At 49.2% G+C, this 69,512-nt stretch overlaps 5 protein-coding genes and 1 long non-coding RNA gene across 13 annotated transcripts in view; 4 read left to right on the top strand and 2 right to left on the bottom strand.

The window, feature by feature from the left end:
• Kcne1 (potassium voltage-gated channel subfamily E regulatory subunit 1) overlaps nucleotides 1-1,421 on the top strand; it is a 12,927-nt gene extending 11,506 nt beyond the window's left edge. The window contains exon 2 of the mRNA XM_021628443.2: nucleotides 1-1,421. This exon is cut by the window's left edge and continues 1,244 nt beyond it. The gene's annotated coding sequence lies outside the window, so the exon portion shown is untranslated.
• Nucleotides 1,422-13,076: 11,655 nt separating this feature from the next.
• Smim34 (small integral membrane protein 34) lies at nucleotides 13,077-23,534 on the top strand. Of its 2 annotated transcripts, none has more exons than XR_009587046.1 (2): nucleotides 13,077-13,578; nucleotides 15,979-16,116. XR_009587046.1 is itself a non-coding variant. In XM_060370752.1 (2 exons), the coding sequence occupies exons 1-2, from the start codon at nucleotides 13,565-13,567 to the stop codon at nucleotides 16,356-16,358; spliced, it is 387 nt and encodes a 128-aa protein (XP_060226735.1). In that variant the 5' UTR covers nucleotides 13,077-13,564; the 3' UTR covers nucleotides 16,359-23,534. The 2 variants fall into 2 exon arrangements, 1 of the variants encoding a protein (XP_060226735.1); XM_060370752.1 differs by having other exon boundaries at nucleotides 13,077-13,571; nucleotides 15,979-23,534.
• A 987-nt stretch (nucleotides 23,535-24,521) lies between these two features.
• C17H21orf140 (chromosome 17 C21orf140 homolog) lies at nucleotides 24,522-25,607 on the top strand. The gene has a single exon (XM_021628379.2). It carries the CDS (start codon nucleotides 24,774-24,776, stop codon nucleotides 25,527-25,529), a length of 756 nt encoding a protein of 251 aa, XP_021484054.1. The 5' UTR covers nucleotides 24,522-24,773; the 3' UTR covers nucleotides 25,530-25,607.
• An 8,283-nt stretch (nucleotides 25,608-33,890) lies between these two features.
• Smim11 (small integral membrane protein 11) lies at nucleotides 33,891-43,767 on the bottom strand. 5 transcript variants are annotated; one of them, XM_021628820.2, is made up of 4 exons: nucleotides 43,643-43,767; nucleotides 39,609-39,719; nucleotides 36,226-36,391; nucleotides 33,891-34,062 (listed from the first exon to the last, which is right to left on the bottom strand). In XM_021628820.2, the coding sequence occupies exons 2-3, from the start codon at nucleotides 39,618-39,620 to the stop codon at nucleotides 36,239-36,241; spliced, it is 165 nt and encodes a 54-aa protein (XP_021484495.1). In that variant the 5' UTR covers nucleotides 39,621-39,719; nucleotides 43,643-43,767; the 3' UTR covers nucleotides 33,891-34,062; nucleotides 36,226-36,238. The 5 variants fall into 5 exon arrangements, with proteins under 5 accessions (XP_021484495.1, XP_060226731.1, XP_060226732.1 ...); XM_060370748.1 differs by lacking the exon at nucleotides 43,643-43,767 and adding an exon at nucleotides 43,528-43,642; XM_060370749.1 differs by lacking the exon at nucleotides 43,643-43,767 and adding an exon at nucleotides 42,304-42,409.
• LOC132648606 (uncharacterized) lies at nucleotides 43,749-61,638 on the top strand. 2 transcript variants are annotated; one of them, XR_009587045.1, is made up of 5 exons: nucleotides 43,749-43,878; nucleotides 44,573-44,693; nucleotides 48,094-48,299; nucleotides 53,091-53,427; nucleotides 57,651-61,638. It is a non-coding gene; the product is annotated as an uncharacterized LOC132648606 (long non-coding RNA). The 2 variants fall into 2 exon arrangements; XR_009587044.1 differs by lacking the exon at nucleotides 57,651-61,638 and having other exon boundaries at nucleotides 53,091-56,069.
• Kcne2 (potassium voltage-gated channel subfamily E regulatory subunit 2) lies at nucleotides 47,648-52,047 on the bottom strand. 2 transcript variants are annotated; one of them, XM_060370747.1, is made up of 3 exons: nucleotides 51,875-52,047; nucleotides 50,662-50,782; nucleotides 47,648-48,383 (listed from the first exon to the last, which is right to left on the bottom strand). In XM_060370747.1, the coding sequence occupies exon 3, from the start codon at nucleotides 48,363-48,365 to the stop codon at nucleotides 47,994-47,996; it is 372 nt and encodes a 123-aa protein (XP_060226730.1). In that variant the 5' UTR covers nucleotides 48,366-48,383; nucleotides 50,662-50,782; nucleotides 51,875-52,047; the 3' UTR covers nucleotides 47,648-47,993. The 2 variants fall into 2 exon arrangements, with proteins under 2 accessions (XP_060226730.1, XP_021484488.1); XM_021628813.2 differs by lacking the exon at nucleotides 50,662-50,782.
• Nucleotides 61,639-69,512: the final 7,874 nt, after the last annotated feature.

The raw sequence follows: 69,512 nt of genomic DNA, 5'->3' as shown, positions 1-69,512 counted from the left end.
CCTATGCTAGTAGGATTATGAGGGACACCTGAAGACCACCACGGGATGTCAGGACAGACTGGGGCAATGAGGATAAAAGCCAAGGAGTGCCGGGAACAGATGGCCCCTGGGCTCTGGACAGAAAAAAGGAGCAATTGTCCCTGTGAGTTTCCAAGGACATTGGGGCCCTCCCGAGCCTCCATTCCAGCCTTGAGAACACAGGACAATGGCCACCTGCTTGGGAAACTTTGATAAAGCACTCTAGCCGGATAACGTGATATCTGCTGCCCCTCCCATCTCTCCAAGCAGAAGGAACTGTGGGAGTGCATATAGAGGGGCACCAGAGCTGCAGTTCACAGCAGCAAAGGCCTGCTGCCCTGACATGCTGGGTGCCAGCCTCTCCCCCTAGCACCTGAGACATGAGGACCCTTTGTACCGTGACCCCTTGAAAGCTCACTTCCTGGCGCTCCTGGGGAGTATGGAACACTTCAATGAGATGAGAGTTTGGGAAAGTGAACATAGAGCTGGCAAGATGGCTTAGCACACAGGCAACCGGAATTTGATCCCCAGAACCCGTGGAGGAAGGAGGGGACAGATTGCAGAGTTGTCTCTGACCTCCACATCACACACACATATAAAACAATAATAAATAAAATAAAGACTTAAAGACATAACATAAGCTAGTGAAAAGCAGCCCCCCCCCCCAGCACTGACTGTCCTCCTGTCACTGGCTCCATCTGATTGGAGCTCTCACCATAAAGCAGGGGTTCCTCTGTGTGTGAGAGAGAGAGAAAGAGAGGGAGAGAGAGATCTGCATCTGAACCCTGACATGGATGAACCTCTGAATAATTATTTGGGTCCTTAAATAAGAGTCCTTTGAATGCTGGACTCCTCCCCATCCCCAGATGTCCACGCACACTTTTCCTGCTGTCTTGAGAGTTCATGAGCCCCTGGAACCCAGCCTGTGGCTGCTGCATCCTTGGCCCCTGTGTGAGCCAAGCTCTGTTCCAGACAGATTCCTGTTGCCCAGACTGCGGGAAGGTTTGGAGAGGGACCCAGAGTACTCGTGACTAGCTTGTGACACGGTGACCTTGATATTCCTGGCTGCAGCGCTTCTATCACCAGCTCAGTTTCTCCACAAGAATTCCTATGCCTTTTAAGGCAGGGAGGGCCCAGAGCTCGGAGCTCTCTGCCCTTGGACCGGGCCTCAAACTCAGTACCCACTGCAGACTCCTTATCACTTCCTCCTGTGCTGGCCTCTTTGTTTAAAGGGCAGAGGGAGTGAGGAGTGAACTGAGCCACAAAACGTTATGTGCCTGTAACGCTGTAACATCTGATTTTGCACGCGTGGAGGGCTAGTGCTGTGCCAGGGACCCTCCTCAGCTCTTCAGAGATTCTGCTGATGTTTTGCATACAGTATTTTTGTTAGGACTGTGCTTTTTGCTGAATTAACTTTTTTTTTAATTAAAGCTTTTAAAAGTGATCTTGTGTTGTCATTAAAAAAAAAACAACAAGATTGAGTTGTTGCTGCTTTCTGTGTATGATGTTTGCCTGATGTTTGTAAGTGCACTTCACATGTCCGGTGAGGTCAGGAGAGGGTGTGAGATCCCCTCTCTGGCTGCTTCCTCACAGCAAGGACCCCTGGCAGTGGGAGGGAGAACAAGATGGCACTTGCAAGAGAACGTGACACTGGTCACACAAGCAGACAGTGAGCAGTGTGGAGGGGGAGAGGGACCCACTTCTGGTGCTTTTATTTGTATATATGTAGTTTTCAATGAGATATTGCTTAGTATTGGCAAGTTATTCTAAAAACTGGTCACTAAAGTCACCCACACTGTAAGGCTAGATGTTTCCTTAGATAGGTAAGAAATGCTCCAGACCTGACCAGGTCATTAAAAGACAAGACCCCAGCACTGAGAACTGAAGTGGACACAAAGCTCACGCTAACCAAGAAGCTATTTGCAACTGGCGCCTCCTGGGAAGGGGGAATCCGTTTTCTCCAACGGAGTGTTGCTGGGGACCACCACTCCAGGGCAGGGCCCATGTTCAGGACTGTGGTCAACAGAGGACTCTTGTTTGTGTGTGTATGTGTGCTTTTTTATTTGCTTATTTTTTCTTATTGGATCTTTTGTTTGTTTGTATTTCCAGCTTGGGATATTTTTCTTGATTTTTTTTTTCTATTGAGAGAGAGAGAAAGAACATAAAGTTAGTGGGAGGAGGAGTGAATCTGGGAGGAATTGGGAAAGGGAAACTATGATAAAATTATACTGTTTACAAATAATAAAATTAAAGGAAAACAAAAAAGCAGACTAAGCCACAAAGAGCCAAATTGCAAATGGCAAGGCTAGTCTCGTCACTTTGCCCCTTTAAAGAGTATTTTGGCTGGCGAATGCTCATGGTCCACAGTACTGCTTCACAGTACCCTGTTGACACAGGTGAATCACGTACTTTGTGTGCACCCCCCCCCCCCAAGCTCTGCTTCTCCCTCCTGCCCCTTTGGTCTCTTTGGGTCCAGCTTTGCAGTCTGCTTCAAGGACACGCTGGGTCTTCTGTATCTGTAAACCTGTAAATCTGTAAATCTGTAAATCTGTAAACGCTAGGAACCACCAGCGAGAGAAACCGGCAACATCTGTGTTTCGGGCTGATTGGATTCACTCGCTGCTGCTCCTCCAGCTGCGTCCGTTGTCCCTAACTTAACCTTCCCCCTGAATCTTCATGTGGGTTCCCTCAGGACGCTGTCGCTGTGGCCCAACAGTCTCAGTGAGTGTCAGAAAGCAGTTGACAGGCCGAGGAAATGGTTAGGGGTTCCAAGGTCGGGATCTGCAGGCCGGGCAGGCTATCTTGAGTCCGCGTCAGTAGGACTCAATGAGTTCTAAATCGGGCTAAATGAGGTAAGTTGAAGCCTGGGAGGACAGGAGGACCCCGGAAATGGAGTGACAGGGTTGGCTCCTCATAAGAGCAGCCATCGGACGCATAGCGTGAATCTAAATGTGCAAAGGAGACGGAGCAGTGGTCCCTATGTCTACCCGAGGTCGGTAAGGCCACGCATCGCGCAGATTTCTAAAAATACTGGCTGTCTCCCCGTGCATCGGGCTTCTGGGTGCGGCTGCCCCCTCGTGGCAGCTTTGGGGATATTGCTGTTGCAGACGGCCGGGTGACGCGTTCTCAGAGCCTTGCTCAACTCACAGGGTTCGGGAGAGCTACTGTGCAGAAAGAGACACGCCTCCGGGTGTGAGGCGAGGCAGTTTCTCCGTGCTGGGACCTTGGGCTCGTAGCTCAGGTTTCAGGGAAAGCTGCGGAGAGCCCCTTGCGCAGAAAGCTCAGCCCTTTCTCTTTCCGGGGATGACGTCATCATCCTTCCAAGCCCTAGGAAGACAGCCTCCTGCCGGGGCCTGGGGACCGCTGGTGCTCTGCCTGGAGAAAGGGCTCCACAGCGGCCCGGCTCTGGCGGCTCTGAGCTTTGTCTCCTCTCAGTCACACCGGCCTCGCCAGCTATCACAGTTTAAGCTCATATTATTACGCCGTGCATTTTCACATGGGTCTTGGGATCGAAATTGTGTCCTTACATTTGCAAGGCAAGCTCTTTGCTGACTAGCGACCTCCCCAGCTTCTGGGCTCACGCTTTTCAGTCGTCAAGCACGACCGAGAAGGAAGGGGAATGCGGTAGAGGCTCTTGGCATCACCAGAGGCCAGGAAACAGCGTGCCAGGGGAAGCACGGCCTGGAAACCCTCCAAGGGCCACCTCTGGTCGTCTACTCCCACCAGCTAGGCCCCACCCCTTCACTCCACGGCCACCAGCTGTGGAGCAAGAAATCCAATGATGAGCCTTTGGGGGACATTTCAGATTCAGACCACAGCAGGCAAACTTTTGGTGTCTCGTATTTCATAGGCTTGGGCTTGTACCTGCTGTTACATTGGTGGCATTTCTCTGCCCTCCAGTGCTGTGACCCTTCTAAAAAACCCTCCCTCCAACCCTCCAACTCTCTGCCTTTCCCACGGTGTCAAAAGTAGTTAGAATCACACACCGAGCTGTCTTTTCTGAATTGACTTCTTTCAGTCACCAAGTTTCCTCCTTCCTTCCTTTTGAGAAGCTGAATAATACTCTAACCTCCGAATGCACCATGGTTTACTTACTTTTCTGCTTGCAAGGACATCTCGGCTGCTCCCGGTTTGTGCAAAGGTGAGTAAAGCCACATAAACATCCGTGTGCATGCTTCATGTGAACAGAAGGCTTGTGGTAAGTGCTGAGAACTGCCTGACCAGGTCACAGGTAAGAGGGTGTTCAGCTGTGTAAGAATCCACCTCCATCTTGCTGAGCGACTCTACCATCCGTATTCCCATGCGCAGTGAGAGAGCCTGTTGTCTGTGCTGCAACAGGATTTACTGATGCCGGCCTTCTGCACCTGGTCTTTCTGGTAGGTATGTGCCCTGCCATGGGTTTTTGTAAATAAGGTTTTATCGGGACCCAGGCACATGCATTCACAGGTAATCTAAGTTGAATCCTTGGCAGGAGTGAGGATCTGAGTTTGCACCCTATAAAAGCCAAGTGCCTCCACACCCCTATAACCGTGTTGGGGGGCAGAGGCAGGTAGATCCCAGGGTCTTGCCAGCCAGACTGCCTATCTGAAACAGTGAGCACCAGACCAACCAATGAGAAGCCTGAGAGAGAAAGGTGGATCCTTTCTCTGGCATGGATCCAGAAAGACATCTGCCCTGATCTCTGGCTTTCACATACACGCACATGGGTGTACACACACACACACACACACACACACACACACACACTACACCCAACACAGAAACAAAAACAAAAAAAGATTTTGGGCCACAAATCCAAAAAATATTTATGATCTTGCTCTTTATAGAAAATACACATGCTAACCTGTACCCTAGAGCTGTCCTGGTGTTTTTTACTATGTGGCCATGTAGGACTGGCCTCATGGTGACCGTCTGGGACATGTAACAAGGAAGCCAAAATGAGAACTCTGTCTGACTGAGGATGGATCAGGCTGGACATACCCCACAGTCCTTTGCAGAAATCTCACCACTTAAGCATGGAATTTGGTGGTGTTTATGTGTGGGCATTTATGCATGCTCACCTGCTTGGGATTTTTTTATTTTTTGCAGTCTTTAAACTATTTTTTTTTTTACAAAAAATTATTTGCAAAAACTATTATTGCATGTTCACACATAAAATCCACATATATAATCGTTATTTTGAGAGCCGGGCAGTGGTGTCTCGGGCATTTATCCCTGCACTTTATCCTGCACTCGGGAGGCAGAGGCTGGTGGATCTCTGAGTTGAGGCCAGCCTGGTCTACAGAGTGAGTTCGAGGACAGCCAGGGCTGTTGAGGGGCTCTGCTGGATTAGGTTGAAGTCGGTCATCTCCAGATAGCCAATTTATTTGCACTCTGTCTATGATGATAGACTCCTTTTTTTTTCTCAGCAGGGTTCTGAAAAGTCTCTCCTGATCTGGGTGATTCCAAGTCTTGTAAGGAGCTAAAGAGAGTCAGATAGCCATCAGGGCAGACTACAGGCCAGACCCTTCCCTGGTAAGGAAACTGCTCTAGCAGGCATCTAGGAATTCCTAGAAATGCCCCGCCCTGCTAAGGATCTTAGCCCAGCAGTGGCCTTCAGTTGTGTAGAGATGCCCCCCTTCATAGGATAATTAAGTGCTGCGTTTTCTTTCTTTCGAGAGGACATTAAGTATCCCTGACCCCTTGACCCCATCGAATCAAACACATTCACCCTCTCTCCAGGGTTTATATTTCCCTTGATTTCACAGGAATAAAGGTCAAACTTTCTCACTTCAAACCTTCTGAAATTCATCATTTATCCTCTGCTGGGTTGTGTCTCACCGGGTCTGCCCTCCAGCCCACTGGGCCTGGGCCTCACCATGCATGGTTTACTTTGCTGTCTCTTCCTACAAGAACATGCAAAGCAGATGATCCAGCAGAAGGCTAGGGGGTGGGATTTAAAACTCCTGGAAGCAAGGACATCCGCAGAGAAGGCAGAATTGCTGGGAGTGCTAACATGCTTCATATGAATGCTTTATCTTATGAAATAGACTCTCCTTCTCACTGGGCACACACGTGGCAGAAATAAATGGGTCATTGGAAAGGATGCAGTCTGAGGCAGCAAAAAGATTTCTCTCTCTTTGCGCATACAAGAGTATCCAATGTCTGTGTGTAAGCAGTGGTCTAGCCCACAGCAGTCTACATCATGCTTATTTGTATTATGATTATTTCCATCATGCATGTATGGAAGATTGCTCCTCAGTGCCCAGCATCTTCCTTCTTCTAATACCTGCCAAGGAGCTGGCTATATGGAGTACACTCTCCCCCAAGCCTGGTCCTCTCCCGATGGACACGTAAGTGGTTTCCTGTCTTTGGCTGTTATAAACAATGTGGCAACAGTCACATCTGCACCAACATCCTGTAAACACACCACACCCAACACCCTACATCCCCAGGAGATGAGCTAGAAGGCGTGTGTGCTGTAAATTTTAATTATACCATTGTCCTTACTAATGTTACTAACAGTAGGTGGCTGCCCGAGCTGGTGTGACCGTGGTTTTGAAGGATGTAAATGTTAGAGGGTGACCTGGAGAGATGGCACCACGGGGTCCACCTGACAGACCATCTTTTCTCAGCTGTCAGCAGCGACATGAAATATCTGTACATTTTCATCGGCATCCATGTTGCTGCTGTCTGTAAGAACACCGTGGGGGGTGGAAGCTTAGTTCAGTGTTAGCGCATGTGCCTAGCATGCGCAAGGTCTGCTCAACACACAGGAAGGAAGGGAGGAAGAAAGAGAGGGGGAGAGAGGGGAAGGGAGGGAGGGAGGGAGGGAGGGAAAAGAGAAAGGAGAAGACTTTTATTTTTACTTTTCTGTGACTACCTCAAATCTTCTCTCTGCTGAGTTGTCCTCAGTGTTGAAAGCCTTTTGACTACTGACAAATTGGGCAGTTTATCACTGGGCCATTTTCTCTCTCCTTTTTATCATTCTCAATTCTTGATAATATTTTCCATGAAGAAACATTTAGTTCTTATGGAATTGATCCCTTTCTCTGAGTCTCTCTCTATCTCTGTATGCTCTGTGTGTGTGTGTGTGTGTGTGTTTGTGTGTGTGTGTGTATGTGTACTGTGTTGTATGTGTTTCTGTCTCTGTGCACTCTGTGTGTGTGTGCCCACATGCACATCTGTGTTGTGTGACCCTCCCTCTCTCTGGATCACCTCTCCTAACCTTTGTACCATGTTTGAAAATGCCAGTAGATCTGCAATTATTAAAATGAATCTTTGTGGGGCTGGTATAATGACTCAGTGCAAAGCACTTGCTGTACCTGCAGGGGGGACCCCAGCACCCACAAACAAGCCTGCACAGCACTGTGTCTATGACCTCAGTGCTGGGGGGGGGAGACAGGCAAATCGTCCCTCCTACTCCAACTCTCGGGCCAGCTAGTCGAGTCAAAACAGCAAGCTCTAGGTTCTATGGGAGACCTGGTCTTGAAGTATGAAGTGAAGGGGCTGGAGAGATAGCTGAACAGTTAAGGCAATTGCTCTGTGGTTATGAGGACCAGGTTCTGCTTGCTGCTCCCAAGGCACAAGTCAGGTTCCCCCTACAAAGCCCTGGAAGCCCATTGCTGCGGAAGGCAGAGACAGGGAGGTTGCTGGGGTGTGCTGTTCTCCAGCCTTGCTGAGCAGCAGGCCCAGAAATAGACCGTGCCTCCTCACAATAGGTGGGAGTAGAGGAGTGTATCAGATGCCATCTTGCAGCCTCTGTGCTTAAGCAGGCATGTGTCATAACCCGCATAGACATGTACACAGACAGTTGGTGGTTTGAATAAAAACAGCGCCCCTAGGTCCATAGAGAGGAGCACTCTTAGGAAGTGTGCCTTGTTGGAGGTGTGGCCTTGTTGGAGGAAGTACGTTTCAGTCACTTCCGCTGCCTGCTGGTCCAGTTGTAGAACTCTCAGCTCCTCCTCCAGCATCACAGCTGCATGCATGCTGCTCACGCTGCTGTGTTTCCCGTCATGATGGTAACAGACTAAACCTCTGAACTGTGAGCCAGTCCAATTACGTTTTCCTTTGTAAGAGTTGCCTTGGTCATGGTGTCTCTTCACAGCAACAGAACCCTAAGACAGACTGACAGACAGACAAACAGACAGACAGATATCTTTCTTAAAACTCTAAGGTGGACAGCAAGTGAGGGAGTTCCCCATGTTGACTTCTGGCCTCCATACATGCCTACAAGGTGGTGAGGACCTGCTCACACAGAAGATGCTTGTGTTTATTCTCATTCTCTGGTGGCTTTTACTGGATCCCCTGAGTCTATTTCCATGGGCAACTGGCTTTGCTGTGAGATTTTCTTCTTCCACAGACATTGACCCGGGTGTCCTAGCCACATCCGGGAACTGTCTTCTCCGCTGGTGTGAAATCCCCTCTTCCTTTTGTAATATTTCTTGAACACTTGCCGTCTGCTTCCAGATGTTACCAGATTTTATCTGGACCCATTGATCTGTCGCCTGTTTCCATGCCAGAACGAAACGCTTTCAAGTGTGAGGTTTTACAGTCTGGAAATCGCTCACAGTGGTTTTGTTTGGTTACTTTTCTGTTGGAATCTTCTTAGCTTTTCATGTGTGTTCAACTTCTCCATATAAATCTTTGCATATATTTGCATATAAATCAGTTTTCACATATTGATTGGAATGAGGCTCTGAAACTCTCCATCTTAATGAGTCTACCAGTCTGTTGGCCCCTCCTCCTCCCCAACCTATCACCCCCTCAACCCCAGTGAAGAGGAAAGCTTGGAGAAAACAGGAATCATTTAAAATATTCCTGCTAGAACTTCTGGACTGGCCTACAGCCTGTGGGGAAATCAGGGTACCCTGCCCAGGGTGTGGCAGCAACCTGAGATCCAGAAGGACCACGCTGGTGGCTTTCCACAGGGGCAGAGGGACCAGTTCGTCCTTTCTTTTTACTGTGATAGTCCCAAGCCTCATAGAAGAACCTGTATTCAGTGGCACTGAGTTGAAGTTGGCCTGAGAAGGTCAACACACACCTTTGGAAAGGCATCGGTGACCTTCTGGTTCCTCTCTTAAATTTTCTTTGTATAAATCTTAATTTGTTGTGTTTTGGGTGCCTCATCCTTTTTTATCCTATTGTAAATGGAATATTTTCTCCAATTATATTCATAGTCACTGCTCTTGGCATAGATTATTGGCTATTGAGTTTCTAAAGATTTTCTTTGTTCACTCAGTTTACAGATTATCCTGCTGTGGTAATTATCCATGTGGTAATAGGTGCCCTTTGTTTTTCTGGTCTTCTAGTTCCTAGTATCTTTGTTCCTTTTTTTTTTTTTTTTTTTCCTGTTTGACCCAGGTAATTCTCTAGCACAGTCCTGTACTGCAGGGGTAGCAATGGGTCATTGTGTCATTCTGGACTTTAGGCAATGTCTATGATGTTTCCTGAGCAAAGCTAAGTCTGTTTTCTGAGGTACACTTAACTAGTACACCAGAGAAGCATTTACCTTCCCATCTATCAGGTTTGTAAAATCAGATGCAATCGTAATTTAACCAATAACCAATCCCTCATCGATGGAGAAGAAGTTTGTTGAGAATTCTGTGGCAAATTACCACAGCGGGTTTCTGAACATCAAACAGTCTTTCTATAATTCTTTTATTATCATTGTTTAGGACAGGATTATACTATGTAGCTTAGGCTGGCATTGAACTCAGAATCCTCCTTGCCTCTGGTTCCGGAGAGCTGAATTACAGGCACAAGTGCTCACGCCTGGCTCCCTCCAGAATTCTTTGTTTCCTGTGGGTGCTAGGGAGGGGACAAAGGTTGATAGGCCCACCAGGAAGCTTCCTTCTGCAGAGGATGTCCCGCCTCCATCCATGGTCATCATTCACTATTGCACATACTGGCTCCTACCGAATTTACAATATATTCTCCTAAGCCCATACATGAAGCTGGTCTGCTGTTCCTCTGTGTCACGGTGAGCATATCAGGTTGTAGTTGATAGCCAGGCTTCACTGAAATAAGTTAGGAGATGTATTTCCTTTATGTTTTCTAGTGTTTAAGAAAAAAAAAAACAAAACTAAAACCCCACTAAAGGAAAAAGTCAGCAGGAGTGACTTCTGAAACTGTGGGCACCAGGTGATTCTCTCTCTGGTGGTGATTTTTAGCATCCCTCCCCCCATCTTCTCTGATAACTAACATTTTCTGATTTTTTAAAGTTAGTTTTGATGGTTTATCTTCCTTTGAAAACCATTCATTTGGTCCAGATTTGGAAATCCCCACAGAACGGAACAGGGGAAGTTTGGGGTCTTGCGACACCTGTGGTCTATCCTTCAGTTATTACTTTTGTGTTTGTTTCTTCTTCTTATCAGGGAAGTTAATGCTCATTGGATAGTTTTTCACACACACACACACACACACACACACACACACACACACACACACGCACACACCCCTTCCCGGAAATCAGCTCTTAGATGGATTGTTAGTTTTTCTGGGTTCTAAAATCTTATATTTTCTAATTTTTTATCGACTTTCCTCGGTTTTAGCTTTGTTATTCCTTGCCTAGCCACCTGGAATTAGTGCACAGTTTTATATTCAAAGGCGGCTGACTGTTGCCGTCTGCGAGGATGACGTAAGGAGAGCCCGTGGCCCTGAACTGTGGGTCAGCCCACCGTGCTCCCTCCGGCCCTGTTCCATGATCTTTCTCTCCCTCAGACCCCTGGCAACCACGGCTCTGCTTTCTGCTCAGTGACTTTCTGCCTTTTCTGGAAGTTTTATCTACATCTGTCAGGCAGTGTGCGGTCCTTGGTGGCTGTTTCCGTGCGCACGCACTTGGCGATGCTGCTAAGGTCCCTGCATGTTTATTTCTGAGCTGTGTTCTCTGTTTCCTGCACATTGGCGTCCATTTGTCAGTGGACAGACACTGTTTATGATTTGGGGCTTTTAATACTGTAATTAGTATTGGTGTGGGCATTTTGTATGATCATTGTGGACATGCCTTGTGGTAGAATCCGCAAGGCATGTATTCACTTAACTTCACAAGAAATTGCTATATTCTTTTTCACCAGCAATCTAGTGAAGTTCCTGGTTTAATTTAAATGAGTTGGGGGGGGGGTTACCAGCAAGTATGTCTGTGCACCACGTGAGTGCCTGGTGCTTTCGAAAGCCAAAAGGCATCAGACCCTCTGAAAGCAGTTAGAGATGGTTGTGAATATCTGTGCAGAGATTCATTTTTGGCATAGAGACAAGAAAAGGGAGCAGGGCAGGACACCAGTCAACCATGTTAACTACGCCCCATGAGCTCCCCCCTTCCAGAACCTGGAGTCCACTGTCTTCCTTCAGAACACCACACTGTCCTCTTCCAGACACCGTGGTCTCAGAGAATGGATTCCCTGCTGATGGCCGACCGCTTGCCCACCCCATTCCGACCTCTTCACTTGGGCTCTTACACAACCAGAGGGTCTGGGGAGCTCCTGTTATCCTCGGAGCATTTGCTTCAAGTACTCTCCATCACCAACCACATCCCAGTACCACAGTGAGCAGGAAGCACGTGACCACCCTTCGCCAGCCACATGGTGGGACAGCCGAGGGGCAGTGGAGGTGCTTCGCTTGTGGAGGGTCTTGAGAGTTCCCAGCCTCACCCACTTCCAGCTCTCTCTCCTCCTGCACCTCCTCCACCACACCTCCACACCACCACCAGCACCCGCTGCCGTGCCTTGCTTCTTGCTTGTGGCTGAGGATGTGACCTCTCAGCTCCCTGCTCCAGCCACCTGCTGCTGTACCTCTCCGGCCTTCATGGAATCACAAGGCCAGAGAAACTCTCTCGCATGAGTTGCTTCTGGCCGTGGTGCTGAATCTCAGCAACAGAGAGCCGACTGCTGCAGAAGCTGGCAGAGTGAGCAGAGGTTTGTGCTTTCTTTCCTCTGCGTCTTGGTCGTGCACGGAACCACGGAATCACGGAATCACAGAATCATGGACTGAGATGGCATCAGAGGCTAAGTGTTGAGATCTATGCAAGTTATAAGGGACTGAGCATTCCTGCAGGGACCTCGCCACCCACCTGACGTACATAATGTGTTTGCAGTCATATGTGGGACAGTTATATCGAGTTAGAGGTGGGATTGTGGCCTGGTTCTTGCTTCACTTGGGAATTAAGCATGACATAAGGAGACGTGATTGTGTGCCAGGTTCACAAGGGTTGGACTTGAGATGACTAACCTCGGTTGTGACTAAAACCCAACCTGCCTGACCCTCCGGTGAGGGTTTTTCTTGATCATATTATTTGAGATGGGAAGACCCACTCCAAATCTGGGCCACACCTTCTGATGGTACCCCTGTAAAAAGACACAGAAGAAGAAAACTTTGCTTTTTGCCTGCTTGCTTTCACTCTTGTTGGCAAGCCCAGCTACCCTATTGTTTTGACATTTCACCACCTGTCGCGACTGCCTCGAACAGCAAGGAAGACGCAACCACCAGCTCTTCCTCAAGCAGTTTATTCAGGCCTTTGCAAGCTTCTTCTCCCCCATACCCCGGGTACTTCCCAATTGTATAGGCAACCACATCAGCCAATCACAGCCAACCACGCTCACTCATCAGACCTGCAGCAGGCAGCCAATGGGCCAGTGCCATACTCGCCTTGACCAAACATGGACTTGTTTATCAGCAGTCAGTACATCCACCAGGTGCCATCTTTTAGGTGCGGCAACTTAATAGCCACAGCTTGCTACAACCACCAATATTAGATCCCAACTTCTTTAGTATTCCAGTGTAGACTGAAGACTAGAGGCTGTCCAGTAATTCTCCAATCCCTGGGTGCCAGATCAGCGCTGCTGAGACATCCAGCCTTGTGGACTGAACAAGTACCATAATGTCAGCTTCTCCAGCATGAGACAGCCACCCCTGGACTACCGGAACCACATCCTGTAAGCCTAATGAAACCCTTTTACTAAACATATTCATTCTGTCAGTTTTGTTCCTATAGAGAACCCACCAACTCCTCCCAGCAGAGCCCGCATGCTGTCCTGGGCCTGTCTCTTCATCCAGGAGACTGTTGGTGAGGACGCTGGTGACTCTTGACCATGGACCTCCCTGTCCCCGTGACAATGAGGCCTCCAATACAGCCTGCCCTGGCCACGCCTGCAACAGGTGCAGAACAGGACGAAGCAGGAGTCATCCAGGCTGGAAGCTGGCAGCTGGCTTCGGAGAGCTGGCACCACACACTCCCAAGTGCCATGCAGAGGGCTAGAGGCTTCCTAGGGCCTGCATTTTTTTTTTTAAACAAACGCCTTTGATTTGGAACTTTTAAGAAGCCACAGGCAGGCAGTGCTGCCTCTGCTGGGCCTCAGGTCCTCTGATCAGCTGAGGAAGAGAGAAGTGTCCCAGGTGCAGGCTAAGTTTTTATTGCTCTGCAGGGCTTGGGGAGTCCAGTTACTCCCTGCTCAGGAAGCTGCTGTGGCCTCGCACACTGGGACTGCAGGAAGGAGACTTGTCACTGCCCCCATCTCCCGTCTCTGGAAGCCTCTCGAATTTGCCTCCTGTGAGTCAAGGTCAAGACCAGCTCATGGAATGTGAGTGGTAAGCAGGGGCTGCTCAGGCTGTCCTAGTTTATTTCGAATCATTACATGACAGGTATCGGTGGGCATACCTCTGCTGCAGGATGCACTTGTTCTTTAAAATACAGCCTGCTTTACTGTCACCTTAGAATGGACAAAGCACACTGATTTGTCACCATAATACAGTTACTTTCTCCTGAGATTGGGCTGGTTTTAAAGCAACTGGATGTCTGTAGCCCTTAGTATATTTTATTCTGTACTTGAATATGTAACAGCATTCTAGCAAGTTCTAGAAAGATCTATTAGTTTAGACATTCATTCTAAGTTTAAATAAATTCTCTTGCACCAATTAAGCTTTACTATACCCTTATGGGTTGATTTGCTATTTAAAAAATAATAGTAATAGATTTTCCTCCTTATGTTCCCTCAATGTCTCCCCATTCCACCAGCAGAGGCGTAGGATGCAGAAATGATAAGGTTATGTGATATGATCTTACTGGTCCTGGGCTGTGACACGTGTGGCTTGGAGGTTCACATTTACATAGTCCTTTAGCCAAATGAGTAAGGTTGCACATTCATTCAGCTGAGGAACTGTGATTTAAAACAGAACAAAATGCTGATGTCTTGCTTCAGAAAACAGTGAGAGTGCCAAGCAGATGCCACTAAGTAGTTGGGGAGCCTGTGTGGTGGACCCCGCAGGCTGAGGGGAATCCGGCAAAGTCACCTGGGGACTGTGGCTTCCCTGGCTCCCTCAGCACATAACAGTTTTGAGTTAAACAGCAGCCGAGATCCTAATCTCCTGATCAGACAAGGACACACAATGTCTTTACCCATGGCCGTCTCTCTCCAAGGAGACCAGAAAAGCCAACCTGTACTCTTTCCTTTTTTAAATTAATTTAAAAAATAAGTATGCACTGCATAACACAAAGGGCGCGAGAGGGTGCAGTGTGGAAAGTCCTGCTCCTTCCCCCAGTTCCCTTCTCTAAAGGTGACCAATGGCACCCGTGTCTTGTGTGGTCTCCCAGTTCTAGCTGCCGCTGTGGCTTGGAGAAGTGGCTGTCGGCGCTGTGGGAGCTGGTGGACCGCACTGGGAGGCCTTGAAGGGAACTCTGGGAATCCAGAAGCCCTTCTATTTCTTGGGCACCATATGGAGCACAGCTTCCTCCACCACACTCTCCTTCCATGGCTTTGCCGCTCTGCCACACACAGAAGCAACGGGGCCAAGCAACATGGGCATGAAACCTCTGCCTTTCCTCTCTATGAATTCATCCACCTCAGGTACGTGTGCAGAGAAGGGAAGCCAGTTAAACACATACACTCCCAAACTATGGGCAAATCAAAGGCCCCTGCGGCTTTTCACACTCTATGGCTGTCAGCTTTTTTCACTGATTAATGTTTAGATCTAAAAACCTCTTTTGCGTGGAGACTCCACATGTGTTTCACCCTCACCTGTGTCTGTAATGACTCACTTTTGCTACACAGGAGTCCCTCACTGCCCTTGGAGTGAGGCTCCAGGGCCCCCACACGTAAGAGAAGCTATGACTGCTTAAGCCATTTATGTAAAATACACAATTTGAAGATATCCTGTGCACTTTCTCCTGTGTGTTTCAACTCCCTTTACATTCCTTCCGATGCAACCTAATGTAAGTGTCATGTAAACATTGGTCGCAGTGTACTCTTTAGGGACTAACAAAAGAAGGAAGATCCCTAGGTATTCAGGACAGGCTCATGGCTTTTTTTTTTTTTTTTTTTTTGCAAACCCTTCCTCTGGCTAGTTGATGCTAGGGGTGTGGGTCAGATTTTGCAGTTCAGACCTGTGCCAGAGACTCTTTAGGACAAACTTCTCTGGACAGGCTGGATTTCCACCTGACTGGCAAGTGATGACAGAGTCTCAGAGCCCGCACACTTATCCATGTGGTGAATTCTGAAAGAGCACAAGCTGGCAACCGTAAATGAGAAAGTGTGACCTTCCCGCTTTAACTCACACCTCATGCTGACATTTTCCTCTATAGCGAAGGCCCCTTTTCTTTTTCCTGTGATCTCATTGCATATTTTTCAACTGAGATTTTTTGATTCTTTTTTTTTCTTGTAGAACTGAAGGCTGATTAAAAACAAAACAAAACAAAACAAAACAAAACAAAACAAAAAAACCCAGTGGTTTAAACAGCAGCACTTTTGCAGTTTGACATTTATATTTTCTTTTCTTTGAAAGCTTTAATTTTTTTAATTAAGTATTTACCCATGGGTCTCTCTGCACATGTAGGAAGATACCCATGAAAGCCAGGAGAGGGCATCGATCCTGGAGCTAGCTACAGGCAGCAAGCCACCTGGTGTGGGTGCTGGGAACTGAATTCATATGCATGGTTTTGGATATGCCTTAGAGCAGGATGCTTTGTCTCATCTGGGCCTTTCTGTTTCCCAGCAATCACGTGGACACCCCAGGAAGCCTTCAACCACACCCAGTCCAGCTCCCCACTGCCTGACTCCCTGGTAGGGAGGAATGGCACCACTTCCACCAGGACCATGAGGACGCTGGATGCAACCAGTGCTGCCTGGTACATCCTCACCATCATTGGCATCTATGGGCTGATCTTCATCTTCCAGCTGGCCAGCAACATTCTCAGGAGGAATGAGAGGTCCTTGGAGGACATTTACTACTCAAACTTAACTTCTGAACTCAAAAGGAAAGGGCCTCAGAGCAGGGTGGTCAAGTGTTTCCCGCTGATCCTCAGCAACGCAGCTGCCCTGGAACCAAAGCATGAAGATGGCGGGCTGCTCATGGGGATCCAGGTGGCCCCTTGAAAGTCCAGGCCAGAGGACCAGTGTTGAGAGGTCTCAGCTGCTGTCGGGGGGGCAGTCCGGGACCTGCCTGTGATCTTGAGAGAAGAACTGAGTTCTGGACCAGGGCGGGGTGAGCATTTCTGGCCACAGACGCTTCTAATGGTGTGTGAACATTAACCCGGAGTTTGTCTTCAGGTGTTTCTGGTGCGATAAGAAGCCACAGGATGGAGGGACCAGGGTTCTCAGAGGGATTCGGATACTCCTGAGGGCAAAGGGGCAGCTTTTCACCATGGAATGACCCTCGGGATTAACACTGAACTCCCAGAAATCCCACAGATTTTTGAGTGTCAGTTGTTCTCCTGGAACACGTGGATGTTGAGATTGATTGAACCCAAACGTGGCTTTGTTTTAAAGACTTTCTCCACTGAATTGAGGACCAAAGTTGTTCCTGGCAGAAGCTAAGAATTCTTCATTTTCTCTGAAGAGTCTGGTGTACTGAAAGAAGCTTTCATTTTGGACTCAGGAGTCCTAGACTCTGGTCTGGACATGTCTGGCCTTGTTTTGATGTCTGAGAAGTTAACACTGAGCTTCTCTGAAACTTGGTTTGCAGGTCATGAGAAGAATGCTGCCAGCCCTGACTGTACCACATTACTAACTCTAGGGAGAACATGCACATGACTGTGTTTTGAAATGCAAAATACACACATAAATAGAGGTGAGGTGCAATGGTGTGGGGGTGATGGGGGGGCCGGATGGGTACCGCTAATGCTGCTGGGTGGTGGTGGCAGTGATGGCAGTCATGGTGTTGATGGGTTGAGTACTTGGTGTTTTCAGAATTCACTAAGTCATGCTTTTACCTTTTAAATGAAGTGTTGGCTAGCACTCACACTTAATGCTTGTATTTCCACATGTTCCCATGGCTGCTTCCTCAGCCCGAGCTCTTATGCTGGCCTCTTCCTTCTTGTGAACAGTGTCCCTCCTGCTTTCATGTCACACATCTGTCACCTTCCCTTGTGCCTCTCCCTTTCCACCTCTGCATTTCCTCTCTGTCTTCTCTCAAACATCACACCCACACACCTGCACACATACATAATTCAATCTGTATCTATACAGATATATCTCAATATCTAGGTATATGTACAGACATATCCGTGGTGTATTTGTCTCTACACACACACACACACACACACACACACACACGTGTGTAGGCTCTGGTTTTTAGACTATTTGGTTCCACAAGCCTCTGCCTCCCTTCCATACCTCCAACCTAGGTAGAGAGAAAGAAGCCTAGAAAGCAAAGGGGATGTAGAGCTGTTTAGACTTAGTTCCAGCTGGTTAGGGTCATCCAGTTCTTTGGGAAAAACCCCAATCTCAATGGTCAGGATGTCTAGCAGTACAGCAAACAGCAAAGGCATCGGGGTAGACAAGCAGGCTTTTTCCTCCTCCATCTGTCTCCCTGAAGCCCTCTCTCTTGTCTCCCATATTTATGCCCTCTCAGAGTCCTCAGAATTCCACTATCTGCAGCTGGCAAAGACCACACCCCTCTCCAAGTCCCATAAGGCTGTTGTCAGTTGGCAAGGACTATGCCCCGACGAGACAATTATCAGCTGTGGATAAACTAAGGTAGTCCCATATCCCACACTTGGGATTAAAAGAAAACCCTGTTTACATAACATAACTGAGTTTTTAAAGAAACCAAAACTTCCACTACACACATGATCTCAGAGGAGCAGTGGGGAGGCAGGTAATCCTGGCCAGAGGTTAGGGGTGTGATATAAAGGGGGGTTCCAGAGGACTTCCCCTCCACAGCCTCGCAGGGACCCAGAACTTAATAAATGCCTACCTAACGGGGCCAGAGCAGGTCACGTGTGTAGAGACCACAGCCGCTCTGGGTTCTGTCCACAGCAGATGGGTACCCGTCAGTCAGAATCTCCAAGTCTGGCAGGGTGACACCAATGTGAGACGCTGTGGGAGACACAGAAGCTCTCCACCCTCTACGAGCTCCATCGGGAAAGTACGCACGAGGTGTTCCATAGCAAACTACAACAGAATTGATCGATACACCGCAGGGCAGGGCAGGAAAAGAGACACATGCCATCCAGCGTCTGCATTCATCCTGTAAGTAGCACTTCTGAGAACTTAGCACAGCGGGAGCGGCCAGTAGGTCGGTTGTTGAGCCTGCTGTCGCGTGTGCACACAAAGCCTGGGGCTCTTTGGACAATGCTGACCCTGAGATTGCCATTTGTCCAGAGGATGCTGGACTGTCTATCACGCAGCTTTGCCCCTCCTGCACTGCAGAACCCATCGTCACCTGCCTTCCACATAGGTGGCCACCAATATCTGTCCGAGTCTCCCCATCAATATGCAGGCAGCAGCCAAACGGGTACTTTGTCCCCACAGCCCCTATGTAGAATACATGTCACATGAAGTACACTAGAGAGCCTAGCTAGCAAGGCCACACAGACAGCAGAGGCCCCAGCTGGACCTCTCCCACTGGGGCCAGATGACATGTCCATGAAGGCTGATCATCCCCCCGAGGGGCAGACAAAGTCTGGCCCTCAGGACCTCAGTCCCCCGAGGTTCAAGAAGTAACCCCAAGGTCTAGAGGGACTTGTAGGACACAGGCCTTCCTTGTTAGTCATGATTGCTTTGAGTAAAATGCCTGGGAAGAATGACTTAAAGGAGAAAAGGTTAACTTGGAATCCCAGTCACAGAGGCTTCAGCCTCAGTTGCCTGGGTTTTCACATGTGCACAGAACACCATGATGGCAGGAGCCTGTGAGGGGACTTCTTCCCCTGTGGCAGTCACGGGAGGAGGGGGAGGAGGGACTGGGGACCAGCCAAACCTTCGGGGGCACACTTCCAGGGACCCACTTGCTCCAATTAGGCTCCACCTTCCAAATTTTATATCATGTCCAAAATGTACAATTATCTTATGTTCAAAACATAAGTCTGTAGGGGACATGTCACACAAAACAACAACACAGACACACGGGCCCAGCAGCGAGTCTCAAGGCAATGTGCTGTTTAGTCTAGGCCCAGAGCAGGAGGTGGCAGGAATGCTGCTAGGGGCAGACTGAACACAGGAGCCATACTGTTGGAAAAGGTGATCGTAAAATCTGTGCTGGCAACCATTTAATTGTTAAGGTGCTATACGGGGAGGATTGGTTTAAAGGATCTTACACAGTGCTAGTACACACAGTCTTGGCCACCCTCCCACATCCTCCACAGAGGAGGTTCAAGGAAACTGAGGCCCAGAGAAGCTAAGAGACTGTATACTGTCACACAGCCGACAATGGTGTTAGGGCCAAGCCTGTCAGATTCTGCAGCTCTGTGATGTTTCTGCTGCGCCTGTCCTAGTTTGCGTTCGGTTGTTGTGATAAGCACCACGACCGACACAGCTTCAGGGAGAAGAGGGTCTGCCTCACTCACACTTCCAGGCCACAGTCCAGAAAAAGCCAGGGTAGAAACTCAAGAGGGAATCTAAGCGGAGATCACAGGGAATGCTGCTTCCTGCCTCATGCTCATATAGCTTTCTGACACAGCCCAAGCCCCGCCTGTTTAGGGATGGCGCTGCTCACAGTGGGCCCTTCCACAATCCCTTCCAGTCACTGACACAATCAATCTCTTTCAAAGGACTCTATTCTAGGCCTGTGCTTGAAAGCTAGGTCCAGCTCCCGAACTGTGTAACATCTGGGAGATGTCCTTCCTGTTCCCCACTCTCTGTGTAACATCTGGGGAGAGGTCCTAAGGGGAAAGATGCTCCTTGGTCCTTGCCAACAGTCCTCAGTTCTAGAAAGCCCACTTTTTAAACTAATTGGCTTTCTGTTTGTTTTTTTTGTTTTGTTTTGTTTTTTAGGATTTCTTTTTAAAAAGAATATCATCTGTAGAAAAAGCAGCAACTGAGGAGTTGTCTCGGTTCAAAGAGAAAGGGGAGGGCCTTTGGTCTCTCCCTGTTTGCTTTGTAAATGGGGTGGTGTTTGTTTCAATAACATGGGACATAGGAATTGATTAATAGATGACAGATAAAGGGGCCAGAGCCACCCCCAGTACTAACATGCTCAAAAACATTGTTTCCAGGCACCACAGCTAGGCCTTCAGGGTGATCTTACATGCCAGGTCCTCTTCTCATTGGAAATATCACCCAGGAGCACATTTGGGGAGAATGGAAAGGTCCAGTAGACAGACAGGCGCGCGTGTGTGTGTGAGCACACACACGCTCTCTCTCACACACACACACACACACACACACAGGCTGGGGAAGGGGCAGGCCTGTCTACTGAGTTATAAGTTGTATTTGTCCTCAGGACTTGTTTCCTGCCCTGGTTTACACAGGAGAAAGCCAGACTCTCTAGGGACAGGATAATGCCACGAGGGAGCCAGAGGTGTCCACGGGCAGAGGTTTCCTCCTGCCTGGGGTCAGGAGAGGCTCCGGGTCATGGGTGTCCCCTGAGGGTGCTGTGTGGGGGCTGTGGGGCCTGGATGAGCTGGAGCTCGCTTGGAGAGTCTCATCCCAGCAAACTCCAGTGCTTGGGCAGCAGGCCACAGAGGCTTGGACCTGAGCAGCCCACGGGTGACCTCACTGCCCCAGCCCCAACAATACGCAGCCCAGTGTGATTCTATTTAAATCATGCTAGCAACAGTGCGCATCTGTTTACGATGACAGAGGCCTGGGCACCCCGAGGTGGTTTGGACTCCCTTGTGATTTGTATGACTAGTTTCTAACTACCCTGAGCTCTTAGTGAGTTTCAGCCAGAGCTCTGGGTTCCCAGCGGTTCCCCCCTTGGCTGGCTTCCCTCAAACCCACTGCCCCATTCTTGCTCTAAGGTATCATCAAAGGCATTTTATATCAAATTCCTGGTCTCGATTCTATGTCAGATGCACTCACAGTGAAATGTTAACATGCCCGCTGAGTTGGCAAAGATTAAAATCTGTTAATATCAAGTGGTAGCAAAGACCACGGGCCTTTCTGAGGGTGGCATCTCCGCTGTATGTGGTTTGGCCCTTTCTGTCCTCTGCCATCCATATAGATGTGGAAGACTGACAGCACAGGTAGGAAAGTGTGGTGGAGGGGGCTGCTCAAACAAGCAGGGAAGGAGGGAAGAAGGGAAAAAAGGAGGGAAGATGCATAGAGACAGAGGGACAGCACCAGAGAGCACGCACACTGTCCCCAGTCACCTAGCTGATAGCCCACCTCCTGAAAGCTCCTCCCTTCCCAGTGGCCCTACAGGGTGGCACCAAGCTTTGACAGGGCCTTTGTGAAACACTTTGCATCTGCTTCTAGCTCTGGGAGACTGAGCCACCAGGGAGTTCTCTCATGCTGTGTCCATGGACAGACCACGTGGATGTGTGCAGACAGCACATGTGCAGGGAGGCTTAGTGACTTCACTGTGAGCACGTGCTGGCCCTTGAGCTGTGACTTCACTATAAACACGCATTCACACAGGCAGCCACCAGTCAGTCTGCCCCCAACCACTCTTGCTGCCTTGCACTCACCACCGTTCTGAGCCTCGCTTTAGCCCACCCATCCCCAGACAGTCTGCAGTGCCATAGAACTATCAGCCAGACAGTCCCCAGAGTCCAAGAAAGAAGCAGAGCACAGTTCTTTAGCGATGCCTTTAAAAACAATTTAATGTTAGATTCTATTCAGGGAAGAGACTGTTGCTGTGTGGGGCTACTAGGATACAGAGTTCTGCAACAGAGAGGAGTCTCAACCCCAGCACACTTTGAAGTGGGCCTTTAAACATGGGAGCAGTATGGGGTCAGAGGCTGGAGACAGTCCAAGCGAGCCAGATGTCACCCTGGAAAGGTGGAAGACGGTATCTAAGGAAGAGGGTGGTTCCCCTTAACGTCAGGCCTCATAGGGAGTGTACTGATGGACCTCACAAAAGTGCAGGGAATGAAATGTGCTCAAGCCACAGGTCTTTGGACATGCCAGCCTCTTCTTCAACTCCTGGAGCTTTGTCTCTGCTGAAATATAAACCCCTCCTCATGGGTATGCCTTCCTGGGTTCTCATGCTGGGACCTGCTCTGTTCCTCCTCAGGAAGCGATGGTCCCAGCAGCCACCCTCCAGCTGCCTACTTCTGGAGCTTCCCCACCTCTGAGGCCTGTCCCTTCTGACAGGACTCTGTGGCCTCTCCCTACAAGATGCTGCCACCCTTGAAGGTGGACCCTGTGGTCCTTCCATGATTTACTAACTGGTTGGAACCTGGACACATTCAAGATTTGCTGATGAAATAGGAAGGGAACAAAGGAAGGAATGAAGGAAAGAAATGAGGAACGATTTCTCCCATTTTTGTCATGGGAATGGCTATTTCATTTCAGCACTGATTCATTTCTCTCATGTGTTTACTTTCTATTAATGTACACAAATTATAAAAGATAGCAGGCACTTTCATACCTGCCTATAAAGTACTCTGTTGTGGTGGTTTGAATAGGTTTGGCCCCACAGGCTCATGTGTTTGAATGCTTGGCCATAGGGAGGGAGTGGCATAATTAGGAGGTGTGGCCTTGTTAGAGAAAGTGTGTCACTGTGGGGTCCGGCTTTGAAGTCTTATATGCTCAAGCTATGCCCAGTGTGCCACAGTTTCCTTCTGCTGCCTGTGGATAAAGATGTGGAGCTTTCAGCCCCTTGGGTCTTAGTTAAGGTCTTAAGTCTTAGGGATTGACTTTTATTCAGGGCGAGAATGAAGGCCACCTTATTCTCTGCACGTGGGTATCCATGGCACTATTTGCTGGAGGGGCTGCCTTTTTGCCGATGTGTTTTGGGCAGCACTATTGAAAGTCAGATGGTTGTGGAAGTGTGGGTTTACTTCCGGTTCCTCTTCTGCCCCCTCTGTCTTCCTGTCTACTAGTGCCAGCCAGGCTGTTTTGGTCTGTGAGATTTTGTTACCAATCCAAAAAAAATAACAAACAAACAAACTTGGTTTATCAATTTATGTTGTTCATAATATTGATATATCATTTTGTACTAGTTATTTTTTTGTTGTTTAAATTGCAACTTAAATATAAATGTCCACATTTAACAAAACTAAATGAATCTCCAGAGCAGAATGCGTTCACTGAGCTTTCCCTCCACTCTCATGGTCCCTAAGTAACCGTGTTTCAGTGTTTGCTTTATTTTATGTCAAATAAAGTCTATGTGATATCTAAATATAAAATGTACACATCTGTACAGACATAAAACACACGCACACTCTCCCACACTTTTAACAAGTTCTCATATCTATGATTCTCATAAGACAAATCGAAGATGGCCTCAACAATGACATCACTGCACTAACTAGCTTTTGCACTGTCATTGCCGCCTGTCTGGTCCCTCCAGCCAGAGAGGAACAAGCTGGGAAGTATGGGGCCACCACTCCGGGGCGCTCTAGTCACACACTTGGCATCTACGTCAAATTTCATCTGAACAGTGTCTTACACTGCCAAAGAAATGTCTCCAGAGAAAACGGCCAAGGACAATTCTAAGCCGGAGCTGCTGCATGTGGCCTTAGGAAGGACGTCTGGTAAGCGCACGTGTGGTATGAATGGGCCATGGTGCTGGTCTGGGTTTTCCTGAGTCCCGGTGAGAAGGAAGAGGAGAGTCCCATTCATCCCACAGAGAAGCAAAGGACCAGACAAGTCATTCTGGCCACACTGTCATTTGGAGGACCCACTTCGGTGCATTTATGAACCACCTTTAGCTTTGATTAAAAGGAAATTAACCTAGGAAGGTGGAGAGAAAGTGAAGCAAATTATCACTTTATCCAAGCGTAAAACTGAACACAATGGTGTATGTCTGCAATCCCAGAACTTAAAGGGCTGAGGCAGGAGGGCTGCCAAGGGGAAGAAGCCAGCATGGGTCACGCAGGGTTACACAGCAAAACCTTGTCTCAAAAACTTAAAACAAATCAAATGCTGTTCTGACAGTGTACTGAGCCAGCTCAAGTGCTGGCAGTCCCTGCGAGGGACAGGCATGTAACCTGCTTCCTTTACTCAGCCTCCCTTCAGTCTCAGGAAAAGCAAGCCTGACTGGAAGAGTAGGCAGGCAGGAGGCACAATGTACAGGGTGCACAATGGCATGCACCACTCATACTCCAGGCCTCCCTGAACACGTCCTGACCGCCCCTGGCACACGGCACAATGTCTGGTCCACAGAATGTGCAGGGTAAATACCTTTGAAATGGATGGATGAATATAATAATATCCATCCCAACAGCCAAACGGAAGGGAACCAGAATCCTGACCACCTTGAGGAGATGCGCTCCCGGACTGAGGCTAGGTGGCATTTTAAGTGGTTAGACTTCTGAGCACATGCCTCCCTGGAGTCTGGGGTGTAGCTATGGCTACACTGTGATAAAGCTGGCACAGCTAGGAGAAAGCCACTTATGAGGTCACCATCCTAGTCCTTCCAGAACTCCCCAGACAGGGGAATGTGACCCACTTGGGAGCCCCATGGCTCACTTTACACAGCGTCTTCTGAAAAACTTCATCATCAGAACTCAGTTTGACAGCGTCAAGAGGAAACAGTGCCTTCAGTATCTGAACGCTCTGAGAACACTGCAATACGATGGATATAAGACTGTGTATTTTGGGGAAACAGAGATCCCAGAAACTCTTGTCACTGGGGAAGACTTTAATGATGGCTATTACATGCACACTCCAACCTGGTGTATCCTGCACGCTGGTGGCAGTCAAGGATGGGTGCCCTGGAAATACCGGATGTTCCTAAGAGATGACCTATGTATCAAACAGGAAGACAGCCTCTTCTTTGAGTTCTGTGATGTTATAAAGAAGACCTATGGGAAGTGTGCCATTGTGGTTAAAGGCAGAAAGCAGCAAGATGAGATGAAGCTGAAGACTGACAAGGAGGGAGAGCCCCATGCCTATGCTCCAACAAGCATTCCTCTAACAAGCATCGTTTGTTCCTCTGGAGTGGCCAAGTCCTATGGCCATGAGCTAGTCTCTCTGCCGTCCCCTTATAATTACCTGAACCCTTTGGACTCAGCCTGGTCCTCCGTGAAATGGTTTATCATCAACAACAGGAAAGAGTTTTGCCTGCAGTCCACCGACAACGTCTACCGCTACCAGTACATCCTCATCAGTGACTTGATCAGCAAAGGGATTGAGAAGGTCAGCACGAGCAAGTGGAAGGCCTTCGTGAACAAAGTGCGGCGGTGGGAGAACTACTATCTCGGGAAGTTTTCCTAAGGGCGGTTCCTCCACGAAGCGCCAAGCCGAACGGCCTTTGCTGCTAGCTGCGGAGTTTAACTCTGACTCACTGCCGCCAGAGACGCTTGAGGGGTGACCTCACAGGAAGGCTGCCTGGATGGAGGGGTTCCTAAGGCTGCTGGCAAAGTCCTGGGGTTGCTAGAGGCTCCATTAAAATTGTTGATTACAGGGCTCGCAGCTCTCATCTTGTGATGGCTACCTTAAGGACCACGGTCATGGGAGGATAGGAAAGACGCTAGCCTAGAGGTGGGTAGTGGCAATCATGATAATAGATGTACGACCAAAACTCAGGTCTAAGAAAAGAGAGAACCAAGTGTATAGTTATTTAAAAGGAGCCATGGTGACATCACACGGTCCAAGGTAACAGGAAAATACATGGCATGAGTGGAGGTCCTAAGGAGCCTACATATCCAACCTGCCAGAATCCCATCAGGAGGGTTCAAGGGTGCTGTGGTGCTTGTCTCTGAGCCACGTGCAGTTCCTACCATACCCTAGTCAGGCCCAGGCTTCCTGCTGTGGGCCGGAAGGCTCTGTGGTTGCATGTCTGTCACAGAAAATGCCTGTCCCCTGTGAAACCTGTCACAAGACTCATTCTTCTTCATGCATGTTCAAGCAATAACTTCACAGCAGAGGTGATTGCTCAGAGGTGGGTGAAATAATGGCCTATGGGGGAAAATACGGAAAACCACAGGGCAGGAGCAGAAAGGGTGTGAGAACACTTTTCTTTGTGTTCAGTTTTGCTGAACCTAAAAAAAAAAAGTTCTAAAGACAGCGTATTGAAAAATAGTTTATGAAAATGTCCACCCAACTCTCAACAGACTTAACTGTGGATGAAGTTATGAAGCCAGGCCCCTGCCAAGGGCAGAACACTTCACGTTCTTGGCTTGTCTTTCTTCTTTCTTAAACCTTCCTGTGTTATTCAGTAAGAGGTTGTGAGATGAAAAGAGTGTCCAGAGCGTTATGCTCTTTAGTCATAAGTGGTGGTTTCAGCAGTCTTTTCAGGTTGGAGAAAAGGGGACCTTAACATACTTCTTATCTAAACGGTGTCACGCCCCAAACCTCCAACCACTGGATCTACAATGCTCCACCAGTTGCAGATCCAACCTTTACACTGTGCTGTATGAGCTTCTGGTGGCTGCTGTAACAAATGGCTGCAACTTTGGTGGCTGGAAGTAGCAATTTATTCTTTGCTGCTCTGGGCACCAGGAGGCAGGCCTCAGGTCCACTGATGTGAATCAACCTTAGGTAGCATGGCCATAGCTGTGGGCTCTAGGGAAGACTATACAAGCTTCTCATGGCTTCTGACGGCTTTTACAGTCTATTTGATGCCATCTCTGCATCCTACCACTCTTCCTCATAAGAGAAGGCGCAGGCTCTGGGGATCAGGATGTGACGGCCTCTTCTGCCTCTTCCGGCAACTGCTGCTGCGAAGCCGTGAACACTATCTTATTCTGCCCATTGAAATGCAGCATTTCCCTTTGAAAATTAAACCAGCCCGGTGCAGCACGTTGGTGTATCTTTTCTCTACTTCAAGTGTGCTTTGAGATTTAAATCCCTTAGTATGACTAGTATTTAGACTTCCTTGGTCTCCTCGGCTATCACTGGGCTTGAGTTTGGGGGTATAAGTGGGATTTGTCTTAATAATCGAAGGCACTGTGTTATATTAGTTAAGATGTCCGTTGCTCGGAAGGACACCGTGACCATGGCAACTCTTAATACAGAAAATATCTAATCGGAGGCTGGCATACAGTTCAGAGGGTTAGCCCACTGTCATGGCAAGAAGCATGGTGGCATGCAGGCAAGCATGGTACTGGAGAGCAGCTGAACAATTGTACCAGCTGTTACAGAGAATGACACTAGGCCTGGCCTGGGCCCACCCCAGGGACACACTTCCTCCAACAGGACACACCTTCTCCAAAAGGCCACAACTACCTATGAGCCTATGGGGCCATTGTCATTCAAACCACCACAATAGCACACCTACCCAGAGCTCTAGGGAGAGACATGTGCAGGAAACAGAAGGAGATGTGTGAGGGCTGCAGGGGAAAAACGGTGGACTCTGGTGTCAACTGTCTGTCGTGTGTGTGTGTGTGTGTGTGTGTGTGTGTGTGTGTGTGTGTGTGTAAAGGAACCAGTTACTCACTTAACTGCACAAGTTAATTTAGTTCACCCTCATCACAACAGCTGCCATGCTGTTGTATATACATTTTACAGATGTGGAAGCCTGGGGCACAGAGCACCTGTGTGAGCTGCCGTGCAGAGCTAAGACTTGAATGTGGGTCACAGTTCAGGCACGGCTGGCATTGCCTCACACATCACGTTTCATGTTCGAGGCAACCCGCCAGGCAGCTGCTACCGTCGCTGTTCCCTATTTGACATAAGAGGAAGCCGAGAGGCGGGTCGAGTGCCCAGGACTGTCAGTCCATGAAGACAAGCTTGGGCTCCCGACCGCCATGCTTAGCTCGGTTCCTTCCCTCAGCTGCATTTTGTAAGAAAATCAACACAGGCACCACCCAGGCTATACACCACAACAAAAACGCATTTCAGCACAGAACGGAGGGGAGGCGGGCAACTTAGAAAGCCTCAGAGAGTGCAGTGCAAAGTGAGTTAAGCTAACAAGCAAAGCAATTGCATGTCATCTGGGGAGCAGACGACCAAGATGAGCTCCTGGGAGAGAGTCTCAATTTGATGCAATGGGTTCAGGCTCCATCGCTGTAAAGCTTCGCTTAATGATTTAGAAAGGCAAGCAGAAGAGAATTCAGTATAACCAATGGCCTCAACGTGGCTGCCTTAACATGCAGTTTGGTTATGCAGTAGTGTGAAACGTGGCTTCATGCCACACACAGAAATGTCAGGAGAAAGCCACAGAAGGTACATGGAGCTTGGGAACCAGCGGCCCCTGCTGGAATCTTATTAACAAGGAGACCTTGGGTAAGCTGCTTTGCTTCCTTGAAACCTGATTAACTCGTCAGGAAAATAGGTTGAGGGCCTAAAAACGGAGTCACATGTGCAAAAACCATCACACATGACTGGCCCCTAGCTCAGAACGAAGCTGTGTCAAGGCGAATGTCCACAGTTAAATGGACATCACTGCCTTCATTTCCTTGCTGTTATTTGAGGGAGAAACTTTGCTCCCTGCCATTTATGAATGCGTGTAGTGGGTTGGGGGATTCGCACGTTTGTCCCTGTGGGGGTGGGGCAGGAAGGCTGGAGAACAGCAGCCCAGGGTCTCACTGGGAAGAAGCAGGTGAAAGGAAAAGTGGACAATGCCTAACCAGCGTAGGGCTGAACACGTCCTCTGCAGCAGCATTTGAGGCGTTGCAAGTGTTAGTTTCCTTCCATGGGATGGCTGATGGAAATCCCGCCTTCTCTGGCCTTTCCGCTTCCCACAGTGTACCCCACTGTCTTCCCATGAACCAGGGAGGGCGTCCAGGAAGGCAGAGGTCTAGACATGACGCTGTCTTAGAACCAGCATGAATAGATGTGATGGTTGCGATATGGGCCAACCTATGTGCTTGATCCCTGGCCCCCAGCTGGCGGCATTGTTTTGGGAAGCTATGGTTCTGACAAACACAGAAGGTCATGGGAGGGTATTGTTTGAGGGCTACAGTCCTCCCCTGCCCTGCCTCAAGTCCTTCCTTCCTTCCTTTCTTCCTTCCTTCCTTCCTTCCTTCCTTCCTTCCTTCCTTCCTTCTTCTTCTTCTTCTTCTTCTTCTTCTTCTTCTTCTTCCTTCCTTCCTTCCTTCCTTCCTTCCTTCTTCCTTCTTCCTTCTTCCTGTTAGCATAGCCATTTCTGCAAGCTCCTGCAGCTAACAGACAGCTGTCCTACCATAATGGACTATACCTGAGACCAAGTGAATCTTTCCTCGTGCAGAGTCACACCTGAAAGGCATTTTGTCCCGGCATGAGCAAGGTGAGGAACACAATATGGGGATAGAATCTTCGAATATTGCCTCCGCCCAGCCAAGTTGGACAATCATACAAGTGGTACACTTTTTTTCTGTGAGTGAATTTTTTTTTTGGTATGGCAACTTTTCTTGCCATATTCAGTTTTGCTGGGTTCGGATAACCACTATGTCCCAGGCAATGACCTTTGAGCTCAGTTTATAAGCAAAGACAAGGCTGGGTTGATGACCCACACCTAGGCACATACACCACCAGTGACAGGACGGGGAGACCAGACTCCAAGGCTTCCTACCAGGAAGCCCTTGTGCCCATCTCTCCAGGGCTCCACACACCAGGTGGCATCAGGTTGGGCCAGGAATCCAGAGATGTCACCAGACTTTCAGGTACTTCATCGCCCTACCAAAGTAAGGAGTGCCAACGGGGCTGTCCTGGCACCCATGATGGCCCTCAGGTACCAGGGTCCAGGGTCCTAGCTCTGCTGGGGCCACAGAGGTCTTTTCATCACAGATCACTATGGGAAACCAGGAATGTCGAATACACAGGGGCATGTCCTCAATGGAGAAGATAAAATACCTGCGCTCCACCCGGAGAAAGTCGAGAGTACATGTTGCTAACAACCTGGAAACTGTCTGCCGTCTGGAGGCAGACCTCCCCCGAGCCCCAAGGATGGGACCCACTTGTAATCACCAGCATCCACACGGAATGGATGCTCCCTCCCTGAACCTTTCTCTTCAGCTCCCAGGCAATAGGACCATCCTTAAGGGAGATGTCACATGTAGGTTCTAGCCTGCTGACCTCTGCTGTCTCCGTCAGAGACCACACCCAATCCTAGGCCCTTTACCTACAGACTCCGTCTTCACAGTCACATGCACTTTGTAAGGAGTTTCTATGTGGTCACACCTTAAGCTCTGTTGGCACATGGAATTGGAACGATTCTTTCCTGGAAACTTGGAATGGGAAAGCTTGTTGCCTGGAAACCTTTCCCCAGGTTCTAGTGTGCTTAACTATTCCAGCACTAAGCCACCTGGCATCAGACTCCCAAAGTCTGATCGAGCCTAAGTCAGGCTGGGCTGAGTGTTCATTCTCACCTCTTTGCAGATAGTGTCTCTGCCTGCATGGCACCTGCACGGACCCCTCATTGCTCCATGATCTTTGGCTTGGTTTGAGCCTCTGTTACCTCATAGTTTGAAACAGCTTCTGAACAAGCCTTTGCATTAGCAGTCCCACAGGCAAAGGAGAAAGGAAGGACACAGAGCTCACTCCGTTCCCTTCATTTCCTATTTGTAGTGCTAGGGGTGGAGCCCAGAGCCTCAAGTGCACCAGGACAGGGCTTTACAGTGAAACTGTATCTGTAGCCCATCTCATCCCCTCTGCCATGAGCATGTGTGTGCATGTGGTGTGTGTGCACATGTGTATGTGTAGATATACACACCTGAGCATGCGCACAGGAAGGAGGACCCTGGACGCCCTGCTCTATCACTCTCTGCCCCACCTCTTTGAGGGAGGGTCTCTCACTGAGCTGTCGTCCTGCTTCTGCCCCAGCTGTGGCACAGGAGCCCATGGCTGTGTTGTTTTCTCTGTGGTGAGGATGATTTGAATGAGGGTCCTCATGCGTGTGCAGCTACCATTCTTACAAATCCGCTCTTCAGCTCCCTATGTCATCCCTTAAATAAATTCTCTTAGGTGTATGGATGTTTCATCTACATTTGTGTGTGTATACCACATGAGTGCCTGGTACCCTTAGAGGCAAGAGGGCACTGGATCCCCTGGGACTGGTGTTATAGACTGTGGTGGGCAACCATGCAGATGCTGAGACCCAAACCTGAGTCCTCCGAAGGAGCGGCCAGTGCTCTTCAGCTCGGAAGCAGCTCTCTAGTCCCTCACCCCATCCTTTGTAAGGAACTGTTCGGAAAGTCCTAACATGCTCACACTTGATTGGCCAGACTTAGTCACAGGAGAACTGGGAAATGAAGTCTTGCGTTTGTGGCACTATGACTATGTAAAACTCAGTCAGGACTGAGCAGTGGCAGAAGGGGAAAAGGTGTGTCAGGGTGGGCATTTACGGGTTTGCTCAAGCTCCCTGCTTCATTCTTTGATGTCATCAGTCAAGTATTCATCAAGTATTTCAGTACCTTCTACACGGATGAGAACAGGTTGGGTCTGGATACCATAAAAAAGAAGCAAGGATGCTTCAGGAAGTCAGGGTTCAGCAACAGAATGGCTCAGCAAGGTATGAGGTTTGTGCATGAGATGAAGGCCCTCCCAGGGAGAGGCACACATGACTAGTGCACAGCTTGTCACCACCACAAGGGACAAACCTCATCCCCTGGGCGCATGACATGACGCGCATGACGTGCAGTCTGACTCGTGGAGATCTGGCCTCGTCAAGTTGTTTCTCATGCCATGTCCTCCACCATGGCCTCTCTGTCTGTGTGCACTTCGGGCTTTGTCAGCTTAGCCAAGACAGTGGGTGAGGGGTGTGAGAGAGATTAGCAGGGATCTTCAGGAGGACTGCTGGGGACTTGTCATGGCGAGGACGCGGTTTTCATTAGTGCTCCTTATGACAGCTCACAGCCACAGGGATGGCTGCCTACTTTCTAACCGTGCTTCAGCTGCTGGCTGAAGTCCTGACTCTGCCTGTGGGCTGCACCATCCTGTCTGCTAACTTCCAGCCACTGCTTCCAAACCAACTATTTAAATCCATCTACAGCTCCTCAGGCTTCATTTAACTTAAGCAGTAAGATCAATGGCACCAATGGATGGGTGATCATCTCCGCCTAGTGGCAGAAGAGTGCACTGCAAGTAAAAGAAAGAGCTCCATAGTGATCCCAGGAAAGCACTATGTGTGGTCAGCGGCCAAGCCCAGCCCCTGGGTCATCATCCAGGTAATGTCCCAAGAAGACAGCCATGTGTTCTGCAAAGCCAAGGCCAGGGAGGAGTACTTCACATAAATACCTGCAGGTCAGGTAGGAGGAATGTGATAGGTAAGCTGGAGGACGGGGTATGCAGGGTCCTGGGACTGAGGTCAGGCACCCATGCTCTGAGCTGGCTGTGTCCTAACCCTGCAAAGTGAGTAGCAGACAGAGGTTGGAAAGGGTGGCCCTGCTTGAGGCCTGAGAATCGCAGCCTATGGTCCAGGGTCAGGTCTGAGCTCCATCTAGGCAGAGCCACAGAATCCCAAACCTTGGACTCTGAGCCTCTGCAGACCACAGAGAGACAGTCAGAGAGGAGGTAGGGGCTAGTTCCCAGGCGAAGGCAAGAGCAGCTTCCTGCAGGGTGGGGAGTTCCAGGACCACACCCTTTTGCCTGTTTTGACGTCTGACCCCTGTGAGTGAAGGCCATTCTGCACTTGCATCTTTGATGCTGTGTGAGTCCTTCCCTGGTTTCTACGCAGTGGTTAGGACCATCCGGCAGTCATCATAAAATTTAAAAACATGCACTTCCCTTACTGTTCATGTTCATTCCCGTGGCCAGGGAATACTACACTACACACTCCTGTGAATTTTCTATGTGGCCATCCGCAGGGACCCAGCACTTCCCAGCACACCAGGGCTGGTCCTTACTCCCCCCCGCCCCCCGTGACCTTAAGCCTCTAAACAGAGACCTCAGTCTCCCAGGTGCTGAGGGAAGGAACTCACCATTGTCTCCTCTCAGATGGGAAAGCGTCCGACTGGTCAAGAAACCACCATGTAAGCACAGGCTAGCCTCTCCCTATGGACAGTCATCCTGCCTCAACCTCTAAGTGCTAGGATTATGGGTCCTGGGGCTGAGCTCTTTCTAGACTGGGCTGCTGTGATATTGAGGACCAGCCAGTTCCCGTCACACAGCCTCCATGGGCACCAGCCAATCCCAACAGAGGTCATGTAGCCACCACAGGAATTACCCTTTCTGGCTTGAAAAGTGGCCTGAGCTCCCCTCGGGGTTGCTGCCATTTTGTGAAGGTGGTGACCCCAGCACGGTAGAATTCTCTGCAGGATGAACACTCTTCGTGGTTTGCAAGCTATTGGACTCTAGGGTTGCTCCTTCAGTGTGTTCTGACCCTAACAAGATTCCATGGCTCTCACCCTGCAATGCCCCTCAGGCCTGTACAGACTCTGTCATAGACAGGCATGCGGCTTCCTTGATGGTACACATGGTCACCATGGAGACAAGCTACACATGAAGGAATGTGGCGGCCAGTGGGGACAAGCTGGCCAAGGCTTTTACTGATGTTCCCACAGCTGGGGACCATGTCCTACAGCAGCGCCACTGTTGACCTAGGCATGCACGCACAAGGGCCCAATATTTGCTATCACAACTCTACAACCAGTGTGTGGCAGAGAAAAGAGGGCCTGAAAAAGTCCTCATACCCTGTGGTGGGAAGGAGAGGAGAGAGGGAGGGTGGGGGGAGATGGAGAGAGATTATTCAGACAGCCTTTTTTAAGAAATATATTTTATTTCAGTAAGCAAAATACTGGCTCTTCTAAAAACAATAAAAATTCAAACTGTTCATCATTAAAGTTGAAGGTCTTGGCCAGAAGTGCATCCTGTGACATCCAGTAATTGCCCGATCTTTCTTCTCTCTTCTCTGCTGGAGTCCCCCGGGCTGACATTTAAAGAGAAAACTCTAGAAAGAAAAAAGACCACAGCGATAAAGGAGGCACGGGGCAACACAGCCTGGTGCTTTCACACTGGGCACCAACTGTGTGCGAGCTTTCGGGCCCAGGGGAGGCTGCTCAGCTTGACCTATTAATCAGTGCGTTTGGACACACGGTTTCTTGCTTTGATGCAGGCCCTGGACAAGCTGTGGGCCTGACAGAAAGGGTTAGCTCCTGGGTCAGTTCTACACAGAGGGGTGCACACCCACGCTCAATGAAAGAGCGGGGCCTGATGGGCACTGATGACTCTCGGCTGAGAGCAGCCATGGCTGCCAGCAACGTACTCTAACTAGTACCTTAACTAATGCCATCTGCCCCCAGCATTTTAAACTGCTAACCACCCCGCCTCCAACTAGCACTGAGGCCCAGACTTCCTGCTTATTTTGCACTTCAACGCCTAAGACAAATTTAGGAAGGTAAGACTCCACAGTGCTGAACTCTTCTGCCTGGCAAGGTCTCAGGCCCTGAGAACCAGCGAGCGGTGCTGGTTTGGGAGTGGCAGACTGGCGGCAGCGCTCCTACGGCCCTGTTCTTGGTACACTTGGGGGTGACACAGCTTGGGAGTGAGTAGGGTGGCTCAGCTCCCAGCTCTGCTCAGCTCCCAGCTCTGCTCAGCTCCCAGCTCTGCTCAGCTCCCAGCTCTGCTCAGCTCCCAGCTCTGCTCAGCTCCCAGCTCTGCTCAGCTCCCAGCTCTGCTCAGCTCCCAGCTCTGCTCAGCTCCCAGCTCTGCTCAGCTCCCAGCTCTGCTCAGCTCCCAGCTCTGCTCAGCTCCCAGCTCTGCTCTCCACTGCTCTCAACCTGACGTCACCTCAGGGGGTGCCAGGAGGGTGGAGGGAGGCAGCCCTGCGTGAAATGCTCAGTGAAATGCCTAAAAGACCTCTCAGTGCCCCAGTCTCCAAGGGAACACCTGCAAAACCATAGGGTCAGGTGGGCAGCACTGGAAAGCCAGGGGTGCAGCCCACAGCGACCTGGAGCTAAGCAGACTGGGTAAGAATCACCTGGTGGATTTTCAAAGGAGCAGCTGCCCAGCCATGGACACTGTGGACATGTGCCCTTTCCTGAGGCTGGAACCTCCTTATAAGCAGCACCAGAATCCAGACAGCCCTGGGTGGAATTCTGATCTTCAGCTGCATTCTGGAACCAGAATCTAGGATTGAGAATCCCTGCTCTCCATACTAAGAAAGTCTCGGAGTCCAGCTTGGTAAGTATAGAAACATATCCACACGTGAGAAGTGAGAATCAGTGGTCATGGTATATGTGTGGCAAGGCCCAAAGTGTAGTCCCCAGGCTGTCTCTGACCCTGCTGCCTGCCTTTGGATCCCTTTCCCCTAGCTGGGCTGCCTTGTCTGGCCTCAGTGGGAAAGGATGCGCTTAGTCCAGCTACAATATGAGATAGCAGGGAGAAAGGGGAGGAGGATGGGGGAGGAGTATGCCGGAGGGGTATGCGAGGGTGGGGCTGTGATCTGGATATAAAATGAATGAATAAATAAGTTGGATAGAAAAGAATAGTCCCAGGACCCTTGAGTCCAGACCTCTCCACGAATGGTCCAGACCCCCCCTCCCCCAACACACAATGAGCTACAGTGATGTGCAAGGCCCATGACTGGGGCGGAGCTGTCTGCAAGGGCTTGTGAGGAACACTGGGCATAAAAGTTGCTCCGATCCAAGAACGGCCTGAAAGCACAGGAGGTGGACTGGAGACAAAGGAGGATTGACCAGGTTATGAACGGACTGGGAAGGGATTCTTTGCCAACAGGCAAGTCGGACCTCATCCTGAAGATAACAGGGGTCCTTAATGTGACCTGAGTCTCCATCTCCACTAGCATGTCAGCAGATTCATGCAAGGCTACATGCTTGCAGTTCTCGGTACACGGGCTTCTCCAAAGCTGAAGCCAGGGTTCTGAGCCACCCCGTCCATAAGGAAACACAACAGGCTTGGAGTGGAAGCCTGATATTCTAAATGGGCAGCAGCGGGCTGGGGGTGGGGGCAGAGAGGCGGGGCTTTGTGCCCTGTCTGGGGGGGCATGCTCCCTCTTGCAGCCCTTCAGAGGAAGGATGCAGAGACCTCAGGCTGCCACACCCTTGGCTAGGTGCTGCGGCCTCCAGACAGGTTCTGTTTACAAGGCTGATACCTCTGATGTCTCCTCAGTTCTCTTTCTTCTCCGCCTGCTTCTTCTCAGCTTGAAGTTTTGCCTCCAGGCGTCTCCTTTGGTACATTTTCACTCCGGCAAAGGCCAGGCAGAGGATCAGGGTTTTTGCTGCTAAGATATACAGCAGCAGGGGCACGTGATCGAGAACCTCAAGGGAAAAGACACAAGCTGATTGCTCCCGCACTGACTTGGCCGGTCTCCACTTCCTCTGTTCCGCAAATGTTACTGAGCGCCTAGGATGTTTCCAGCAGAGGCTGGTGTGTGTGTGTGTGGGGGGGGTCATCTTGGTCATCCTGCAAGCCCATCTTGCAGGAGGGCTCAGCCTACCATGGGCAGCACCATGCCCAGGTAGGTAGCCCTGGGCTGTGTGAGAAAACTAGCTTAAGGGGCCAAGGATGGCCGGGGGTTAGAATGAAGCCAGTCCTCGGATCCTGATCCAATTTACATGCATCCACGTCCCTCCAATCGTATCTAAATCCTCTGTGATTCACTCTTGGTTTCGGGGTATGTGTTTAGCAAATGGGGCACTGGCTGCTCTATGCTGGGAAGTCCCTGTACCCTAAGAGCCTTCTGCAATTGTCCCTAACTACGGGGAGGTCCTAACTGGCGAGGAGACGCAGGCCCACAGTTGAGGCCTGACTCTCCATTACTGCATTTCCTGGTAACACACAGCTCACCCTCGCACCCTAGTCAGTTTACAGTTACGGCACGCAGCCAGCCACAGCTCAACGGGATCCAACACCTTAGAAACTGTCTGACCATTGGGAATGGATCTCTGATAGAGTAACGGCTACCGCGGCCGAGGAAGAAGATAAATGCTCAGATTGCTTCATCTCTCTAAGACAGGTAACTGCGTCCACTTTCAACCACTAAGAAAAGATGGAGCCGCGTACGCACACTGCCAGATTGCGATGTGACGGTGCAAAGGACAGCGACGGCGTTCTCCATGTTCACAGGGATGGCCTAGGCTGCTGATGTGGCTAACACACAACCCCCAACACACACACACACACGCGCACACACGCGCACACACTTGCCGCAAGCCCCCAGGCTTTTCTCCTGAATCCCACACTCCAAGGGTGAAGGCTCCACTCCACGCTCACTAACCAGCCCTTGGCAACTGTGAAGCATTGCCACACACGTTTCGCAGGCTGCTCCAGGCGGCCTGCAGCCCACTCAGTCTCAACAGTGTACTGTCTTAGCCCTATGAAAACACCCTGGGTTCCAGTCAGGTGGAGCCCACATCACAGCCCACAGATCTTATCTCAACAGGAAGTTACAAAAGCATGCTCAAAGGGAAATACCACAACAGACACAGGCTAAGTGGCTTCACTATTTATTTTCTTTTTATAGGAGCTAGAGAGGCAAGAGTTTCCAGGGTGTGGGAGAGGGAGGGCAATGCCAGCAGAGGGCACGGGCACTAATGGGCTAAGGAATGGGCCCTTTTCCTGCCCCTTCTAGGGCACTGGCTTCAGCTGGCCTCAGTTTCCCTCCGATTTCCTTTTACCTTTTATCTTTCAAAATATGCAGACCTGTAAGGGGGGAAATGACTACTGCTTCGGTGGGTGAGATGAACTGCGTGTGTTGCATGTCCTGGTGCACTTGCTTGTGGTTACATGAGGGTTATTCTTCTTTCATTCTTCACTGAACATGGAACCCAGCTTACTGTTTTGCCTAGTGTGGCAGGCCCGCAAGGCCCTAGGATCTTAGGATCTGCCTGTCTTCACACACACACACACACTGACACACACATGCACGCACACGCGCACACACACGCACACACACACACACACACACACACACACACATAGATAGCCTGTGTAGTCAAGGCTGGCCCTGAACTCCCGATCCTTCTGCTCTACCTCCCCACTGCTGGGATTGCAGGTGTGCACCAGCCTGGCAAAGCGGCTGTTCTTTTAACCGACCTCTGCCTCACCTCCAGGGTTTCAAGGCATTTAAACGAATCGTACCCTTTCCCTCTATGGTAAGCAGGGCTGCTGCAGCCCACAGCCCTCAACCTCTGTCAGAACATTCTAGAGGAATCTTTCGCATTTATTTCTCAATCCATTCAACTTGCCTTTGGTGCTCCCATGGGTAATTTAGGACTTTTTTTTTTTTTTTAAGGTGGTTTCCATGAAAACTGAGTTGAATTCTTTGAGAGATTCAAGTGTGGCTAGGAAAAATAAAACCAATGCTCTTGGCAAAACCACTGTAAGAGATTATGGAGGAGGGCCGTAAAAACTGGAATTCTGGAAGATCTTCATCCAGTGACTTCAACCCAGGCGTGTGCATCAAAGTGCTAAACCATCTGCAGCCTGAGGCTAAGCACTTGTAGGCCTAGTCAAGGTAACCCCCAGGGCACGCTAAGGGCCTGTCTCCCAGGTCCTTCTCCATCTCTCAGAGTTGACACCAGAGATCAGCCTCCATCCATGATGGCTCCACCTCTAAATACCATCACACTGGCCTCGGAAGTACAACACACAGATCGCACAGGCACAAACATTCACCCATTACATTGACTTAAAGAAACAAGAATGTGAAATTCTAACAGAAGTTTGAAAGGCCTGCTTTCTGCAAGAAAAGTAGAACAGGTCTAAAGCTGAGAGAGGTCCACCCAAAAGAAAGGACTAGCCTTCCTCCAGAAGTCTGAAGAACAAATGCAAATTTACAAGTTTTAAACTTGAAACAATCAAATGTGATTATATTTTGTCTACTTTGTTTAAAAAAAATCCCCATTCCCACCAGGCTCCAGTGAACATCCAAAGCCAGAGTAACACACATAGCCCTGGTTAAACTTACAAAGTCACAAAATAAAAGAAAAAGCCATGGATGTGAAAAGGGGTCTTAGAGGGAGGAAGGGAAGTTGACAGGAGTGGAAGGAGAAAACAGGCTGGGAGTGAGAATCTCAGCATTATATATGTACAGAAGCTTGCTGGAGAACAGACTTAATTAAAAAAAATACCACTGCATGGATACAGAGTATCGACTCTACTGCCGCTCTTAATTCCCTACAATCATGAATGCTACCTTTTGTATCACTGTGAAAGACTTGTTCCCCAAGGTGATGCTACTACAAAATGCCATGAACCTTTCAGGGAGTGGGCTGTTAGGGAGGTCCTTAGGTCACTGGAAGGCTGTCTGCAGAGGGGGTGTGGCACTCTGCCTCTCCTTCCACTTTGCTTACTGGTTCCTAGAGTGAGAAGTCTTACATCCCGGCAGGTCCACAGCAAGGCTGGAACTTCCAGGCTCCCAAAGCTACAAGTAAACCAGCTAACCAGCTCAGGTGTCCCACCAGTGTGACAGAAATCATATGTGGAAAGACAAAAACAAAACAAACAAACCATAAATTTTAAAACTACTCTCACCTTCCAGTTCATGGCGGGCCAGTTGTGAGTTCACTCCTGACCAGTGCAACTGGTAGACACAGTCATGAAAGGCCGATGGGAGGTCAGGTCCGAGGAACTGGGTGTTCTCACCTGGAGGAAGGACGAGGAAAAGAATCAGGTCAGTGCGGTTCCTCCAGGGCAGAGCACATCAGGGCGCCATGTCTCCCAGAGAGCAGGCAAGCGCTGCAGACGTAGGTCAGGAGTCCACACAAGGTGGGCCAGGGCTCTCCCGTTGGCAGCTCCCTGCACAGCACTGCTCCCGGGACATCTGCCCCATCTCCTGATGTGCACCTGGAGCCTGCACTCATAAACGGACCCCAACCACCTCCCGATGCTAAGACAAGCTACTTCGCTCATCCTGGCTTTTAAAACAGTTATCTGGGAAGAATAAGCGAGAGAGCAAAATACTATCCTATAATAATAATAATAAAAAGTTCATTTGTACATAAAATTCCTTCTAAAGAGTAAAGGAGGCCTAGAGCAAGTGACAGTGCGGAGACAGCCAGAGGACAGGTATTCTCCAGGGCCTTATGGCTCATTATCTTATGGTACCTGCCCCACTGCGGAGCGCTTTAGATCTGGATAAGGTCACACTGTGACCGCTGACCAGACGGGACCTACTGTTTCTGAAGCCTGACTCCACGTGCCAGTCCGTGCCACTGTGCTTAGAGGAACGCAGCCGACTAGTTTGTACTTCACTACCTTTAAAGAGGGAGGATAAGGCTTAGGTAATGCACCCAGGCTCTCCTGGGTGTGGCTGGCATCTGAGCTCATCCGGTACCTGAGGTCTCTGTCCCAAACATTATCTCCAGGTTCTTGGCATCTTATTAAAAAAAAAAAAAAAAAACTGAAAATGCACACAGAAAAGTGTGAGGACATCTGTTCCAAAGCACAGATATAGTACAGGACGGATACTTTACAAGGAACCAAAGAGCTACCTGAGCTAGGTGGGCAAGAGCACCAGGTTGCTGTCCATGGCTTCCTTTTTCAGGTTCAGGAGGGGTTAGGGGATGATTCCCAGGGGTGAGGGATAGGTGTCCTTTTGGTTCTAATTGATAAGCTTGGGGTTCACATCCTTTCCTATATGCATTTGATTTTAAACCTATATGCTCCCAATTAAGCATAGCCAAAAGAAGGCAAATAAGGATTCCCCGAAATGTTCATGTTGAGGTCACAGTTTGCCTTATCGTGCATACACCCAAAACCAGTATATGTTGGATCTAGCCATGTTCCCTAGTTTCAGGGTATGTTTGGTCACCAAAGAGGAATTATTGAGGGTTGCTAATGAGCTATGAGGCGTGCACGCAGCTCCACATGGGGGTGGGCGTGGGGGGGGCTGGGGGGATCCCAGCTTGCAGTGTGGGGAAGGCAGTCTGTGTAACTCAAGCCAAGCAGACTCCGTGGTTTGCCTTTCCTTGCCTGTCTTACATTCAGCCAGTCAGGTCCGGGAGCTTTAGCCTCAGCCAGTCACCTCCACACAGAGAGCTTCAAAAGCCCTTTCCATCACAGGAACTTAAGATCAGAATTAGAAAAGCAACAGGAAATCTCACAGGCCTTTCGAATAGGCTTCCTTAAGTAAATTGCTAAGGGAGATGGTTTAGAGAAAAATTTTCAATTATGAAAGTATCTAATATATACAATTCAAACTATTCAAGGTTATAGAACCTTGAAAACCAGCCAGCTATTGGCACAAGGTGACCAAGTTTCCCCCTTGACTTGTGTGAAGTCAGGTACGCTAATAAGCAAGTAACTCAAAGCTCTATTCACACGTGATAGCGGTGGCTGAAGGTGCGGCTACCTTCATGCCTTTGCCTTCGTGTGGCAGCAGATTCCGACCAACGCTGGAAAAATGAGTTCTCTGCGTGTTATAACCTGCTGCTAGCGGTTATACTTTGAATGTCTAGTAACCTTAGGGATTAGCCATGCTGTATATAACAACAAATAATTACATTCTTTTCCATTTTATTTTTATAATTCTTTTTTAATTGAATTGTGTACATATTATATAGTAGATGATTTAACTGTTTCCCAAATTCCCTATGTGAATTGATATGCACAGGATATTAGTCCCCAAGGTCAAGGAAAACAAATAGGTCCAAGAAACTTACAAGAGAAATAAAATGAACAAGAATGCCTAGGGGTCTGGAAGTCTGGCAAACTTATTACACTAGCAGCTATGTGACCTTGGTACTCAGCCTCTCAAAGCCTCCTCCATCAGTAAATTCCCCTTCAGAAGCTGGTCAGTAATTACAAAGAACCATGAGTGACACTCAGAATGCACTAAATCAATGCCAAACATTATTATTTTGATACTCTCTCTTTTGCTAATGGGCCTGCCAGATAGCAAACAGCAATGGGGCGGGATGTAGTCAGTGCAAGACAGCCAGGCGTGGGATAAAGAATAGGGAAGAAGGACAGAGGGACTCCATAACAGCAGGGCATATGACCGGGAAAACCATTAACCTCCTGAGCCAAAGTGTAATAACAGGGTCCAAAGACTGAGTCTCCCACTCTGGAATTCACAATTCTAGACCTCTCTGATGTCACAGAGCCTAACGGCAAAAAGAGTGGCAACTAGAGGGCTTAAAGGTCTCTAAGGAGAGAGAGGGCTCTGGGTGTGGCTCAGCCACAGATTTCCTTACAAAACAGTCACAAAGCGCTGGGTTCAACCCACCTAAGCCACAAACCTAGCGGGTGGTCCACACCTGTTAGCCTAGCACTTGGGAGGTGGAGGATCAGGGTTCAAGGTCATCCGAGGCTACAGAGAGTTTGAAGCCAATCTCAGACACAGGTGTTCCTGCAAAGAAGGGGAAAGAGAAGAAAAGCAGAGGAGGAGGAAGCAAACGAAAAAGGAAATCTGTAATAGCCATAGTGTGTGGGGTGAATCGATGGCGCAAGCAGCGCAGATCAGCCTTGCTTACTTTCACCCACCGCTTTAAATTACACGCACCAAAACAGACATTTTTCATGGCGGCTTGCAAGCCTTCTGCAAGGAGAGGACCAAGAAAGCTAAATTTAACAGTCTGCCCTGATATCGTGTATCAGATATTGATGCCCTTCAGAAACAAGAGTCGGCTCGCGGCAGGGAGAAACAAAACCAAAGGGGCGGACAGCTGGGGGGCTTTAAAATAGAAGAAAACGCAGGGAGGAACTATTCGGCTTGGCTGAACACTCAGAGACGGCAAAAGGGCTTAGATGAAACTGCTACTAGTTTTGATCTTTATCGCAAAGTATCTTTCCCCCCTCTTTGCCAGGCTTTATTCTAGAAACAAACAAACAAACAAAAGAAGATATTCACTCATTTTGATGACGCCAGTTAAGACAACATGGGCAACATACTCCTCACGGTCCCTTTGCTTCCGGGCAGGGCTGACAAAGTCAAGGCATGTAACCCACTCACTCTGGCCACGCATCACCCGAGCAGCTTGTGTGGACTCGGAAGCTGTTTCACTACCAGCCTCTAGCCCTTTCACTCCAATTCCTCAGCCAGCCACTGAAAAGTACTGTACGCTGGGGTCGCGGGGGAACCTCTGGGCCTCCTTAAGCCGCTCGGCCTTAGTTTTCAAGAAATCTAGACCCACCCTGTCTGGGTGGCCCAGACTACAAATTTCAATGCTGTGGAGATCCTCTGAGAGGCCACAGAGCTACGGTGCACCTCTCTGATGGATGGGACGGCACGCACACCTCATTCGGGCAGCGTTGGCGCCTGTATGCCTATGCAATCTGGGGCACCACAGGCTCTAACGGGGCTTTGCTATTCCTGGGCGACTTGGAGCACCCAGCAGGTTCACGTGCCCACTCCGCTAAGAGGAGAGTTAGAGGGCCGGGAGTTATCACCGCTCGCTCGCTCCCTCCCTCCGCCCAGCCTCCCTCCGCCCCAGGGCAAGGCGACCAGAACCTTAGGATTCCCGTGCGCTGCGTAGTAGCAGCCAGCAAGTGTCATCTGGAGAGAAGCAAGAACTCGGGGTGATCGCGGAATCTCCAGCGCCCCAAAGAGTCAATCACATACTTACAACCCAAGGCGGCAGGGCCTCCTCGCCTGGTGCTCACAAACCACGTCTTCCACAGTGTCGTCGGGAAAACTACCTGTCCCGAAATGCACCGCTCCCCACGCAAGCACCGGCAAGATGACGCGCAGACGCAGTGGCTCTGGGTTGCTGCCCGACGTGCTGCTGAGAATCCCACTCGGGGGTCGAGGAGCGAGTTGCTCAAAGCGCAGGCGCTATGGGCAGGAGGCCTGTCGCCCAAGGTACAGAGGCTCTTGCAGAAATCCACATAGGACCCCTGAGGGTGGTCCACGGGTGTGATGCGCCCTGGCGCCCTTTTCCGTGTCCCGGTGCATCCTCATCTTCAGCTGCGTTCTCTGAAAGTTGACTGGCTCTTCTCCACAGCTGAGGCAATGGGTCCCCAGTTGTTGTTTTTCCCAGGTTTAGCATTCTTCCGTGGGGACAACATGGCTGCTTCAACCGCTGGCATACCTGAAGGATGCCCTTGCGTTAGATTCCCCAAATCTTTTCTAACCAGTGGTTCTTCAAAGCGTGCCGGGTGGGAGGGCACAGACAGAGCAGCCCTGTACATGGCTGAGGAGAGGGAAAGCTCTCACCGAGCTCCTCACCTCAACACCGCCTGTTGTGGAGGGGGAAGCTGGTGCCCGGGGCTGGCATTAATTGCAGTGGCAAGGTGGATACTCGCCCGAGAAATGTAGCTTCAGATCTCACCATGCCTCTTTGTGGAGACGAAGTAAAAAATGCTAGCGTGCACAGGGCAAAGCAGACCTGCTTTTTTTTTTTCCCCAGAGAACGTAATAAATACACCTTTGTTCTAAGAACTCTGTGACTGTCATTAACGTTAAATCTATGAGGCTTCCACAGGACACACTGTGATTATAACCATTTCACAGATGATGAACGGAAACACAAAGAATGTTTTTTTTTTTTCCCCAGAGGTTTAAGCCAGCACCTGCCTGAAAGGGGCTCAGCATAAGTGTGTGAGGCTGGAATCAGTCCCGTCACCTTTGAGACACCATCAAATCAGCACTTTAAGACAGAGCCGGTTGGTTCTCAGGTGTGTGCAACAGGCAGGCTAAGCAGAAAGAACTCTAAAAGGGAAGGGGTGGGGGAGGGCAGCATTTCCATTTGAAAGCCTTCGTTGGGTGGAAGGGGGTACTAGAGGGGCAAGCTGGGGTTAATGATCAACGACTGGACACCCACCACGCCTGTCCAGTGTGGTCGTTACCAGCACTGTTCACGCAACAAAATGCCAAAAGCAGCTTAGGGAGGAAGTGTTCCTCTAGGCTGGCCGGAAGGAGTCCACAGCGGGTGATGAAGGCTTGTGTCCCGTCAGGCAGGCCAGCCCGTGGAATGGTGCTGTCCTCGTAGAGTATGTCTCATCTAACCCAGTCTAGATAATTCCCCAGAGACGTGCCCAGAGGCGTGTCTGCTACCTGAGTCTAGATCCTGTCAAGCTGACTATATTGACTGGCACACAGAGATGTAGCATTTCTCCTCTTTCCCCCAAATAACTGAGTGATTACTGTCCATATTATAACTTCCCTTTCCAGCGATAATGATAAAATACGCTAACTAATGAAAGCCTGGATTGAGCCACCAGTATGTTTTCCTGGGTAACAGATAAACCAAGTGGAAATTTACCGACAGCAGGAAGAGGGGAGGGTTGGCCCTGTGGTCTGTGCTCTGGAGGAGAAACAAAGTACCCATCTATGACTTAGAGCTGCAAGGTGCACTACCCAGCAGTCTTCCGTCTGCATTTCAGAGAGAGATTTCCAGATGCTAGAAGGATTATTCGTGTAGGGTTCCCGTGTTTGCATTCCTAAGAGACACTTCTAGAAGGCAGGAGGATTACCCCTCAAAGGGAAAGCAAGCTTGTAACTGCACACCTTCTCCTTGCTCCGGAGGGTTCAGTAGCTGTCTGCCTGCTTGGGCTGCCCGGTAGTCAGTTCCTCTGCGCATGGCTGATTTGTCTCAGGCAATTACTTCAAGGGGTCGGATAACTGCTTTGAGCTGTTAGAAAAAATTTTTGATGTTTATTCAAGTCTCTTAGGATATGAAGGTCAATTCATAATTTGTACGAAGAATATACATTATTTACTGGCCAACTTGGGGCCTAGTCAGGAGGAAGGTTCAGGCTTCCTTGACTAAAACTGATAAAAAAGAAAATCCATTACCAGGATAGAGACCCTCGCTGGACACAGGATCTGGCTTTTCTGGCTCTGGGTTCTCTAGAATGTCTGTGTCAGTGTGCAACAGAATTTTAAGCTTCTGGTCTAAGGAAGGAGGCTGCTTATAGCACGTGTATTCTTGGGATATTAATGAATTTCTCTAACATTAGTTTCTCTGGCAGCAAAGTGCAAAAGTGTTGTAGGAAGCAGATGTGTTATGTATATTGTATCTCCTTTGATAACTCTAGAGAGACAAACACTGTAGTTGGCTTTGTGGTTTGTGGCCACCAAAACTCCCCCCAATATCTTGAATGTGGAGGAGGCATTTAAGAGGTCCCCTCCCCCCACTGAAGAAATGTGTGGCCTTTTGTGGAGGGAGTTTGACCTCATTGGGCTAGATTAACTGCCAGGAAACACGTGTCTGCTGTTTGGCTACACATGCCAGCTTGGCCTTTCTTGTATGAGGCCCTCGCCAGGAACCTCAGCTGCTGGTACCCAAGTTCTCAGAGTTCCTAGCTGATAGAACCACGAACTCAAATAAACCTCTACCAATTATCCAGTCAGGTGCTGTCTTAGGGGAACAGAAGCGGTCTTCTTTGAAGCTTGTCTTTGCAGTCCAAGGCATGAGGTCCCACTCACAATCACTGTGCCCTGGCCATGCAGAGGAACGACATGGGGTTTGAAGCACATGAGGATAAGGACCAGCATGTCTCTCATGGGCCTGGACATCAGCTCTCATGTCCCCATCGTCATGTCTCTGCTCTGACTGTATGGACTTCCCATTGCCCTCTTGTTCACATTCTCGTGCAGCCGACTCCCCCCCCCCCCCAGGGTGTGAGCCTCACCCCCGCAGCCCTCTCCCTGCTCTGTACCCTGTGAGTTTCTCCAGCTCAAGAGATCTGAATCTCCTCTCCCTCCCCCGTCCCAGGCCACAAACCAAGTGGAGAAGCGCCAGGAAGCTGGATTGATCTGGGTAGATTGCAGTTTTCTCACCTATAGGGTGACTGCCGAGACGCCCTTCAGCTCTGGCACGATGCTGTGTGCTCCATGGTGCAAAATATTCATTTTGGTTTTTAAGGATAGATTACTTTGTATGTACACATATAACATGATATTTTGAAGCACATGCACACTATGGAATGACTAACGTGTCATCTCATGTTATTACTCTGTGGTAAGGACACTTTACATCCACTCACTTAGTTTTTAAGAACAACAGGCATTGTAACTGATCTAGTTCTAGACAGTTCTAGGCTGGCTTGGACCCTCAGCTAGCTCCTCCCAACTCAGCCTCCTGGGGGTTGGGGTTATGGGTGTGCACCCCCAGGCCCCATTAAAATTTGTAACCTTTGGCCAACATCTCTCCAGCAACCCCACTGTGGTGCAAAGAATTCAGCAGCCACTGTCTAGCTTGCAGCAAGCATCTAATGGGATGTTCTGTAGCTTCATTTTGTTGAACATGTGTGAAAATAAGCTATTGTAAATAGGATCTAAAATTAAGTAAAAAGTGTGACAGGAAGAACTGCCATACTTTTTAAAGTAAGAGAACTCTTAAAGTTTAAATTTCTGTAAAAAATTAAAAATACATCTGGGTTACACTAGCTGGTTCTTGAATATTTGATGTCGCTGGTGTGGCTTATCTGTTCTTTCAGTATCTGTTCTGTCCTGATGTCCAAAATCAGCTAAGGACCAGGAGAGCAATGAATGTAAAAATAACCCCACACCTCTGTCCATTCATCACCCTAGACTCTGCGCCCACAAATCAGTAAGTAAATGCTTGCCTTGACAGCCCATGATAGATTTAAACCCCAGCTTCCAAATAAGGCGTCTGACTCATTCATAAATTGAATATGCTACATGCAAACTAACATTTCATGGGAGAGAAGGTTGAAGGGTTTGTACATCTCTGCCTTCTCTTCCCACCACCCCTGCCCAGGCCCTTTGCTTCATGTTTGCTTCTATTCCCATGGTTGAAATAGACTTAAATGACATTTACATCGCATAGCAAGTGAAAAGAAATCTTCCACACAGAGTGTCGTCCCCGACAGGCTGGGGAGCCGGGGATGGAAATGTCACCTGTGTCCCTTGGCCAGCCAGGCCACACAAGAAGTCGCTTTCTTCTGAGCAGGGACAAGTGGGGCTGGTGGGCGGCAGCAGCGCCTTCCCAGCTGGGCCCTCGCTATCTGTCAGGGAGACACCGTGAACCCCGATGCCCCCACGTTCTCATGGACGGTGGCCTTAGAGTCTTCCACATGCAAGACCTGACTTTTGTACTTCTCCTGCCAGTCCTCCACGATGTACTGATGGTACGGGTCCTGGGAGTGCTCCCGGCGCTTCGACTTCACGGTGCTCACCAGGATGGCCACCACGATGAAGGAGAACATGCCGACCATCACCATGAGGTACAGGATGACGTAGTAGAAGTTCTCAGCGTCGACCTTGGCCTGGAGTGCCTGCTCCTCCGCTGTGGTGTTTCTCCTCCAGTTGTCCATGTAAGTGATGAAAATCTTCTTGAAGACATCCTCCAGCGTCTGTGTCAGATTGGCGAAGGCAGTCATGTTTCTCCCTTGTTAGGACTAAATAATAAAGACAGATTCAGAAGGTTAAGGCCTTCCTCCATTTGGCTACCTCAGGGAGGCAGGAAGACGGATGCAAGTGTAGAGAACACAGTTTCTAAATCTAGCTGGTGATGGATTGAGTTCAAAATTGGGTAGTCTTTAAATTAAACACATCCATTTTTGTTCATTTTTGAATGTACTGTCACAATAAAATGTAACAGAAGACATAAAGCTATATAAAGGCATTTATACATCATATATGCACAAATTAAAATTGGGAAAGACTAGAAGGAAGTTGGTCAAAATGTGTACATATATGCGTGTATATATTACTATATATATTGCTTTTGGTGATTTCCTTGAACATTGAATTCTTATCAATCAACTTGCATTTCTTTTCTGCTGAAAAACACTGGTGACCTCTTAGCCACTAGCAAATGCACCCATGTATGTATATATGTAATAATGACATGCACCCAGCATGCTTGCAGTGGGCATTTTGCATTTACAAATGTGGAGATTTAGATGCAGCACTGAACCAAAAGTTTACAAAGACAGATTTTATTTTTTTAAATATGTTCTATGTCCTAGGCTTATCAGGTGTACCCAACCTGTGGCCCAAGATAGCTATGAATGCAGCCTCAGCTTCAAAGCATAAAGCTATTTAAAACATTATGGAATTATGTGGTGTGGTGTGGTGTGTGTGTGTGTGTGTGTGTGTGTGTATGTGGGGGGGCACATGTACTTTGGTAGTATGTGTGTATATTTGTTGCAATTTATGAGATTTTCTTTGTAACTACTTAATTACACAGTTCTGGTGTGTGAACTTTGTTGATAACATTTGTGACAATGTGAAAAGGTTGGTTGTGACTGTTAGACAGATTTTATACACACACACATTACATAAAGAGTATTTTAGATAGTGATAAAAAAAATCAGCCAAGCTTCCCCTCAGTCCTCCAGCCCCTCTGTCTCTTTCATCCTCACTGCCCAGCGCATCTGAAGCACTGTGTGATCCCCCTCAAAACATCCCTTAGGCTGCATGAGCCCTTCACTCTGCACAAGGACAACCTCTTTATAAGAAGGAAGCAGAGCTTTGCGGTCACATCACATCACAGCATTCGGGACCTTCCTGCTGTTCTTAAAATAACTTCCTAATTCCTTAACAAGGTTTGCCTGGCCTGACCCGAGTTTCCAGCTGGCCCACCTCTGCGCCTGTCCTTACGACATGAGGGGCAAGGCTTACATACAACCAACCAGGCTCACCCACATCTCCTCAGAGCCAGTTCTTGTCTGAGAACATTCCAGTCTAGCCTTGCTGCCCACTGTGGCCTGCTCTACCACCTGCACTGCTTGGTTCTCAAGGTCCTACCTTGTGAGTGGCCTTGAACATGGGGTAGTCCTCTCCTTCATGTGCAGCCTGTGCCAGGCACCCTCACCTGGAGAAGACTTCCTGACATTCTCCCATGAAACACATCTTCCCAAATTGCCCTCACTGAGAATCCTCTTCCCAATTCATATTTTTCTTCTGACTTTTTAAAAAGATATATTTATTTTAATTCTATGTGTGTGGGTGTTTTGCCTATATGCACGTCTAGGCACTGTGTGTGTGTGACTGGTGCCTCAGAAGGCCAGAAGAAGGTGTGGTATCCCTTAGAATTAGAGTTTTAGACACTTGTGAGCCACCATGTGTGCGCTGGGAACTGAATTTGGGTCCTGTGCAGGAGCAACTCTTAACCACTAAACCATAGCTACACCCCCTCATCTGACAACTTACGTTTTCAAAGGTCTATAAGATCTCTCCCTCCCTCCCTCTCTCTCTCTCTCTCTCTCTCTCTCTCTCTCTCTCGCTCTCTTCTTCCTTCTCCCTACCACTCAAAGCCTGGTATGCTCAAAAGAAAGTTAGCAAACACGAGATCGGTCCCAAGTACACACCAAGCACACTTCCCAAGAGGAGTGGCAGAGATGTGCGTTATCACCTGAAGTAAGGGTGTTTGCTGTGAAAGAGTATAGCCTAAATTATCTTTCTCCATAAAGTTTATGTATGCATATAGGAAGCTCTAAGTTCTGTTTCAGGGGACAGCCTGCAGGTATCTTGGGGTGAGAGATTTCGGCAGGACATTCTGCCGGAGCCACCAGGGTCGGCTTCCTGTGGACACAGTTGTCAGCCCCTGGACTCGAGTGGCCCACCCTGCCAGTTATTTGCTCAGCTCTTCACTGTTAAGCAGATCACAAGTGCGCTTTTGTTCAGATTTAATCATAGGCATGAAAGGGCCCGTGGGGATTAAATAAATACCTGAGCTCGGACCTCTGCCTAGGCTGAGAACGCAGAGTCTGCGGGGCTCACAGTTTGAACACCAAGGATATGGCTTGGTTGGAAAGTCTAGTGCTTCATGACTACAGGAGAACTCAAATTACTGCAAGAGAGCAATTTCATTGACAGAGATTATGTTAAAGCATATTCAAATTCTAAGCAGAATGCACTATGGAAGGAAAAGGGAATATTGGGACAAAGCGTGGTCAGAGAGAGGGAGAGGGAGAGGGGAGCCGTAAGGGAGAACAAACCAAAGCTAACTGTGTAGGAAGACATCACACATTTACACCAGCTTTCAATAGTAAAGTTGACAGTAAAGTGAATGTTGTGTACATTCATTTGAACTGTGTGAAATTGCCATCTCTGTAGGTCTAACTGGTCAGCATCATGTGGTCCCACCTAACAGGAACTGTATTTCTAGCAAATGGTTCTTAAGTCTCAGAACAGGATGGGCTCCTGGGGAGTACGAGGCCAGCCTGCTCTTTGGTAGGTGGCACAACGTTAGCCTGACCGCTTAGCTTTGTCTAAGATCAGGGCTCTCAGATGGGCCACTGTGCCTGGGCTGGAAGCCATGTGACCCAGGCCAGTGCCCAGTACTCAGTCTGTCCAACTGGAGGCCACATATTCCTCCTGTGTCTGGTTGGCTCAGGAAGGACAAAGCATGGAGACCCGGCTTTGAGCTTGCACTCTTCTGTTGGTTGTGCTCTGACTCTGAGCCACTGGACAGTCCCTTAGTTCTAGATATTTCCTACCACAAATAGCTGCTGTGTCCTGACAAGGACAATCTGGACACTACAAGCAAAGTCACATATATGTGTCCCCATGACCGAAGAAGATTTCTTTGCTCCAAATATGACAGAGCATGGCCCTTATCCAAGCCTGTAACAGACAGCAAAGTCTTGTATTTTTATGTCAAGAATAGAAAAAGATGTTATTACCTACAATTGGCATGAATCCTTCATTTACAAAAGCACTTCCAACATTTTCCTCTAAAGACAATTACTGAAGAAAGGAGCAAGGATCACTTAGGAAGTAAAGGAGGGGAGAGAGAGGGAAGGAGATGGGTATGAACGAGACTGCATGCCCAGATTTTTGTTTTGTTTTGTTTTGTTTTGTTTTGTTTTAGTTTTCTGAAAAAGGGGGTGGGGAAGCTATGTAATTTCTTAAAAAAGAAAAGGTGCATAATAAAACTTACCTCTGCAGTAGATGAGCAATGCAAGGGGCCTTCAGAAAGCCAGGCTCAGCCCCTCTTACTGGTATAAGCTCTGGAGGACTGTATAATAAATCCAGCAGGCTGGCCCTTTCAGCTTGAGCTCGGTAAGCCCTTGCTGTCTGGAGTCTGCAATCCTGGGCTTTTACCAATCCAAATGTTTAATCTTATGTGGAAAGTTAAATACTGGCTGGCAGCTGGGAGTTAACCTTGATGCCTTTGCAGGGGTAGGGCGTGGAGCTGCCCGGGGGGAGCAGGCTGTGCATGAAGTGGCTAAGTTTTCTCTGGGTGGCTGTCATGTGAACCTTCCCTGGGGAAATGTGGACTGACACCTGCTCACTCCAAGAAGGGCACCAATGACAGACAAAAGCAACGATCCCATCCAAAGCCATCTTGGTGAACCGATGAGTTTATCAGCGTAACTCATGGGACCATGGATGAGAGGTTCCTTACAGGAGTGTTGGCACCCCCGGATGGCTGGACAATTAAAAAGCCCCACCCATGTGAGGCTGCATAGGTGGAGTCTTTCCCCCCGACCCCCTGGAGATACTTTAGAACCTCCTGGGTTACATACAACTGGGAGAGGAGGGACATGGAGGAGAGTGAGTGAAAACCTCAGGTGAGGTCCAGCAAGCTTCCTTGATGCCTATAAGGAAAGGGCCACAGGCACCAGCAGCCATCTTGTTGAGCATCTCTCAGAGGTAGTCACATCTATTCTGATTAACATGGTGGCAGCTGTTGTGCTTAGAGCATTCCACCACAGGGACCCACTGTGTGCTCCTGCATCAGATAAGAATACAGTCCCTCGAAGACATACTCACAGGCCAATGTGATCTAGGCCATCCCCAGATAATACTAGGTTGTGCCAAGCTTACAATTAAAGCTGACCTTGGCACGGGGCGGTGGGGCAGCGGGGGTGGCGATCCTCAGAGCACTGGGGCTTACTGAGGCATGAGAATCGCCATGTGTCAGGGGCTTCTCCAAGGCTTTACTATACTAACGCCACATTGCCATTGTCACAACCCGGTACACACTACACTGTGAAAGCAACAGCTGAGGAATCCAGACACAGGGAGGAGCCAAATCCATGCCTACATTGGAAAAGGGCCAAGCAAAATCACTTAAGGGCTACATAGCTGGTTGTTACTTCGTGACGTATGTCACGGCCAGGTAAAATAAATGGGCTAACTTTGTTTTCCAGGTGGATTCTCCCCATCGGATGCTTCTCCAAAGGACGTGGTCTGGGGCCTGCTGGGTGTCAGAGGAAGGTGATATTACACCTGCTTCCCAGGATTCCACTTGGTTCCTAATTTCCTTCATTACATAAGACAAAGTTGAGCTATGGGCACCTCCACAGCAATGGAAGCCAGATGTTCAAATGAGGATTCATTGAGTTGGTTCTTCATAAATCAGCCTTGAAGGTCTGAATTCCATGGTCACAGTGAGGCCCTCAGAAAAGGGCAAGTCTGGTACCTGAAGTCAGTTCTGAAAGAAGGTCTGTCGTGAAGGTCAGGGGGTCTTGGAGGCTGACAGCCTAGGTAAGCAAACTCCTCAGCACCTCCACCTTTGTCTTCTTTAGCTATGAGATAAGGTGGCAAGAGTCCCTAGCTGGATTGTCATTAAATGAGAAAATGAAGATTATGCACTTAGCACATCACTTGGCACATAGTAGGACAGCAAATTCTGTAGACACATTAACTTTTACCATTGTGAGAAAGAAACACAAGGCATGCCAATGAAAAGCCACCATCCAGAAAAGAATGTTCTGGAACCAGGTGAGCTACTGCTCTTTAGTCATTTAGTTTAGAATCTCTCTTATCCACACCCCACTACAAAATTCACAAGACAGACTAAGGCTATATGACAAGAAACACCAGGGAATGGTCACAGAAGCAGGGTGCAAATATGGCCTCAGTATCAGGGGCCAAAGAAAATGGAGGGGCAAGAGTTGTGGGATGTATCTAGGCAGGCTGCAGTCTCCATCACTGCAACAGGCTCACTCGCCATCGCCTGTGGTAGAGGCAAGGTGCACCGTGTATAAACATGCTATTGAGTGATAGTGAACTCACAGGACCTGGGGACCCAGGACAGCACGTGGGAGGACTGTCTAGGCTTTGGGATCACGAACCAGTCTGATATCTAGTTATAAAGAGCAGCTGCCAGGAGACTGCTGCAGGACGTTTTATCCCATTGTGAACCCAGAAATTGTGTTCTGTAAAACCCTGTGTCTTGTTTGGTGTGGTTGAGCCTTATCACACACCTTTAATCAAAGGACTTTCTGTGTTTTGTAAACAGGTGATTATGGTGTGGTTCAGCCAGGCCTGACACACCTTTAATCCAAGAGCTTTCTGTGCACAAGATTTAATAAAGTTAACCCTCGGTCAAGGGTGAAGCAGGGATTAAAGAGTAGGAGGGACTTGGAGTTGGGGATATTTGAGACAGTGTGGAGAAGTAGGAAAGACTTTTTAGCTTAAGCTCTGTCTTTAGCTTTAGCATCAGCTCCTTAGCTCCCTGGTTTGGGGGCTTTGACCTAGCAAGCCTTTGGCCTTGGATTTCCATTTTGTTTATAACAATGGGAAACAAAGCACCTTCTCTCACACCTTGCTGTTTCTGCTGTACTTTCTCCTTTTTGCCCTAAACCTACCTCTTTCTATTTCATCCAGAAAGCAAGTGGCCACAGGGGCCTGCTGTCCCTACCTACAAGTTTCCAGTGGCCACAGTCCACTTTATTGTCTCTCCAGCCCGGCTGATCAGGCTGTCTGGAGCAGGTTACCTTTGCAAGGTCTAAGCTCAGAGGCTGTGTTTTTCAGAATGGCCACAGTGTGTCCCCACAGGACTGCCAAGTGTGCCTCACGGAAGACAACAGTGGAAGTCAGTCTCTCTAAAGAGAAGCCTTTCACACCCTCTGGGTCCCCTGTGCTGGCTTCATACTGTCTCATCTAACTGCTAACAGCCCACAGCAAGACTTTAGAGTGCCCCCACCCCCAGGAGAGTGATGGATACCCTCAGAAACTTCCTGAGGGTAATTTTAGACTCATAAAAACGTTGAGTCCCATGTACTATCCACTCAGCTTCCTGTGGTGATTATCTCTCATTACTATGCAGAACACAAGAAGTAGGTGACTGCAAGAAAAACACAGACTGCAGTCAGATCTCACTCCTTTTACGTGTGTGTGTGTGTGTGTGTGTGTGTGTGTGTGTGTGTGTGTGGTGTATATGTGCGTTTCATGAGCAGATTCAAAATATCACCAGCATATACAGAGGCAAGGCAGATCTCTTTGAGGCCAGCATGGGCTACAAAGTGAATCCAGGACAGCCAAGGCTACACAGTGAAACCCTGTCTTGAAAAAATGAAAAAAGGAGTGCCACCACAATTCCACTTTCCATGTGTCACCTGGGAGCAGGGGGAGCATGCACATACATTTTCACGTCTCTGGACAATGTTGAAGACCGTAAATAAATTTCATTGCGCCAGGTGTGTGTTCAGATTTATAAGCTGGTATGAGGCTAAAGAACAGGGAATCTCCAGCATTTGTGCCATTTAACTTTCTAATTCACCGTACACACAAATTCCAGTTGCTCCAAATTCTCCTGGCAGAGCCTCGATTCCCATTGCCTTTAGCTATGAGCTGCCAGGACTCTGGATATTAGAACCCCATGGGGTCTCAGAGATGATCCACTCTAAGCCTGAAGTCTTGCAGGAAGCATCCAGGATGTTAAGAGCGAGCCTGGCTGCCATGATCCCAGCACGTCAGTCTTCTGTTACTTTCATTCCCCTTTCTCTCTGCCGGAAGGCAGGCAGAACTAGACAGCCTCTAGAGTTGTGACAAAGGTCGGACAGGACCCAAGCACCTTTCAAAGCCTCAGAAAACAAGTCTTCCCAGGAAATTTGACCCTGTGCTCTGAAGCCAGGAGCCAGGCTGCAGCCACGCACTTAGACCTCAGCAGGCTCTGAGGGTTGAAGCCACACTGCATTATCTGCTTTGAAGAAATTACTTATGGCCCAGGTTCAAATCCAGTCAGAATCTGCAGCCTGCAGCCTGTCAGTCCTGTCAGCAGGTCTTGCCGCTCTTTAATGCCTTTGGTGACTGAATGTAGAATGCCAGGCACTTCAGAAGGCCCTGGTCCCTGTAATTAGGGCCAGGGAATGCCACCCGACTGATGAGAAAGAAAATCCCCCCAAATCAGATTTCCTGACTTAAGGTCTTGGGGTGGTGATCTGGTCTAGGTGATTCCTTCGCACAGATCCTGAGCGCACAATCTGTGAAAAGCTGCTTCTGTGATTTAAGCAGGTTTTCTCTCATTCCTGGGTTTAAATGTGCAACTTGATCCCCTTTCTGGGGTTTGTGTTTGAGAATCTGCCACCAGGGGGTGCCAGAGAAGTGACTTAGTCACAGATAGCCTAAGAATCACTTTACTGATTCTACTACCAGTGTCCAAGCTTGGGGTTCAATTCTAGCATTTCTGGCAGAGATATCTTTATCAAAATAGCAGACCTCCCTGCTTTCACTAAGGGTCAGCGATGCTGTCTGCTTCTCTCCGAAAGGGCCATACTTTATATTAAAAAATGTAAAGAAAGCCAATGTTTTCCAGCTGTTTTACACTAACACAGGTGTTCCTGCGACACAGAAAGTATCCGAAATCCATACTAACTTTGAGTGACCTAAAAGCCACTCAGCTCCCCGTGCAGATAAACTTGAGTCGTAAAGTAGCGTTTAACGCTAGGCTGGTTTGGTAGTCTTTGAAGGGCTGCAGCATTGTTTGTTGCCCTGAGTGGCAGAGCACAACAGTTCACTAATTTCCTTGTCTCCTTCCGTATGGACAGAGAACATCCACTCCTTCCTCCTCCAGGGCTGTAACAGGAGAGAAGAAAACAGTGGTTTGTGGGTTCCTGGTGGGCAGTCTCATGATTCTTTTTCCTGATTTGAAAGTTTCCTGTATAGGAAATTCTGCCCCTAGTCTTTGGATTTCAGATATGCTGTTTGCCTGGTAACTTTCACATGTGGGATCCTAATGGGTCCCTTGGTCTCCGTGGGATGATTTGTAATCTTAGCATTAAGCCTGAGTGAAAACACCTGTGTTGATTGAAGCTTAAGAGGTTAAGATTCAGCTTCAATCTCCGTAACAAGCTTCAGGTTGAGATGGATTCAGCCTCAGGCCTACCACTCACTTTCAGCAAAGCTAAACGTAAAATTCATCTCCTTCTGCACCCAAAACCCATCTAAGTGATTCTTAATATGGCTACTTTTCGCCAGTGTTTTGACACCAGCACATTGTGTCTTGTTCTCACAAGGCCATGTAGGAGAACAGAGCATCTGATCTGAAGAGATATTCCTTCATGGCTATCAAATGGATGCCCCTCTTCTCCTCAAGGCCAGCACCACTGACATTACACAAGAGCTTTCAGGATCCAGCTTTGAAGGTTAAGAAAGCTCCTTAGAGGGAGAAGAAACGAGGCCACCATGAGATGTCACAATGTCCCCCAGCTTTGGCTCAGAGAGGGAGGTCAGTGTCCAACAGATTTTGGAAGCTGCCTCAACCTCCAGACTTTCTTGCTATGCTGGGGATCACATCAGCCTCAAATTTGTTTTTCCTCAGGATTTCTATTTCTATTTGCAAGAAGCCTTCATTCAGGAATAGTCTCATGTTTGCACCAGAGCCTCAGACTTGAAGATGAAGTTGTGGTGACTGGGGTGGGGGAAAAGAATTTGTCTGAGGGATTGTACTCTATTCCCAAATAAGTTCTGTCTCTCTCTCCCAGCCAGACTCGCTATAAAAGGGAAAACTGGACAACTGGGCAGTGGGAAAGGAAGGGAGCTGTGCTGGCAACTGGGAGGCGCGGACACCGCACTGTTTACGAATTCCTGCAGCCAGCCCTGGAATCCAGATGCCGACAACTGTTTATGTGACAGAAATAGACCCCAATGCTGCGGGGCTAAGGTGGCTACTGGGAGTTGGGTCCCCTGTGGGGAGGTCGGAGGAGACAGATGCCCTGGGGCTCCAGGGCAGGCAGGTTTTCTCAGGCCAGTCTTCCGGGTGGGGTCTTTCATAGGACAGGCATGGCTATAAGTGGGAGAGCGGAAAGAAGACCCACGCCAGCATCTTCTCATTGTCAGTCGCAAAGGATAGAGTTAGTTCTTCAACCCAGAGGGGCATGACCTGCCAGCCACAGCACTGTCCCCGCCCAGCAGGCGGCATCAAAGAGTCCGAGCCAGCCAGTGTTCAGTGTAAGGCTTCTCTCCACAGCTCCACCTGGAGAAGACTCAGCCCAAACGCGTGGTTCTCATCACTGCCTGGTTGATACAGAGGTCTGAATGTTCTAGAGTCAGGAGCTGTGTCAGCCAATCAAACATGTTCCCCCAAATCCTGGCTCCAAGCTCACTCCTTTCCTCACACCCCTTGCTCCCCAGCCCTGAATGGATGATCTTCCTAAGAGATGTCTCATGAGATGCAGACTAGATACTTTCCCTCTTCAAAAACTCTCCAGCTGTCCCCATCTGAAAGAAGCCCGGCACAGTGGTCACCTAGCCCTACATCTGTCCCGTCCACCCAGCGTCCCCTGTGATTTTGAAGTCAGAGGTGTGTTTCATCTGCTCAAGCCTTGACCTGGACACAGCACCTAGCACAGCGAGGCAAGCTGTTAACGGGAAAACAGCATCAAGAGACAAGGGTGTGAGCCAAGCTTTTGTGTCTCCAATTGGGGTGTTTTCTATCACTGTAATGAAACTCCCAAGGCTGGATAGCTTTAAAAAGCAAATAGGTTTATATAGCTCAAATTTCAAGGGCATGGGGCCAGAAACAGCTCAAAGTAGATGGAGTCGCAATAGCAAAGACTATATTACCAGGCTGAAATCCAGGGAGATCTGAGAAGGCACCAGCAATGACCTTCACCTGGGCCCTATTTCTTAAAGGCTCCGCCATCTCTATACCACCAGGCTGAGGATCAAGCCTCTTACACAGGAACCGTGTGTGGCAGGACCCGTACCACATCCAAACCATGCACCTAACTCCTTACGTCGCTAGGGAAACCAGCGCTCTCGCGTACTGAAGCACGGCCTGAAGCCTCCTGGCCAGATCCGCATACCTGGATCCTTGGGCCTCTCTGTTGTAAGAGCTACATGCCTCAGGGACCAAGGCACGCCGTGTCTTCTTTCAAAGCTCCTGCCTCTCTGTAAACATGCTTTGCCTGGACCGACTCACCAGTCAGGTCTTCACTTGAATGCTGTCTCCCAGGGACAGCTGCCCACACAGCGGCTCCTTCTGTCTAGATACACAGAGCTGCTTACCCATGGGGAGGGGTGCTGCATGTAATATCGCCTGATGCCTTGTGGGCACTCATGTCCCTGGCAGAAAGCAACTGCAGGTAGTGAGTGCCCTGAGTCGCCTCTGCAGCTTGTGCAGTGCCTGGCTGCTCTGTCTTCTGCTTCCCTGCCTGATTCCTGGAGGGCAAGAAAGCCATCTGCTCCCTCCATCCTCCCAGGGCCTGGCAAGGACTGTATTACACTAACGAGTGGATTAATGAACACACCAGAGGAGGCCTGGCGGAACACAGGACAGCTGCAAAATGCGTCACCTTGAGAGGGCACCAAGCTTGAGCTCCATCAGGCCCCACAAGTCCCTTCAGGAGAGAGGTGAAGACCCGGGCCCTCCAGGAGAGAGGTGGCCTCCAGCTGCTTCACGGGACCTCGAGGGAAAGGAGAGCCACAGGTAAAACAACCATTTGCAGCTGTGTGTTGTCTTCTCTTTGGAGAAGTGAACAGAAGCCTGTGGGTGTGAATGCAAGGAGGACAGTTCCTGATGCTCAGATTTCTGATCTCAGATGCAGAGCCGAGGACAAACAGGCCACTCTTGGATGCCAAACCCATGGTGCAAAGGAGGCCAACTATGGCTGCCAGGATCAGCTCAGGCACACTCTGAGTCCCTATTCACCACCCCGTGGCCGCGGTCCTTTCCACCCACCCACTACCCCATTTGCCCCCAGCAGAAGACAGAACTTTCTGTCTGGGGGCTTGAGGCAAGCCTGCACATAATTAACTGTAATAATTGGCAGGTGGGTCACTGGCTTTCAATCCACCAGGGGTTCACGAAGAAACAAAAAACCTTGGATGCGCCACAGCTCATGTTTATAGCGTGGCCTCAGAGAAGCTTTAACCTTTCATGACCAGAAACAAATTGTGGGCAGCAGCTGTCCTGGGCAAACAAGAGACCCAGAGTAGCCTGGAAGCGAGGCATGGTCAGCCTCCTCCCTGGAGAAAGGAGGAAGCAGTCACCTGGCCTGTCGCTCTTCCTGGGAGTGCAGAGATGGAGGAGAAAGGAGGCTTGCCCAGATGTTTTCTCTTTCTGTTTAGGAGAGTGATCGTCACCTGCCCAGATTCCGCAGACCATGAATGCTCATGTTGGCCTTCCATGAACACCTGTGGTAACCGGGCTCTCACTGGCCTCACTCTAGGTGAGCCAACGTCCAACAGAATCTACTGTCCTCATGTCAGCTACACCCCAGTTGTGTCTATTCCCGCCGTGGCTGATCAACAGTGTGTTATCTTTTCTACTGAGGTTAAGAATCCTTCGCACGAAACTCCAGGAAGCCATAACAAGTAGATAGGAGTTGATATGAGAGCTAAGAAGAGCTCACCACTTTCAGAAGAAGCCAAAACATGTCATCCGAGAGTGATTACTAAGGAGAAAAATGAAGCAGGACTTACTTAGGACCATGGTACTGAGGCCAGTTACTGACAGAGGGGTCACTATGCCCTTCCAAAAACTGGGTTTCTCTCATAATAGATAACTTTTGAGGAGGTGACCGCTGCACGGGACTTCAAGAGAGACCCAGTCATGGTGGCCAGGGCTCAGCTAGCCAATGACACATCTTTTCTGCTTGTCTGGGTTGGAAATCTAAAGCCTGTTCTCCCATGGAGGTGGGAGGTGTGTGTTTGCCTTTTTTACCGCACTGCCGATCCTCAGCAGATTAAGTGTGTAGGGAACCCGTGTGTAGCTGGGCCTGGGGCCTGTTCTCCCATGGAGGTGGGAGGTGTGTGTTTGCCTTGTTTACCGCACTGCCGATCCTCAGCAGATTAAGTGTGTAGGGAACCCGTGTGTAGCTGGGCCTGGGGCATCTTCCCTGGGGCTCATATCTTGGAGTGGAACTGTAAGGCCACATAACGACTCTATGCTAAATATAAAATCTGGGCACGATTTTCCATAGTGAATTTACTATTTTATATTCCCACCGGCCATACGTGAGGCTTTAATTTTTCCAAATCATCCATGCAAACATGTTAGCTGCTTCCTCTTTTAGTGATGACCATTTTAATGGATGGAACGAGGTATCTCATTATTTTTTTAATTATTACATTTACTTAGCTATCTATTTGTTAACTTGCTCCCTGTGTTTGTGTATGTGGGTCAGAGGACAACTTGCCAGAGCTGGTTCTCTCCTCCAGCTTGTGGGGTCTGAGGTCAGAATTCAGGGCCTTGGGCTTTGGTGGCAGATGCCTGATACCTACCATCTCACTGGCCCATCGTAGTGATTCCGATCTGCATTTTGCTAAATGAATGGCTTTGAGCATCATTTTATGAGCTTTGTCAGACATTCAGTCTCTTTGAGGAAATGCCAACTCAAGTGTTTTGCTGTTTTTTAAGGTGAGCTGTTCATCTTGGTGTTGTTTTCACCATGAAATTGAGATCATTTGCTAGCCAGTGGGGTCAGGGGTGAGTCAAAAGGACATTGAAGTGAATCCAGTAAAATTATTATATGCAGGAAATAAATAAAATTCCTTTATTTTGTGCTAAAAATTCTTTGTCCTTTCTTCTGGGTCTCTACTGCTGCTTAGGGATTTAAAGGTTAATATTAATCTGAAATGCTTTATAACTTAGACCCCAAAGCCTAAACATAACTCCCAGGCATGCTTAATCTTTCTAGGAAACCCAAAGCAAACACAAAATCTAAATATCTCTGAGCTTTCTTTTCCTGCCTCTTCCATACTTCGCTGGAAGTATGTGGTGGCAGCAGCAGTGGCTTTGCAACCTCAGGGCGCAGGAAACATCCTTGGCATGGTAATTTGTGATGACTTCTGACTCCTGTGGTCTTCTGGGCCATGGCTTCATCTGCTGGCTAAACCATGTCATAAGGGAGATAGTCACCAAAGGCTGTGGCTTTGTGATCAGGTTTCTCCTGGCTGTTAGAACCTCCCAGCTCCTGGTGTCTTGGCCTTTTGACAGAGGTCTTGCTGCAACTTCTTCTGGATCCTTCTCATGGAGAATACACCTGAGTTCATTTAAGCCTATTTTCACCATAAGGAAGCTCCGGACCACCAAAGCATCAAGGCCTCCCGGCTGAGCCAGTCTGCATCAGCCAGTCTGGATGACCTACCTTCCCATGTCAGGCAACCCCCAAAGTGAAGCAAGCAGAAGGACAGTGTGCTGTGGCTCAGAGGAAAGAGAATCCAGGAAGAGGTAACCGAAGCCGTCTTTGGAAAGGACTGTCGGAACCCCACACCGAGTTTCTTTCATCTCTGCAGCACCAGATGTCATGGTGAAGATGGGTGGTACTCGGCAGTCAGGATGAAGGATGAAAGCTGTGAGGAGCTAATGTTCCTGCCTGGCTGTTTCTTTCTGATCTAGAAGGAAGCATTGACTGGCTGCCTGCTGTGGTTTAACCATGTCCTTACTAGCAGTGCGTGTTGAAGACAATCCCCAGCAGCATGGTGGAAGGAGTTGGACCTCATGGGAGGTACATAGGCCACGAGGATTCCATGCTTCTAAGTGGATTCATGACAATAACCAAAGAAGCAGGAGCTTCAAAGCTGATCGCTCTTGGTTTCTTTTACCATGTTGTGCCTGCTGCCACACTGAGGCACAGTGAGAGGCCTTTGCCTCTTTGTTTCCCCTTAGTCTTAGACTTCTCAGCCTTTTAGAGCTTCAGCCAAGGGGCTGCCTTGAAGTTTATCCTCCCCTCTTTCTCCCTCCCTTCATCTTCCTCAAGATCTAACCCTTGATCCTATGTAGAACCCAAAGCACAGATGCTGCCCTGCTCAGCCCTGCTCAGAACCGTAGAAAGGGGGTTGACCACTCGGCTCATTGCCGGTCCTGGTGAGCAGAAGCGTTTGTGCCCTCCTCTTCCTGTTGTTCTCTATTGCCCAACGGAACTGTGCCCTGGTACTCCTGCCAGGAGAATGCAGAGTTGGGAGCACTTCAGAATCTCCATGTTGAGGGGACAAAGCAAGCCTCAGTCTATGCAGGGCAGGCCTTGCTGGAGTAGAAGAGACAAGCCTCAGTCTATGCAGGGCAGGCCTTGCTAGAGTAGAAGAGACATAGTAACTGGAAAACACAGGGGACAAGAAAATTCAATAGGACCTTTAGAGTCTGAGGAAGGCCTTACTGGAATGGGATCCTTCTCATGGAGAATACACCTGAGTTCATTTAAGCCTATTTTCACCATAAGGAAGCTCCGGACCACCAAAGCATCAAGGCCTCCTGGCTGAGCCAGTCTGCATCAGCCAGTCTGGATGACCTATCTTCCCATGTCAGGCAACCCCCAAAGTGAAGCAAGCAGAAGGACAGTGTGCTGTGGCTCAGAGGAAAGAGAATCCAGGAAGAGGTAACCGAAGCCGTCTTTGGAAAGGACTGTCGGAACCCCACACCGAGTTTCTTTCATCTCTGCAGCACCAGATGTCATGGTGAAGATGGGTGGTACTTGGTTTTTATGTGGAAAACTTAAGATTTAAGATGGTAGTCACTATTGAACAATGAGTTTTAAGACATTGAGTGAAAGAAATACCTCTAGTATAGAAAACATGAAGTGATGAAAAGAGGAAGGGTGAGAGATGAGTGATAAAATGGAAGGCAAAGACACACACACACACACACAGAGACTGCAGACGGAGAAAAAGATGCTGACAAAGAGCGTGAACCTGTGAGTTAACTTCTAACCACGGTGCCTTCACTGTCCTGGGATGCTGGGGTATGATCACAGGTATGCGCCACTGTGCCTGGCTCATGCCATGCTGGGGGTCAAACCAAGGAATTTGCTCATGCTAGGCGAATACTTTATCCATGGAGTCACATCTCCCTAACCCCAGGACTCTCTCTCTCTAAAAAAAAAAAAAAAAAAAGCCATCCATACAGGTGTAACCTGGTGAAATTTCAAAATTCTACAGTTAAGAATATTGTTTAACAGGATGGAAGAGAACCAAGGGGTCTGAGGTAAATGGGACCTCTGCACACCACATGTTCCTCTTCTTATAGCTGTACAGAGCCATGTAAAAATAACTGCTCATTCTTTCTAAATCAGTGAAGAAAAGTATTTTAATGTCCCTCCAATTCTTACTTGTCTATGGCACCCCCTTAAACCAGCGGCTCTCTTCTTCCATGGATCTATCCCTCCTGCAGGATTCCCGGCAGCTAGAGTGACTCTGGCTTTGCTCTGATCCTGGACTGTCGTGTTGAGATATGGATGAAAAGGAAGCAGTCTCCTCCCCTCTCTGTCAGGCCTTGGCGCATCACTGGCTGATGATTTTCATGGGAAATGAGGAGTTTGGGAAAGCCTACCTGGAGTTCGCAAGGGGATGGCCTGGTACTGAAAACTGGGTTCCATGCCAACCCCAGGATGGAGTCCCTTGTGGCTGAGCTGAGGCCCTCTGGAACACGAATGGGCTGTATCTTCCCCGCCCCCGCCCAAGCCTACCTCCCTCTGCTTGAACTCACTGCCCTCACACCCACCTTTCTCTCTTCCTCAGCCATGCTCTAATTGAGGGCTCACTCTCTTATCTGAGGGACATCCCAGTATCTGGACATTGCCACACCTCTTGAGTTTCTTTCTAAAGACAATGCAAAGCAGACAGCAAAGACAGGCCACCTTGAAGGAGTATCACCAAAGTGAGCTAGGGATTGCTTTAGAGAAAAAACAGGAGAAAGCAGGCTGAAGGGAAAGTCCTCTCCCTTCTCTGACGGAGAGGAGTTGTGGTTAAAGGGGGCTTTGAGGAATCTATACAGACAAGGGGCAGGCTGCTGCCTTGGGATACTGGCCTACAGGCACCGCATGGCCACCTTATTGGCCAGAGTGAGCTCTCCAGTGCTCAGTGTTGCTGAGACCTGATGCATTTGCCGATCTGAGAGTGCTTCCTGGGAGCATCTATATGGTTTCCCCAGGTCCTCCAGAACACTGGGTGGCACTAGACACATCTTTAGCGCAGGTAACCACTACCCATGGGCTTGCCATCTTCCCATCTACCCTGCCTGACATTCCAACGCTGACCTCCTTGAGACCCGCTCCACCTGTCTCCTCAGACCTTGCCTTGGGCTTGAGAGTTTTCCCTCGGCTTCTCAGTTTTAGAGGTTAAGAAACAAGGACATGGTTCATGCGGCCTTCCTGGTCCCCTGAGCTATGTAGGAGAGCTGGGCCAGAACCCCAGAGATGTAAATGAGGAAATGTCAAGGCACTCTTGGGGAGACTCAGGTCACTTTGCCAACACTGGCCAAGAATCTGAGCCAAAGGGCATGAAGATGCAGGCTTCCTGTGGACAGTGTCTCCAAGGGTTTGGGGAGCAGAGAGCCAGCTTTCTGTGTAGCCTGGCACCGGCCTAACAGGCCTGCAAGGACTGGCAAATGGACAAGAATGGATTTCTTCATTCTGAGGACCCATGTTTGTCTTTCTGCAGAATTTCAAGAGCTCAGCAATGTGTCCATTTCAAAATAATGATTACAATGGTCTGTCTTTGCTAAGATACAGACACTGGAATCTATATCAAAGTACAGTAGAACAAAACATCCTAAGAGAATAAAATTTTGTGTGGTGACTGGGACAGAAAGAATGGAATCTTGTCTAGGAATTCTCAAAAGGTGCAAGGACCTCACACACCCTCCACGAGGACAGGATATGAAGACATAAGTGGAAGAATTGATGAAGGAAATGACCAGAGCTTCATGTTTTGCAAAATGGGGTGTTTTGGCTTGTTCTGGTCATCAGACAAAGACACAGCATTTGGAGATTCAATTACCTCCCCGATGCTGAAGACTTCTTGAATATATTTGGTCCCTGAAATGCCCCAATGAAGCAAGAGAGAAAATAGGACAAAAGGCCTTGGCAGAGACTAAGCCTTTCTCACAGATGTGGCGATGAAAGATGAATCCCAGAGCACCCCCACCCTGGCCACCCCCTTCCCCCAGGGGGCCCTGAAAGGCTGCAGGAAACAGGGCCCAGCAGCAGCTTGGGAACAGGAGGAACCCATGCCCCTCCCTGGGTGGATGCGGTTATAAGGCACACCATGTTTGTCTCACTGAGAAAGAAACACTGATAAAAGTTAATCCTTTCTGATCGAGGGCACCAGGCACTTATCTGCCTCTTTCCCTTCTCTTAGAAAAGTGCCAACTTCCCAGCCATGCATTGGCATCCCTGGCAAAAACAGCCTTATTTTCCCACCTGAACCAACAGGAAACAAAGCCAGTGGAGAAATTTGCCTATTGGGATCTCAGAGCTTTGAATACCATCAGTCATGTGGAAAGTGCTGAGCTGAGCTTGGCAGTGTCCCCTAAAACCTCCATACAAACAAGAAAAGGATGCCTAGAGCCCTCAAGCCTGTGTGGAGTGGGACCGCTCACTGAAAAGCCAGACACCGGCCTCCTCCGGGGGCCCTAATGAGGACCAGGTGACGGAGGATGCATGTGATCACATCGAGTCCCTTGAGTGTGAGAATTCTGCTGAGCCTGGAAGGAGCAGGTCTACGAACAAGCAAGTCCTCCTGTCCAGGAGCTGGAAGGGCTGGAAGGTGGGCAAGGCTGGGGTTTTGTGTGCCATCAGCTACTTGTGGCTCTCAGAGGGCCGAGGAAGCTTGGACGTGCAACTTCTGAGCATCTGGAGAAGTCTCTGGCTAGCATCTGAGTCCTCTGGATGAATCAAGGTCACTCAGACCAACCACGCCAGGCCAGATGGAGGCTGCAGGGTGTGCGGATCATCTGCTGGCTCATCTCAGCTCTCCTGCCTCTGCCTGTCTTCTTCCCGGCCATGCCATCCACCCGTTCCACAACGGCTTAGGGTCTGTCCTCCCTGCTGGATGCAGCGGAGAAAAGGACCCAGCATGACTCTCTTCGTGCTGTGGAGATGGCTCGGCTGGTCAACTTCTTTCCACACAGTGTGAGACCTGAGTCTGAGACCCAGAACGAATATGAAAAGCACAGCATAGCAGTGTGTGCTTTTCATTCCAGGGCTAGAGAGACGGGTGGACCCCAAAGGCTCCTGGGTCAGCCAGCCTAGCCTAAACACTGCACTCCACATCCCAGTGATAGACTTTCTCAAACTTAAGGTGGGCTGAGTTCCTGAGGAGCAACACCCCATGACGTCTCTCTGGCCCCCACACCCATGTGTACACCAACACGTGCACACACACACACACACAATTTGTGATAGAATCAGAGTTCTTGCTACAGAACAGAAGAATTAGAGAACAGAAGGAAGTCGGAATCACAGGGGTGTGTGCAAAACGCCTTAGAGGATGCACTTAGGAGGAGGGTCCTGGTTGTCCTGCTCGGCCCTGTCTCTCCCTGGGACTTCGGGCTTCAGCCTCCATGTGTCGGTCTCAGCTTCCCCACTTGTATGAGGGGAAGAGGATTCTGATGTGCCATCTGTCTTGACTAGTCCATGGGCTGCAGGTCAGTGAGAACTCTATGGTCCCCAGAGCAGGGTCATGTTGGGCCCTGAGGACAACACGCTGGTCACAAGCTATTGCCGTGAGCTTCCCCCTGGGGGCATGGTAGAGAGACATCGATAGCTTGGTTCACAGGTTGGCGCTTCTCCTGTGATCTTCAGGAGGCCACTGGGAAAAGACTGCCCTACCCAAGCTCCCTGGAGTCCCCTAGTCAAGCCCCGATCCCCTCCAAGTCCCCCAAGCTGTCCACTGCGCCTCTCCCCCAATCTCACCTAGAACGTGAATGCCAAAAAGGTGCTTCATAAATCCACGGGCCAGACTGGAAGTCTAGGCCACGATGCCCACTCCTTATTTTTCATTAGTTTTGTGGGTTTCGGTTTGCTTCCATATGCAGGGTATTGGAGTGTCTGGACGTGAACTCTTATTTAAAGTCACTTTTTATAGCAAATGAGGACTTTTCAAATATCACTTAACTAAAGGCCTCTTTGTAGCTGGGTGGGTAGGACATGGCCACAGTGGGTACCCTGCTTGCTTGCTGAGGACAGTTTAGTTTGCTACAAATTGAAGGCAGAAGTGAGGACACTGGGGGCCTTGGATCCCCAAGATCACAGCCTCAGAAAGAATTGGAATAACCCCAGCGCCACTCCACACCCACCTCTGCTGTGCACTGTGGAATGGAATGTGGTGGGAGGAGTTCCCCATCAGCTCCCACCTGAAGGGGGGTGGGGGTGGGGGAGCTCTCGCTGGGCTCCTGTTGTAGCTCTTAGAGTGAAGAAGACTGACTCACAGGTAGTCGAGAGTGCAGGGGTGGAGGAAGGGAGCACAGGGAGGAGGAGAAGGGAGGAGGAGAAGGGAGGAGGAGAAGGGAGGAGGAGAAGGGAGGAGGAGAAGGGAGGAGGAGAAGGGAGGAGGAGAAGGGAGGAGGAGAAGGGAGGTGTTCTCTACTCACAACCTATTTGAGGCGTTCTCACCTTTTAACCCGCGCCGCCCTCCCTACACTCACTTGTACACATAGAAACACACAGGCACACACACACTCACTTGTACACATAGCAACACAAACATGCACACACACACACACACACGCTCACTTGTACACAGAGCAACACAAACATGCACAGACACACACGCTCACTTGCACACATAGAAACACACACAGGCACACACACACTCACTTGTCCTCACATAAAGGCACAATGCACATACACACATACACGCACACACACTAACACACATGACACATACACTCACTTGAACACACTTAAATACACACATGCATATACACACATACACACATTGCACACACCCATCTACACACACACACACACACACACACACAGACACACACACACATCAAGGCCTGGTCTGCAAAGGTGTTCCTTTCCTCCTCCTGAGAGGGGGTCTCACTGGATTCAATGTCCCATCCCGCCTCCTAGTTTTGCTGTAAGGAGCTTAAGTTCATCTCCCCAACTTTCCTTAACACGCAGTCCGTTAGACCATGAGTGCAGTGGAGACGGGGGCTGTGATGAGGTGGCTAACCTCGAGGGACCGGTCAGGTGGACTCTAGCCCAGTGAGAAGGCATCTCAGCGACAGGAACACTGGCCCATGTATCAGGCCTCTACAGAACCGAGAGGGTGAGCGTGCATTGCAGGGGTGGGTGTCACATTGCTTTGCACAGTGCAGCCTGGCTTGTCCAACAATGGCTGTCTGTAACCCGGAGAGGCTGAGGCCCCTGGCAGCTGTTACTTCATCAGGTCCCACGTCTCGACAGTTCTTATCTTGTGCTGAGGGCCTAGACAGTTCCTGAAATTCGGCTTGTCTTCAATCTTCCTCTTAAGACTAAGAAACCCTGATTTCTCGTCAGCCCCCTGTATCTGGGCCCCACCAACGTGCTGTCTACTCTGGAGTGGTTGCCCCCTTCTGGTTCATCTTCCTAGGAATGCCCTCATCATCCTGCCTAGGCAGATACCTCTTGTTTTGTCTC

The sequence above is a fragment of the Meriones unguiculatus genome, chromosome 17 (assembly GCF_030254825.1).
Source record: "Meriones unguiculatus strain TT.TT164.6M chromosome 17, Bangor_MerUng_6.1, whole genome shotgun sequence".
NCBI classification, from domain to species: domain Eukaryota; kingdom Metazoa; phylum Chordata; class Mammalia; order Rodentia; family Muridae; genus Meriones; species Meriones unguiculatus.
Note: the sequence above shows the minus strand (reverse complement) of the source record. Positions and strands in the feature narration are given on the sequence as shown.

Excerpts from the sequence above, each read along its gene's own strand:
- Kcne2 (XM_060370747.1), bottom strand. The coding sequence starts at position 48,365 with ATGACTGCCTTCGCCAATCTGACACAGACGCTGGAGGATGTCTTCAAG.
- C17H21orf140 (XM_021628379.2), top strand. The coding sequence starts at position 24,774 with ATGGCTCACTTTACACAGCGTCTTCTGAAAAACTTCATCATCAGAACT.